Below are 50,899 nucleotides of genomic sequence, written 5' to 3' on the forward strand. Positions count from 1 at the left end.
GTGTAAGAGTTATTGAGGTTTAATATTGTCCGTATAAGGCTAAACTAAAGATGACCACCAATACAGCTGTCTCCAAACCTTCTTTACTCTTTACTGGGTATTCTTTGACAAGTCTAGGTTTTACGTTGGATGCTACAAAGGCAGAGATGGAACTCTTCATTGAGATGTGCCTGATTTTGTAATTTCTGGATATAGCACCCTTTGGACTTGTATCTGGATATAGACATGAATGATGTCATGAAATATACTGCTTATTCAGTGCCACAACCATGTCTGTGCATTAAATAAGCACCATCACAAGCTCCACTTTCTGACTTCTCAACTTTCCCATGTACCCAGATGTTCAACAGTTGGGACTGAATTTTTTTGACTAGAAGAACTTTGATACAGTTATCATGTGAATTAATATAAGTTCAGTACATAAACATAACCACATAATTAATTTAAAAATCATTTTAAAATATATTAATAACAAGAAATTTAATGAATAACCAACATCAAGTAAATTATTTATGAGTTCAGTTCATAACAAATCAGAAATAATGTAACTGGAGTGATAAGAATGTATAAAATGACTGCTTAACAAGTGATCAGTGAAAAGCTGTAGCAATAAGGGAAGAAATATAGATAGACAATTAAAAAGTGACTCGATTGTTCGGAATAATAAAATAAATTTATCAATAATTTCACTTCAATGTTCCCGAGACAACATTTACTTTTTTTAACAACATTTAATCTATATACTGCTTGTTTTAGCAAGTTCAAAATGTCTTACTCCAATGTTGAGATCATTACAAGCAGTAGCAAATGTAAGTTGACCACAATTAATGTTGTGAAAGCTACTTATTAGAACTGCTAGTTTATAAACAGATCTAACAACAAATACTACACCATATTCAGATAGGTATTGTATTGATAAGGGCGAACAATTACTAGATTTTATAAGTGATTTGGCTTGACCATCATCCATCTGATAATAATTTTGAAAACAGTAGTTAGTGGGTATTCTGAATTCAGCAGTTGTGCAAATTTTGATGGTCCTAATGGGGTCATGTGGACTCTTGGGGAATAGGTCTTCGATTGGTGAACCTATTTATTACCAGAAGTCCTGAGTGGCAGACCTTCTGTAGATGATGGGTACAATAGTGGAAGGTCTGTTGTGTAATAGTTCTTCTGGTGAACAGTGAATCTGAGTCCTGGAGCCTCTGGATGATTACTGTGACAGAGATCTGCAAATTATGGACTTTCAGGGGATGATTGTGGACTTGAAATAACTAATTAGATTGTACATAGAGTAAAGACAATATAAATATGGTATATCCAGCAAGTATATTATATTAATTCACCTATCAAAATCCAATTGTTACTTACAATCAGAGTCTTTTAATAAAACATATTTATTAATCAAAAAACAAAACAACTATATATATTTGCTTTCATTTTGATATAATTATATTTTATTTTTTGATTGTAGTTCTGATAATAGTTTCTTTGAAAACAAAAAGCTTAAACAAATATTTAATATATAATAATTTATCAAGGGGGTTGTTTAATGTTTATTTATTAAATCTTGAATCTATGTTTTCAATTGGCTAAATAATTTCTCCTGGTTATCATTAGTTACCATTCAGTTGGTCTATTCAGTAAAAGTTAACTTTAACAAAAAGTTAATTGAGATAAAAATACTTTGAATGCTATTGAATTTATAATAAACTTATGATCAATGTAGATGAGAACGTCACACCACCGAGTCAACAGGGTTTGTTAAGGTTGCAATTAAAATTTCAAGTCTATAAATCATTTTATTCTTGAGATGTTCTGCGGACAGACAGAAATTAAATGAAATTTTTCCAGCTCCTCGAGTAATAGGCTTTGAAAACGATCAGCCAATAATAATGTTAATTGAAAAGATAGATTTAGCTTTTAATAATACTTTTTCTTCCTGCTTATGCATAGGTTAACTTCAATTTTATATCTTAAATGATAAAAGTTGTTTTAATCACTATTTTATTGGTTATTTTTAATTTGTTGACTATATTTCAGTGGGTTGAGAGATTTATAGATTTTGTATAATCACATTATATCCTAATTCTGACTGGAATGTATAAAATGGGCATTATTATAGTCAGGTGTAGGGGATTCTGTTTGTCTTTAATGACTTACAGGATGCTTAGAAATTCTCTTTAACAGCGAGATCAGTATTTTGGTAATTATAATGGGCCACTCTGTATCATATACTACTTGTTATAACGTGATATAAATAGGTTAATACATATGTACGTGTTATAAATAGAAAAAGTTAAACATTACAAGCACTCATGTGATTTGAGGTACTATATTGAGGGATGTTTTTCTTCTTTCACTACAACTGCAGGAATGCATCACCTAAGCCCACACTGATGGCCAGGGGCATTTCCGATTGGTACTTTCCCAATCATGTGCAATCCAATGTGATTACGAATTACACATTAGTGCGGGCCCTGGTGGTTTGGCACTACTCCACACTTCTGGTGAAAAAAAGAACATCCCTCCATATAATACCCAAATGAAACTCAGATCATGTGAGCGCTGAGATAGGTTAACTTTAAACTTGATACTACTAGTAACATATTCATAATAATCTAATGCAAACCTGCTTATATTGTGTAATCCTATAAGATATATAGAACTCATAGTGCACTAGAAGTAGGAAGACTAACATCTTTCTATTAACAGTGAACGTGTTAGATGAATTTTCTGCTTGAATCCAATCCCAAGAAGTCAAACTCTGTGAACTCTATTCGTACATCTGACTGTTAACCTTGATGAATAATAAAAACAATTTAAAACTTTGAATTGTCTTCACCCGTGTTGAGTATCAAATTTAAAGTATTTACAAGGGGTTTTGCGCTGCTTAAATAGACTGTATATTAAATATCTTTAACATTTGTGTAACTTACTCAAGTTATGAATATTGATCAAATTAAAAGTAGTGTTAGTAAACTGATTATAATTTACTTTTTTCATTTAAAAATAGTACCCAATTCCTATGAAATACAATACTTAGCCATATTTTATTGTAACATCAAATTAAAAATTATCCTTATTGCCATTCTAAAAATCTTTAATTTTTTGATAAGCTATTTATATAACACCCAATCCCCAAAATAATTTTGGGATTTTGATTACAGCATCATCCAGGATCAACAAGCTTAAACACTGTTTATTAAACACTTATGTATGGCTGCTCCAGGCTTCAAGTCAGTGTATTTTCCAAAAGCTGAAGAAACAGGTGAGCACAGCAAGTTGGGATTAACTCATAGCGGACAAGAATGACCCCTTAATATCCACATGGAAGGGAGAGCTCTTATTGATTCATTCATTCAGACTTTGACTAAAAGTTAGTATGGGAGTGCAGGAATGCTCTAAAAGAACTGACGAAACGGAAAAATTCATCCTTGCCTGGGAGCCAAGTTATAAAGGCATTCCTGGGAATAAAACTGCTGATGCTGGCCAAGATAAGCTTTGGAAGTCTTTTGGTAGGACCAGAGCGGGGGCTTTGGAGTAGACTTCTCCTACAGAAAAGTTCTAGTAAATACCTGGGAAAAGAGGGTCAGATCCTAGGCACAGAGAAAGACGTCAGGCAATAAAAAAATCTTTATCTCCCTGTATGCTAAAGGATGGGCTGGGCTCCTAGACCTAATTAAGAAGGATATACAACTAGTATTTGGTATGCTAATAGAACTTTACCCTCTTTGGAAACATCTGATGAAGGTGAGTTTAAGCCAGCCTGATGAAAGCAGACCATGAAGAGACAGAAAAATCAGCATCATAGTATATATGGCTAAACCATTCTGCTGTTGTACTTGTATGGTGAGCACTTCTCCAACTAAATTTTTTAACTTTTGATGAAATGTGGGTTTACAGTTATGAGCCAGAATTTAAAAGGAAAAAACATGGAGTTGGAAACACACCAGCTCTCACCTATCAAGAAAAACATTCAAAACGCAAGCGAGAAAAGCCATGTTGCTTATGTTTTGAGATGATCATGGTATGGTTTTTGTGATGGCCTTGAACAGTTTAGAATAAATAGTCCATATTACTCAAATATACTTTTGAAGAAGATGAAGCTCTGGCTATAAGAGAGAAACACCGTGAACCTCAGAGGAGAGGTATGGTTTTCCAGCAAGACAATACATGTACACACACTACTCAACTAAAATGTAAATCACTCGAAAAAATGGACTGGGACCTACTAATTAATCCCGCTTACAGCCCTAATGTAACACAATGTGATTTCCATTGGTTTTGGTTCACTGAAGAAGGCATTACATGGGAAGAAGTTCCAGGATTACAAGGATGTCCAAAAAATTTGTGGGAAATTTACTCAACCACAAAGACAAAGTTCTTTGCTGCCTATAAACAAGAAGCTAGTAGACAGGTGCATTTGTGTTGGTGGAGATTATGTTGAAAAGTAAGGGAAGTCCTGTTTTGTAAGATAATAAAGTTTTTTGGAGACCAATTTATCTCTTTTATTATTTAATGCCCCTCATATGGCCACGACCACTATAGTTATTTAGTTTAGTTATCAGCACGTATATATGAAAACTATTAAAAATATAAAAGGTTTTAATTCGCTGCAATATAGGCCATTAATGAGCTATGCTGTCTTCATGTATCTAGTTAACTCAATACTTGCATTGAATCAACCCTTTCACCCATAGTGATGATTTAAGTATGATAATCAATTATTTGGCTTTGCCTTGTACAGTATAATACTTTAAATTGATTATTCATTAAATATTATATAAATCCAGCTATCTACATTTAAATAGAAAACTGTACAAAGTAGTCTCGAAGTCAAGAGCCACTTTTTATTGTATTTAAGCATTTAATGTAGGCTTTTGTGAAACCTTTAGATGAATTTCTGTTAAGAAAAAAGTTGATCATCAGCCACACCAGTAGGGTACCATCAAAATAATTTAAAATATCTAAGCATTATTTTTAAGACCATGTTATTTTAACTTGATACACTAAATATTAATTAACTGAAACTAAATATCAGTTATAACAAAGTCTCTATGTCATTTTGAAGGAGTACTAGGAACTTATTATTTGAGAATTCGTTGTTAAGATCTTCAGAGGTTGAGCAAAAGTGCGACTGGTTCTTATTTAAGATTTTATGTATAGCACTTTTGGTTTGAATGAATTATATTTCTGATCCATAATTATGCTTGCCCTGTTCCTCCAAACAAGAAAATGTACACTTTATAGGTCTGAAAAGCCTACCTCTAGCCCTTGTAAGTCTACATCTGGTGTAAGGTATTTCCGGTGCCATAGTTGATTTTACCTTGTTGTCATGATCAAGAAAGTATTATATATATATATATATATATATATATATATATATATATATTTAGGTCACAGAAACCTACTTCCATCAAATAAGTCTACTTCTGGACATTGTATACTTTCCAGTCTAATGTATTTTCAATCCTATAGCTGAATTTTGTACACACAGGTCCAAGAAGCCTTCTTTGGTTAAAAATGGTATACTTATGGCTTGTAATCTACTCTGGTCTAAGATGTCTGTTGCCATAGTTTTCCTTATCAAGAAAATACCAGATTAAACACACGCCAGACTTTGGGTCAGTGTGAGGGGCCTTGTTTTCACCCCATAGTGGATAACATTCTGGTCCTGACTCCCAATGGATTGATGCTAACCATTTTCAATTTTGATATGGAGGTAGTAGTGATGAAGTTGAAAATAAAAATTTAAACCTTTAAGTTAACTCATTTGAAAGATAGTTTATACAGATAGATAGACACAAAGACAGGAATCTGTTTTCATCATTAACTAACTGGTGCACTATTAGAAAGACTGCCCTAAATGCTCAGTCAATTAAACCTCTTGGTGGGTAATTTTACATATATGAATACATTTTAAGGGCAAAATCCTACATTTTACAATCAATAAATTTATTGTTGTATTCCTTCCTTCTACATCTTATATACAAAAGCAGACACAAATTGCGTTACTTGCATCCGCAAAACCATAAGAATAAAATAATAAAAACTGAATTGATCGTCCAGGTGACAGAAGGTATTCCTTAACACCTGTTCTACTCTTATAAAGACATACAGTGTTTACAATGTATTTATGTATATTACATACAAACAGTAAATTGCATATTACCCCACTGTTATCCAGTTCTGAGCTAAGTTCAAAAATGTACTACTCTAGGCTTTTGCAGTTATTTTGAAATCAATAAAATATAGTTTGTGCGTAATAGATAGGTAAGAAAGTTAGAAACTGTTGAACATGAGGTCCACAAAGTTTTTCATCAGAAAATTGTGTCAACATTACAAAGTAGAAAACCTCTTTAAAATGATAGTTTGTTATGAAAATAATATTGAAAATTTAAGTTAAAATGCTCAATCTGTGATACTATAAACTAATCTAACAAAGTAACTTCATCACACGTGTTAATAAGTTACTGAAAAATGTTGTTTGATTAATCTTCATAGGATTCTTTGTTTACTTATTTGTTAATTCTGTGTTTTTCTCATTCTCAACATTGTTACCCATAAGACCAGAGTAACCAAGGTCACTTTTTGACAGACAGAAACCAACACTTCCAGTGGATCGATGTTTACCATTTTCAGTAGTGATATAGAGGTAATAGATGTGAGTTTATATCAAATTTCATCCCTCTAGGTCATGTGTACAGTCAGACAACAAGTCTAGAACACGCTCACAACAAGGACTAAATTCCAGCCTTTTTTTAATGCTTGACACACTTTTGTGAACACCTTGTATATGAGTTGATTTGATTACTCTAGGGAAGTTATAGCATGACCGGTGGGATGCGCGTGAGGAGTGGAGGAGTTGAGCGCGTGGGGGCACAATCTAAAGTAGGGGAGGGAATACGGTGCTACTAACCCTACTGAGAGTTTTCGGCTCCCGGCTCATAGTGGTGGCGTGACCCGAATATTGTAGTGTTTGCCAACATTTCTAGACCCTTATGTTCTTACCACGGTGGTCTTTTATGATGAGCAATTTAGTATAGGAGACCTTGAGAATATTTGAACATTTCTAGACTCTTTTGAAGTTACGGCGACGGACTTTTATGATGGGGAATTCAATACAGGAAATCTTGGAAATATTGGGACCGGATGTACGTGATCTTAACAATGACTATGTTCTGCCGAAATTGTGTTCATAGCTCACCCTTCTTAATGAGTTCGCAGTAGAGATACCTGGTGGTAAGAAAGGGTTCTCATAAATTGGGAAAGGGTAGGAATTTATATTATTCTTGATCTCCAACAACGACAACAGTTCAGAATTGTAATTGTTACGCTTTGTTAGCCATTAAAATTCAATTTATCATATACTAACCGTGTAAGCTTCAGGATTTACGATAGTAGATACAATTATACACTACAAAATTTTCAACTGACATAGCCTAGCTGCTAAATTAAAAATTAATATAAAACTGGTTAAACTAATTTGTCAATATACACAGTAGAATAAGAAAAAACTCAGTTTTATCTACCAACTTGTATCAAGTTAATTTAATGATGTATACTTAAAATAACAATAACGCCAACGATCCACACGCAATAGTTAACATAATAAAACCCCGTTGTCAATGAAAATTATTTATTGTTCTTCGAACTACACCCAAATCAAAATTGTCCAGATTACTTTTAGTATGTTTGCGTTTTCTTACTTTGTTGGGCGTACTAAAAGAATTGCCAATTGGACTTATTTTTTTTCCTCCTTCAAAATTCGTCTCAGCGTACTTTGAAAAATTCCAGTTGCCTCTACGACACGCTGTTGAACTTTCTTCAAATTTATAAGTGTGTTGGTTTCTGCTTCCCGTTTCATAAAATGGGAAGCACTTCTCTTGCTTGGCCGTGTATAACCTTTCTACCTCCAATTTTACTTTTTACATTATGATCCATCTCAAACTCTTTACTTAAAACGTAATGAGCACAACGCGATTAATTCAAAAATTGTATTACAACTCGTGAATTGGCACAAGCGAATGTTTTTGGGCGGCACGTATAGAAGACTGGAGACCGAAGTTCACAAGGCTAAATACGGCAACAGACTGAGCCGCTCCATCCCCCACCACTTTAGTTCCGTCTTTGCCTACGGCGCATCTCGAAGTCACCGGTCATGCTATAAATTCTCTACTATACCTTCATTCTGAAAAATTATTTCTTGGTTACAATTTAAGAGTGAAATTCATGATCACAATGCTCATGGATAAAAAGGCAGTAAATGAGTATTGTAGATTGAGCAAACCATGATAAAGTCATGTATTGTCTGTGAAAGTCTTAAAGTTAACAAGTTCACCTTATTAGTACAAATTCAATTAAAATATTTTATAAGTTGTTGCTTCGTAACATTTTTTATTCTTTTAATGGTTTTTATGTCTGTGACAATCATTTATACTATACAACTGAATTTAATTTATTAATATAAATCATTAATAATTATTAATGATTTTTAATCAATGTATGTAAAATGTTATTTATAGTAAAATCATGTTTGGTATTGTTATATTATTTATTTAACCCTTTATATAGCATGTATCCATTTACATACATCATCCAAACTGTAGCTCTGCTCTGTCTTGTGATTAACTCACTATATACTCCCAAGTGATATGGCAATACTGTTCAATATGAATGACTTTGTCAATCCTTTTGTAAGCCTGAACAACAATAAAAATATTATAATTGGTGTAGCTGTTCTCGAGTTTTATTCTTAGCAACACATTTAGAAATTCATTTTAGTATTTCAAGGTAAAAAGTCAAAACTTTATCCTGAATGTGATTGTCAAACTTATTTCTTTTAACGACAACTAATTCACTGCTTGAATAAAAACATACAACATGATACAAAATTCAGACAATCTTTGTCAAAATAACTCTTTGGCAAAATATAATACAGCAAAAGATTACTATCAAACATATTTTGTTTTATTTATTTTATTGTACAAGACCAATGACAGGGCAGACAGATCTTTTCAGCCACTCTGAACTGTTTTTTTCACAATTGTGTACATACAGCTGTTGACAGTGTTGTATGACTTGCTGCCACTTCCACTTCTCATTCAGGATTCCAATAGTATAAATAATCTCTGTGACATCACTATCTCACTAGAATTGTCACAGTCACCACCTCTAATTGTTCTATGATAGTGTCTCGATAGTAGACAATCTGTCTGTAGTAATAGTAGTTCAGGATATTACTTCTAGGAAGCAGCACTTTTTTAGTTAGAAGTTAGTAAAAAAAATAAAAAGTAAACTGATCTGTGCTGTTTGACTGGGAAAGTGTCAACTACTGATTAATTCAAACTGGATTGGATGGTAGACACTAGAGATAGGCCAACTCTTGAGACATTTCAATTTTCAATTCTGAATTTAACACATTCGAGTCTACGCTCGAGCCAGACTCGAGCGCCGTTGTTTAATCACCCGGCCGGCGCTCGAGCATGGCTCGAGCACAGCTTTGCCGATTGATATACGGAGTTGCCCGAGTGATATTCGAGTGCCGTCTGCTGCATTAAAAATCCAGCTTTGTTGGTTAGTTCAGAAAAATTCCGCTAGGCGCTACTACGTCATACCCGCTTGAGGCTTTTGTTTATCGACTGACGTGGCCTGGCGCGTCGTCAGTCTGTCTACGACAACAATAATTTTTTTAGCATTTGGAATTTTTTTTGGCAAATAAAATAATTATTTGTAAATATGTATATAGTAAATGCCTTTAAAAAAATTGAAATTACTTATATTATTTATTCAAAAGTTAATTTTCAAGTAATACAAGACATGCGGGAGTTTTTTATTTTTCTTCAAAAAATGTAAGTTTTGAAATTTTTTTTTTAATTTATTACATTTTATAGGAATAAAGTTTTACATATCAATTTAAAGAGGAAAGATAGAACTTTCAAGAAAATATAATATCATATACATAATATTTAACAGTTTTCTAAAGAAAAAATCTGAAAACCCAATAATTTGTGCAGACCAGGCTATTAAAACAGCAAATAGCGAGCCAGACTCCAATGTGTTAATGATTATTTTATTACTAGTGATGGTCTTGATTGGTCGTAAAATATTAGTAATCAACTGTGAATATATGAGTTAAATTGCCAAATTGACAAGCCAAAAATTGATACTTTAAAGACCAATAAGGCAAATTATCACAATTAATTAAAAAACAGCAGAATAAAAATATCAGAATCAACTATTTATTGAAAATAAAATTCATTGATAATTGGAATTGGCCCATCTTCAGTAATAAATAACATATTGTATTTAAATAACATGTATTTTTTGCAACACATTTTAACAGCTATAAATTGTAAATTTTCAACTCATTTTTAAAATTAATTTTCTAACTTACATTTATGTACACAACACTAATTTAGCCAATATATAAACTTTTACTATTTACACAAATTCAACAGTCGTAATATTGATATGTACACAATATCAACCATTTTGTTTTTTAGGGAAAAATAATTCCAAAACTTAAGGTTTACTTCAATCCAGAACATTTAAACTACATTTAATAACATTTTCAGTTTTGTAAAATAATTATAATTATAAAATTCACAAGGAATTAGCCCAACAATTTATTAATATATCACCAAATGCTGATCAAACAAATTTGATTGTCCGTCAATAATTATTAATACTAATAATATACTATCAATTTATTTTATTATTATTTATATTAACATAATCAATAATTTATTTACTTATTCCAATATTAACATAAATAATAATGACTAATATAATACAGTAAAACAACTGTTTTAATTAATGAGAAGCTAATGCAAGAGTTAAAACCACAAAACTCTTACACAGTAACTTGAATTCAGGAAATTGGTGTTTTCTTTAATACAATTACGCACACAAACACACTTATACATATATAATATATACATAGAGATCTTGACTAAAAGCTTCACTTGTGCTTTTAAATAATACTGCTTAAGGCCTAAAATTATCATAAGAACGTTTTCACATAACAAAAATTATAAATAAAGGCAGAATATGAATAAATTACAAAAATACAAAGTCGTTTAGGAATAAATTACAGATACAGTAATAGTCTACAACAGTTATCAAAATATTAAATGTAAATTAATAAATGCCATATTTTACTAACTGGTTTTGTTACAAAGAATAAAACAATTTTAGCAAAATAATACCATACAAAAATAACACAATAAAAACCAAATGTTTAAAAATTAAATATATTTTAAAAACTTTTTTAATGTTTAAAATCATTTTTGACTAAGAGAAGTTATATTTTTTAGTTACAATATGAGTAAAAACAATTGTTATTACTAACCATATTTTAAATACAAACTGAAAAGGAATGTATAGTAATTCATGATAACTGATACAAAATTACAAATGATTTAAAAATAGAATACTAGTGCAAAGTGTACAAATAGAAGATAATTGTAGCGAGCAAATTTCTTTTAACCCTTAATTAATTACAGCTGAGCCTGCTTTCAGTTGGTGTTATACTCGAAGGTAAGTGGTTTACAATCACTAGCAGAGAAAATGTTTTAGTGGATTTACTAAGAGTAGTTACACACCCAATTACTCTCTCTACTAACAAAAATGTTAAAAGATAACCTTGCTGTGAAAAGCACCTTCGTATAGCAGGAAACAATTTTATATCTAGTCATAAATAAATAGCACGAATATTTCATAACCATCAGTGGTTTAAAAATACATTTCTTTATGTTGGACCTGTAGTATTTTGGCTATCACAGTTAAAAACCCTATAATTTCTCTTCATATACCAATTAATTTTGCTACTAATTCAAGAGCAGGTTTGTCTTAAACACTAAAACTGTCAACAAGTCTTGATGTTTTAGACAAACTTTTAATTTATTTTTAATCACACTGAACTAATAAGTCCAGTGGCAAAATCAAATTTAAGAAAAAATTATTGAACAATCACTCCTTGTCAGATGGTGTAGAAAGGTCTGTGTTGTAAAATATTTTACTGAGGAAGTAAAATTAAGTAGCATTCTTTTGTTTGTAATTTTTATCAAAATAACCACAAATTTTATATTTCCATGACTTTGAAGGATGTAAAATTGATGATGCTTAACATCTAAAATATTTTTTAAGGTTTCAAAATAGTAGCGGTTTAAAACCCTACACATAAAAATCAAATAAAATAGAAAAACCAGCAAACAATAAAAAACCATTAATATCTTAAATACAGTTTGCTTTTGTTGTAATTTTGTTACATTAAAAATAACTGAGTAAAAGATTTTTTTACTGAATAAAAACAATCTGTGCTCATTTTATACTCATATAAGAGCAGTGAGAATTTATTTCTTAGTGTTTTATATCCAATTCACAAAATTAAAGTATCTATCGCATACCACTGTTTTAATTTTGGTTTAATGTTTGTTCCAGTTTATACAATTATTGTACAGTAACTATTTTGTTAATACTTAAAATCCTTTTTTAAATTTTGAATCAGTCAAGTATTAACAAAACAAATTCATGGAAAATTACAATCTGTAACTTATATATGGTTAGAGAAATTTAATGTCTTGAAAAATGTACTTAATTATTTCCTGACATTTAGGAAATATTTGAATACTGTATAATTTATTTTATAAATTAAGCTTTTGAAAACACAAAACTAATTTAAACTATTTGTCAACAGAAAGAAGCAGTTTGTCATATTTATATCTCCTCTATATATCAGACTGTGTCACTGTGAAATTTTAGCATTCAGACCCACACTGTTCTCACCATCTGATAAGCGTTTGCTATGTTGTTATCTCCTTACTACTTCCTGTCTACAAGAATGCAGAGTGTCGAGAACTGTGCTCTAATGCTGCCAAAACATCATGTTTCTGCCGCACATACAGCCGGCCTTTTTTCCACGGGTTTTGGAGCTGCAGAGGTTTGAAGTCATCACGCAGACAGCGCTCTCGTGCACCTATGACAGCTACGAGGCAAAAGTTCCCCAGTTGGTCAGCCGGGTAGATAGGTCCATCCTTCCCCTTCAATACAACAGCCATGTTGAGTTGTTTCACAACCAGGTCTACTACCTCTCGTGCAGACGTCCGTGGCGATACATGCAGTTTCAGACTTGTCCCGGCTGCCAGCCCTGTGTCATACGCAGCGTATACCTGTTATCATTAATATGCATTCAACAGATGTAAACCAGTGTAACTGAATAACATTTTTTTTTAGAATTTAGAACTTTAAATGAACATCATCTACTATCAGAAGATCAAACCGTCAGAATTTTACTATACACAATTGCAGTAGGACCTTTTTACCTATCATAATGCGTTTTGAGATAATAAATTTTGAATGATTGTTTTTTTTTTAAGTTTTGTCCTTTGATATAATTTTTATTCTTTTATTAATGCCTTTATTCTAACAAAAAGGTATTAGAACCAATATATGTAATTTAACATGTTCAGTGCCATTATATAACATGTTTACCCTCTGAGAACTAAAACAATTCGATAAATTTACAGGTATTGTACAAATGTATCATAAAATTTGTATTTAGATATTAGTTCTTCCCTGCAGCATCATATGCAATTTTCAAAATCAAAATCTTTATACTCCTTAGTAAAAGCACTTATGATTTAATATGATGAAATCTTATGACATTTTTCAAGTGTAAGTAGGCATACATCAGGTTCTATTATTTCAGGGTTCATAGTTTCAAAGTTTAACCTAACTCTTCTATCATTTTTTGCATTTGTAGTAGCATTTCTGGATTGATCAATCTGGTTTTAATTATATTTCAACATAAAAGCTGACTCCGCCTTGTTGCCCTGATAAAAAATACAAAAAAGAGGCCTTGGAAACCTACTTTGGTCAAAAAGCGTTCACTTCTAGTACTTGTCATATTATTCCGGTATAAGATATTTACAGTACCATAGTAGAGTTTGCCTTGTCCCGATGAAGGAAAAAGATGTATATAGGTAAGTCTGAGAAGCCTACTTCAGTAGTATAAAAGTCTACTTCAGTAGATATAAAAGCCTACTTCAGTAGTACTTCTGACCGTATAAAATCACTTATGGTGTTGCAGTTGAGTTTGTCATATTGCTTCAACCTTAAAGTATATACATATGTTACTCTCAAAATATACTTTGGCCAAAAAACTATTACTTCCAGTCTAAGTATTTGCCATATTATATATACGCCATAGTTGAATTTACCTTGTTTCCCGATGAAGAAGGATAATTTATGTACGTATACATACATACCTAGAACTGAGAAGCCTATTACAGACTTAGCAGAAATCCTACCTACTTCTGATATAAGGGGGAAATCCTTATTAAGTTTATCCATTTTTCAAAATAATCGTTTATAAGGTTTTACGTTGTGAAATCTTGTTGTATTTCGGACTTTAGTCTGGGAAAGAACAGATCGTTGAGGCATGTTGGTGTTCATTTCTCTTTTTTTCCTTAAACCGATTTTAAAATGCCAAATTACAATGTCAAGAAATCCCACTAGTTTGGTTTTATAAAAGTGTTTAAATAATATTTACAATGCATTAGATGTTTCAAATTCTTCACTGGTGTAATCGGGAGTAAAAATTAAATAAACTGGAGTATGAGGAATACATGGGTGGCCTATGCTTAGTGACTGATACTGGAAGTAATAAGGAGATTGATTCCTGAAAGGATTGGAGACAGATTTGTATGATTTGAGAATGCCAAAATTGCAGCACAAATTATAAATCTTTAGTTAAGATTGGCAACCAAGTTAAAAACTAAATTTTAAGCTTTTAAATTTAAACTGTATCATAATACATTTTACCAGCTTCTTCTTAATGGAATAAATGCTTAATTTATGAACAAACATTCCAATAATTAAGGAGTGTTAATGAATTATTGGAGTGTTTGTTCATAAATTAAGCTGTATCATAATGTTAAAGAAATAAACAATGCTGTCTGTTTTAAAACACTTAAACTTCCAAGTGACACAGTGTCTGTTGTTGAATAAGACCCCTCTTGATGCTACTGTAACCTTTGGTAGCAAACATGTTATACCCTAAAATTAAAATGGTTTTCTAGTGTAGAGCTTATAGCAAACATGAGAAATACTGTTATGCCCACCCTCACCCTTGTTTACCTGGAGGATGCCAGGAGCTGGAGCAGGAACTGTTGCACCCTCCTCCTCTCCTTCCCCCTCACTCTTGCTGTGGTTTGCTACGGCAGAGTCGTCAGATGAAAGAGAGTGCAGGCTGCCACTGCCGTACCTACAAAACAATTTTCTGTTCTGTACACCACACATGTATCTTCCTTCAAGTACAGAATGAGGTTTTGTATCATTCAACTGGAACCAGCACCAAAAGTCAGCATTCTCCATTCCCACTTCCATTTCCTTTCCATTAATAGTTGTACCTTGTGCAAATAAGTGGATGAGGGGCAATAGAGTCAAGCAGTCTGGAATGAGAAATGCTACAAAAATGTGCGTGATCAATTATTACGCCTCATGTTTATGCAGCTATTTGAGTAAGATCGGTTCTGCCTCTCACTGATTGTCTAGTGTAAGATCGGTGTTGAGTCGTGGTGTATGTTGGTAGCCAACGTTGGTTGTAACACTGAATGGTATGGGTGTGTCGCCGTCTAGCCCAAAGTGGGTGTAGTGGTTTGAATGTGATCGGTTATATGTTGTGGCCTCAAATAGATGTAGTCACTTGAAGTGTATTGATTCTGTGGAATATTGTTATTGTCTGTGCGATCCGTATAAGATTGGTTATATGTTCGTTGTTTGTCACCTTAATCAAATTTAGATAACTTCACTTTGTTCTGATAAGTTCATAATGTCACTATGTCACAAATGTTATGTTGTTAATTTTGTATTTAATTATGACAGATAATGTTTTAAAGTCTCTAATATAGATAAGATTTAAATTATTCACCTACTATATTCACTACTTGATGTGTAAGTTTTCAGAGTTTTAAGGCTCATTCCACTTTCAAATAAATTTATTTAGTTCAACTGAATATATTAAATACGTGGTTATAGAGTTTACCACATTTTGTTTTATAATTACTCTAAATTACGAGTTTTCACAAGAAAATATTTCATTATACACCTCAATAAATTTACTTTAATTCACATTTAGATCACTATAAAAATAAATTTTGAAAGGAGATTAACTATTTCCTGTATAATCATTATAGATGCTTCTGCCACGAAAGCTAAAGAAGGACAGATAACGATACTTGGTCCGAGTCGGGGACAACGGAAATGGCTTCCAACACTTTTAATTTCGTACAAAATTACTACATTTTAGTATCTTGTTAATGCTGATCATAAATATGAATTTATTCTTGTAACTTTTACAAATTCATTATCTGAATTTATTCCAATATAAAGTTAATTTATCTTTTCCATATTAATTTACATTAACCTTCATATGTGATTTGGCATTACAGTCAACGACAAGACTATATTACTAGAGTTGATTTCACTGTGTCTGCCCACCAATTTGTTACAAACTCATTTAAAATTTGAACTGAGTAATGCTGACCTATTAAAAAAGTAGAACACTTTGTTTCAAAGATTGGAATCCATCCTCTTCTTCAAGTGGCAAAAAACCTTAAGGAATAAGGTTAGGTTAAGCGTACAAAAAATTAAAATCTGATCAATATGTAGCAGTAAACTCTGCCAAGTGTTCTTGTTCACAATAGAACAAGTTGTTGTAAGTAACAATTTTAAAAATAACCCAAAACTGTTAAAAAATGTAAAGGAATTAACTAGGAAGTATATGCAGTTTTTTATGATGGAGTTTGCCATCTTATATCTCTATATCAGTACGGATTCATATGAGGTTGTTTGATTGCTACAAACACAACTCTAAGCAGTATCTGTTACTGGATTGAGTGAAAAAAATCAAGTTGATACTTTTTACTTTGACCTCAAAATGAATCTGACAAGCATCCATATTCCCTCTTTTTGAGAGCACTTATGGCTTTTGGATCCAAGTCCTTTTTGTTGGGTCAAATCCTTCCGTTTTTAAAGAATATTTGCAGTACTTTTTGATGGGGTGTATTATGAGAGTTTCATTGTCAGCTTAGGAAGTGCCTCAGGGTTGCAACTGCTCCCTCTTTTTGTATGTACATAAATGACGTAACATCTACACTGAAGTCTGAAGTTTCTACTGATCATGAGAGTGAAAGTCCATTAATTTAGTTCTGGAACCAGCTATTAATTCAGGTGTAAGTTGAGCTGAAATTATTCATGTCACTGAACATCAGTAAAACGGTGGTAAATCTTTACTCTTAAAACAAATCCATCATACTTATTATGGGATAAGAGGTAGTGAGATGGAGTGTGAAACACATTACGATATCTAGTATCTTCGTGGTCTCATGGATTCCATGGTTATCTTCTCTGGACATGCTTTACACATCCTAGCTTCAATGCCAACTTGACTATGCTATTGTTGTCTGGAAAAAGGGCAGATATTAAACAGATGAAGCAATGGAGGTTGGGCAGAGGAGATTCTTTTATGGACGGTCTAAATGCTTTTCTGAGCTGGTTCGAGTATATGGCTAAAATGAACATTTTCAGTTTATTGTAGTAAACTAGTAGTTTTACTATAGACTCCTAAATGGCCAGTATTTATCAGGAAAAGTATAGCTATAAGAGCAATATTTAGAGTAATACCCAGCAGGGATCACTTCTGGCTGGTTTATACCTACCAGTTGAACCCACCACTGGGCACAGCAAAAACCGATGTGCCACTTCAATCTGGGCAACCTTATGGATGTCCAGTAGCGGCACATCACTAACATCACTAATGTTGAGATTCTGGGGTTCATGGGCAATTCGATAGGTCTAGTCTACTGTGGAAGATGACTGTTGGAGTTGGTGGGGTTTGTTCCCTTACCTCAGAGGTTCTTGTTAACCTCAACAAGGGTGTGCCACCCTCTGCCTTCTTTGACTGGAGAGCCTGGTTCAGAGCTGGCCTCCCCTTTTTCCCGGGGGATGACTTTGAGATGTAGTGGCCTAATTCTTCCTCATGGATCTCGACAGGAGGCGGCCCCTACCCCCTAACCTTACCCATCCTGAATATCCTATCACTCCGGAAGCAGCGCAAAGGTTCTTACAGGACTAAGTGCAATTTATAAGCTTCTTGTCCTAAGAGAACAAAAAAAAAAAAAAAAAACAACAACAAAAAAATATTTAGAGTAGATGTATAACACTGAGGACATCACTGTCTGTTCTAGTCAATCTAACATTTATCTGAGAATCTTCTTCTTTATCTGAGAAAGAAATAAGGAATGTAAAAGGTCCTTGAGATCATATGAGATCAAACATGATGCATTAAAATTCAATTACATAATTGAACTCAAAGAATGAACACACAATTTTCACAACACAAAAATCATTAAAAAAACTTTTTTTGTTTTATTTTTAAGACACAATTTCTGGTGTCATAAGCCATTTCACCCCATTTTGAAAGGCATATAAATAACCTAGGATAATGTTAAGGGCTTTTGAAAAAATTCATAGGTTTATATGGGATTTTGAAGACTCCTTGGTACACTGAATCTATCTCGTACTATCTCTGCTTGTGTACTCACTGGGGTCGGGAGTGCAGGAGGGGAGAGGTGGTGGCTGAGACACTGCAGCGTGCACGAGTTGCGTGAGAGTTACGCGTCATGACCAGCGTGTCCTCACTACGCGATGGTGGTAACCGCACTGATTCTGTAACAGAGAAGCCAATAAATAGCCAGCATACAACTTTATTGTTAGTAACAAAGAAAATAAAGTTACAATCTAAAAAGCTGTGAGTAAAAATCTAGATGTAGAAACTCTGTTATGGCAAATCCGGGTCAACAAACTGGAGGTAATGTATGAAAATCAATGTGACCATATTTCAATTTGGCAAAGAACAGTATTTTGTTCATGGTTCATTTAAATCAAGATTTATTTTAACCAACGTTCACAATGAACAATTTATTCATATTGCTCATACTTTAATTTGATCCATGTTCATTGCAAACTATGATAACTCTTCACCTACCTGTCTGTGGTGGGGTCGGTGGATCAGGTCGAGGTGGGGGCAATGGAGGTGGTGACCCTTGTCCAGAGGAGTTACTCAAGTGTTGTTCCGAGCGACTAAGCTCCGCTGTCACCGTTCCCAGCAACCTCCCGGTTCCTGGACCTGGCCATGACCCCCGAGACTTTACCGCCTTTGGGTCTGGAGGTTGTAGCAACTGTGAGATCAAACATGTACAGATAAAAACCTTGTAAAATTGTAACATAATTTATTTTTCATAATTCAAGTAAAACTTACTAAACTGAAGAAAATATACTAGTATGATTAGCAATTTCTATGAACCAATAATATCTAAAAAGAATTATAGCAAATCTTCCACAAAACCGATTTAATCAAACATTGAATGGAAGTGAAGTGCCAACTTCCACCATATTTACTACGGCACTCAAAGAGCCTAATACAAAAAATTTCTTATTTAAAAATCTATTTGCAGAATTAATTGAAAAAACAATCTTATTTTAAAAATTTGAGATGAACATTATTTATAGATTGTTTTGACTATCTTATCTTTATTTAAAGCCTCTTCTAACTTCAAATAAATGATCATTGGACTGCTAATAAATAATTTAATACCGTACACTTAAGAATCACCAATCTTAGCCAGTAACAGGCTACACACCACTTCATTCGTATACATCATAAATATGTACTATAGTATATTGCTTTTAGAACTTACCCCATTCTGTGTGTCCATCTGGTCCCTAGATCGCTTGGTATTGTGTGCAAGCAAGTGCCTCATGCTGGTGGGTGAATGGCTCAGCCTGTCCCTGGCGAACGCTAACACGTCCAGCAGCCATCGACTCTGCTTCCAGGCTGCATTCAGTTGAACCTGCAGTGCTTCCAGCCTGGCCAACCTTTCCTTAGCTACAGTCAGTTCTGAACTGGAGAAGGCCTGAGGGATAAAACAGTCAACTTGTACTTCACAGTATCCTATTTTTGTAATAAATAAAATCTCTTTTCTAAATGCAAGTGCAACTTGGTAAAAAGATAATAAGGTGATCTTTACTTTGTCCAAGATGGAACTTTTCTTTATTCAAGGTTTAAAACGTGTTTCAGGCTGATTCTTTCAACAATAAGAAATATGTTCATTTCACAAGATCGATCCTACCATGATATGTAGCCTATTAATACAAAGTGAATATAATAACACAAGAAACTCTGGCACAGCAAAACGCATAATTAACTCCTCCTAGTAGCTGGAAAGTGTGGTGTGTATGTAGAAAGCACTCCTTCAATAAGCTTCTGATTGATTGTAACATACTTAATAAAGCTAGATCTCTGTGACATTGCCAAACATGTAGTCAATTCATCCCAGTCATATTGCCATTTATCTGATAAAGACAGTTAACAACAAAGAAGCTTGGTGAGGCTATCTCTGTTTCTACTTAGCCAACTGGGAAAAACATGGCTGGGATGATATTGCCCTGAGTAATGATATTAAACACACTAACATCAATATTCAGAGGTGACTTCTTAGCTTCTTTAATACAATACTATCCGGTTGTAAACAATTCGTGGCTATCTATCATAGAATCTAAAATCGTTAGAGAATATTGCCATTTAAAGTTGTGTTACAGACTATATACTCTCACAACATCAGCATCTTTGTAGAAGAAGCTGCTTCAGACATGACTGAAGCTCTTGTGATCATGTTCTAACCTTAATTTCTCTTATTGAGAAAGAGTTGATAAAAATATAAAATCTCTGCGGTGTTCATTAATCTCTCTACATTACAATAAAACACAATATTTATATTCAAAAAGAAAAATAAGAACGTTGCTGATAAAGTTATAGTAATATAGCTAAGAAGATACTTTAACAAATTAGTTTTTAGTGAGTGTGACTTTAAGGTTACCGTTACCAATTATTTTGTTGAGTATTATTTCTAAAGTAATGAGTATGAAATTTGCTAAAAATTTCATATTCATTAATATTACTTATGGTTGAGTTATTATTATTATTATTATTAATATTGTGACCTATGAATTTATCAACACTATATGATGATAATTTAACAAGAAAAGGCCTCTAGTTCAAGGTCTACTTTCTTACCCTTTCCTTTTACATATTTAAATAGCAACCTTAGTAATTTAATCAGATAGAAAATAACCAATTAATTTCTGAAGTTAAATAAACAAAAAACCTATAGGCAATACTCTTTTTATTGGCTCTTTGTTTGATTATTAACTGTGCTCATGCCATAACTTTAGTCTTTTAAGTTGACAAAATACTCTTCAGACTTGCTAAGTAACTTTAAAATATAACTTTTTGTCGTGAACACCCCTTTGTAATGATGAATGCCAACTTGGAATTATTCTCTAAAATTTAAATTCAACTAGAAAAACTGCATTGAAGGACACGGGAAACGAACTGCACTATCTAACATATAACTTGGGAGCTAATACAAATGTTCTGCTTGTTTTAGCTTGTCCTTGATATTTTTGACTGCTAAATATTGTGCTTCTATATGACTTCACACAGTGCTCACATCAGAAATTTTCATGTTGGACTTATTATGATCATGAGAACAATTATAATGGTAATGTCTTGCCAACTTACTTTCCTGGCTCCCAATAATGTGTAATACCGCTCTTCCTGAGTTCTAATGCAGAGATGTTCTTTTAAGAGAATCTCAAAAGCCACTGATGAGAGATAATTCACAGAAGTAACAATCATTGAAATATTGGTTGAACACGTCAGCAACCAATCTGTATTGCTCTATCTTGCAGGGTCCTCTAACATACAGATATAACTAATAGATTGTTTTTGCAGGTAACATCTTTCCTGCTTGAAGCCAACAGAAGGAATGGACAGTACTAAATACATTTCACTGCATGGATGAATAAAGTGTATGAAAAGCTAAGTAGAGTCGTGACTTATGACACAACAAATCAATGTTCCTTGTGTATTTTTGTGGAAGAATTGTCAAGACTCTATATAGTCAGTACAGAGGCTCCAAACTGGCTAAACTGAGTGAGGGAAGATATTTTTTTATTTTCCTTTAATATGATACTGATAGTAATATACTGATGAGAGAAGAATTGAAGTTTAAATGATAAGAATGGGTTTGATCGTTGTGTCAAACCGACATCATTATATGTGGAGATAATTGATCACATATGCCATAAAATTACCAATCTTCATGATATTCCATGAGAGAAAATTCACTTATGTTCAGAGAGACCACCTTTCCAGTACCTCTTTATTACTCAGAATGAATTTCTTGCCCAAAACAAACGTATGTGGATTCTATGAAGGGTTTAAGGACAAAATTACATTTTTTCATATATTGATTCAACTAAAGTAGTTCCTTAATGATTGCACACATTTTCTTAACAGTATCAGCATTACCAACCTCCCGCTGGGAGTGTTGAGCCAGAGCCATGTCCAACTCAATGATGCAACTGAGGCGGCTGTACCGACTGACCACCTGATGGCGGTAGGTACCCAGGTGTACCATCTCAAACACCTGCACCGGTAGTGGCAGCAGGTCAGGGCGTTGGAGCAGCGTCTCGCGTTGACCTGGCACTGAGCATGCTGAGTCCACCGGTGGCACTACCATCAGTAGAGAGACCTCAGGCGAGATCTCCACCGCCTCGAGATCATACAACCTGCGTCACACAGAACACTAACTTGAGCTGACGTGATGGAAGTGTTTGCTTGTTGTTAACTTAGAGATTGTGGAGTGAACTCACCAACCACTCAAGTATGAATGAATGAATGAAAATACTTCTTCATTGAGATGAAAATTTGGAGATGATAAGTGGTCCATCCTTTCATTTAACTTCACAATTCAAAATATAACTAAAATTATTTTAGAAAAAATATGAAGTATAAAATGTATAGGCTTGTCCTTCTTATCTGCAGGAGGGATGGTGGCAGGAAAATGGAAATGGAGTGGTAAATCTCAGAGGAACATCTTATCCAAAAATTTGTCTGTAAGTCTTTCTCGCACCATTTTACATAATCAGTGATTACACAAACAGCCATGTTTATTTACTCACGATAAACACAAGAAAACGTTTACAACCAAGGCAACCGGAAACGGAAATGTGAGATTACAACTTGTATTACTACACAAACAGAAATAGAATGAGCTGATAACTTGGAACAACTGATTGAATACTGTCATATGGCCTGAATACCGTCAATTGGGTCTGAAAGAAATAAATAAAAGAGCAACTGCGATAGATCGCAGCCACTAGAGTGGGTACGATGAAAACTACTTGAAACAGTTTCTTATTTATTTCGCTAGATCGCATTCGTATTCAAAAGAGAGATTATTCATCACGAAACATTATTATGACAATTGTTTGGTGTCATAGCACTTCACGCACGGTTATCGTTATTACTGCAGGAGGAACGTAGGGCGCTCCCGAATCCGTAGCGGGATTACTAGTCAATGGTTGATAACATAGCAATAAATGAATCTATCTTTAATAATAATGATAATAATAGAAATACAAAAATAAATGCTTTCAACCTGTGACTATAATGGTTGTTTCAAAGAGATAAAAATGATTTCAGACAAGTGTTTTCCCCCGAATAACCCTTAATTGACTGTAGGCTATAACTTTGGTATAAACCAGCCGGAAGTAAAAGTAGTAAGATAAACAGCTGATACTCGTGTTACCTGTGTACAGTTGCTTCCTCAGCTGAGACTTCCATATACGTGAAGAGTCGCCGTGCTGTCGCTGCCACTTGTTCTACAAAAGACTTTTGGTGTTCAGATACAGCCCCTCCTACCAGAGCTCGCCACTCTTCTCTGGAACCATAGTGAAACATTTTTTTAAGCATATATTACTCACTAAAACACGGACTATAAACTATGATATTAGCTTGTTCTGATACAGCCCCTCCTACCAATTGTATTTGTCAAACACATACCACTCACACTTATGCTCCTGATAGAATAAAGTATATTTCTCTCCTACCATAAATAAAACCAACTATTGCGCTGAATACCCAATACACAAAACTACAACCAACTTACAATTGAACTTGACTCTATGACCACACACTTGCGACTATTTCACGAGAGCATCCTGGTTACTGATCTATCCTGCTCAAGAATTGGCCAGTGTAATTGAATTGGGAAACTTGGTCCACTCACTCACTCTCTTGCAAATGGACTAAGAGCAGGATTGTGGCTCAAAAAAATGATGAATCAGCTTTTTCAAAATCACATGCTTCACACAATTTCCACTGAAAATAGCATTCCTGCTCTTATTTAACCCATTAGCCAGTCAATATTCCGGCATCTAACCTCCTTGTAGACATGCAATTAAATATGCAAAAATGCAAGGGTTTACCAACACACCAAAAATTCAATTTTGTTACTGTATGGTTGATTGAGGTATTGTTTTTTAGCTAATGAAACAGGTGATAATATAATGTAATTTATACACATCTGAAGTATATAAGATTTTTTCATTTCCAGAATAATGTTTTGTAAATTTTGAAAGCAAGAATTGTTTTGTACAAAACAAGTTACAATCCATGATATTAAATTTGGTATAGCTTTATAGAAAATTTAATTATTTAACCCTTCCAACGCGGCTAACGCCTATAAACGCGGAATTGCCAATGCTTTAAACGCGGATAACGTCTACAAACGCAAAAGCATTACTTTTGAAATGGCAAAGAATTAGTTGTTAAAACTTCCGTAAGAGAGCAGGTCGATGTTCTTTTCGACTGTCGGGACTAGACAAAACGCTTTGTCACCGTTGGTGGACGTTGTAACGGTATCTACTCGGGTTGAAAGCAATTGCCGCCATTTTTTGTATGGCCTGTGACGCAGCATACGCCTACAGACACGTTCGTTTCATTCAGCTGTTTAACTACGTGTGTGTTGGTCGTTAATAAAATTCTCAAAAATATGTAATATTACATGTTTATTATTTTTTCTTATAAAGGTAATACCAAGGAATATGAAACTAAAATTAGCATTGGGAAATTTAAAAAAAAATATTTTTTTTATGTCTTAGCGTTTGACAGTAATTTAAATTAGCGCTTTAAGGGTTAAGTTTTATTTAATTAATTTATCCTAATTCTTATCTTAATCCAGATTCCAGGAGTCAAGTCTGAGACAGCGTCAGATACCCTATGCTGCAATAAAAGGAAGGTGAACAGTGCTAAATTCAATATTCGAATTGAAACAATCCTTCCTTCCACGGCTGCATTTCTTGTCTGTTTTCATCTTTCTATTTCTATTAAAGAATACTGTACAGACATTCAGTTTATATCAAATGAGTCTATTATACAGTTTAGATTTCTCACACATTGTCATCTGCTTACTTTTGGTTTGGTTTTGGAAATTATTACTTAATAATTTATTTCCCTAAGGAAAGTTTGTTATTAATAATTAAATTATTTCAAACAAAGTTGACCCAATACAACTGTAATGTATAATTGTATTTTTCCACTCATTTGTAACAAAACATGTTGATTGGGTGCTGAGGAGGTAAAATTATATGTTTTTAACACTGAGACAACTTACGCAGTGACGTGGGGATTATCCCTGATCTTGCAGTGAGGCGGGACATTGGGTGACTTAGCCGGTACCAGCACTTGCAGCAGGTCAACACAACTTCTCATTTTCAAGTAGGCCAAGTACAGCCCCCTTGGTAGCCTGATGCTGCTCACTTGATGGTAAGTGATCTGCTCCTGCATCATTAAACAAATACAAGCTCAATAACAATGGTACAGCACTTGCAACAGTTTAACACAACTTCTCATCTTCAAGTAGGCCAAGTACAGCCCCCTTGGTAGCCTGATGCTGCTCACTTGATGGTAAGTGATCTGCTCCTGCATCATTAAACAAATACAAGCTCAATAACAATGGTACAGCACTTGCAACAGTTTAACACAACTTCTCATCTTCAAGTAGGCCAAGTACAGCCCCCTTGGTAGCCTGATGCTGTTCACCTGATGGTAGGACTCTCTGAATTCTGCCTTAGTGTAATATATACATTCTAAAGCTGCAAAATGTTAGTTGCTAATTTACTGCAATTTTTCATAAATTTATTCCCTTCCCAAAAAAATGGACGTTGGTACTATATGAGTAAACAATCACTCCTAATTCTTTCAAAAGGGTATTTACACACCTTCAGAAATAATAACTGTTTCTGGCCAGAAGTAGCCTAATATATAAATATAAATATATATATGTATATTTGACATAAATACTGTTCCCTAAGAATATGTATATAAATAATCTTGCATTTGTCTCAAGAAGGTCACCAACCTGAATAGTGGACATCAGGATCTCACTGATGTTGGCATCAGGTGAGGGAGGTGCTCGTTTGCTGAGTTTACCGAGGGGTAACCAGCGCGAGTTGAGGACAGAGATAGACTTAGGTGAGTGAGTGTAGTTGACCGTGCATATGACTATTGTGCCCTCTGAGTCTCTCAGAGGTTTGTGATACAGCTGGCCGAGGTCTTGAATACTGAGGGCAGTCTATGACAACAATAGATAAAGTTAGGTTAGTTTACAACATATTAATTTAGTCTATTTGCATACACAATTTGTGTTACATGGGTAGTTTTAAAAGCTACAACCAATTAATAATACATGCAATTAGTGGATTTTTATGGGCACTTCACTTCACCAGTTAAATTCCATCTTATTAAATATGTTTATAATGATAAACATATTTAATAAGATGGAATTTAACTGGTGAAGTGAAGTGCCCATAAAAATCCACTAATCATGCAAATAAAATAATGATAAAATCAGAATACAGTGGGATCACAGATCCATCAATACGTAGCCAGAAAAAAATTTGGAGGGGGGGGTTGAGACCACTAATATTTTCCCGTAATGGACAGAGAGTAAGGCCCCATTTTGTTCCTTTAAAAAGTTCTTGACCTGTTTCTTTGTTGAGAACAATCTTTAAGCAGTACATGTCAGTAATACTTAATGATTTAAATAATAATAATCGTTTACTAAAAAAGTAATTGAAAGAATTAAAAATTTGGGGGGTCCAGATCCTTTGGACCCCCTTGCTGGTTACGTCCTTGCATCAAATAATATTCTGTGATCAACTGACATTTCACTAGTAAAATACTGTCATGAGAGTGGCTTGTACAATTCAGGTATATTATTTCAAATCACTATATCTTAGTTTTCCAAATAAAATTAAAACTCTCATACTCAATTTGTTAATGTATTTTATTTCATATTATAGCCATTTAAACAACTTAAAATATGTATTCTTTGTTGTGGATATGTTACTATTCTTTGTGTGATTCTCCACAGAATTTTGATGTTAATTCTAGTTATATTTTGTTCTTGGATTTAAAATGTAACACCAAAGGTTAAATTTTGGAATTTGATAATGTTTTTGTGATTAGCAAAATTAGCAGTATGAGAGTTTGTCTTTTCTCTTCTCATATATTTCTTCACGTGAGCTTGACAAACTGTTAGTCTTTTGCTCATGTTGTTTTCAAAGTAGTTACAATTTTTATTCCCTGCACCCAGTTCAGCAATATTCTCTTACACAAAATATTTAAAAATATTAATACAATCACTCATAACAAATTCAAGTTCCATTTTGGATATTGTTTTTATCATATGCATTTTCTTTTGAATTATAACACTTTTTATACGCTTCAAAAAATACATGCTACAATTTCCATATATGCAATCTCCACATATTGTAATCTAAATTAATATATTCTGAGAGACAGTTATTTAAACAAGTCTGAGGATTTTTTCAAGAAGATTTTTGCATTGATGGAAAATCACAAATAATAAAAAAGTAAGCAAATTGCCTTCACATTATCTGTTGCATCCAGAGAGTGGGTGATATCTCTCATATGGTAATAATGCTTTTGTAAGTGTATTTATAGCTTTATAAGCTTTAGAGAGAATCACCTTCAAGCTTCCAGCATTGTTCTTGAAGATTGGTTAGGCCCAATTCCTTTTCAGCAATTTATTGTCTCCTCAGACATGTTATAATAACGATTTAAACAGTTTTTTACTACGTTGGAGAATTAATTTATAGTAGGAGGTAATTACAATATGAAACACCAAGGATTGGCCACTCCTAGAGGACACCAACTATTAAAAGTTCTAAGTAATAATCATTACAATCATCTTTCTACTGGGTGAACCTACATACTGGCCAACTGATCTGCGGAAAATTTTTGATTTGTTAGATGTTTTGTTACAAAAGAATCAAAACTACACAGATATCAAATCCTGCCTTGATCAGTCTTTTGATAATTCGCTGATTATGCTTAATTTAAGCACAGAAGTATTTTTAAAAAGTCAAGTGAAATGTTATAACAAATTTACTAACTGGGTTTGATTTCATGATTCATTAAATGGAAATTGAATTCGAATATTTTGTTGAAAAGTGTTGAGGATTTATAAAATGCAACCAACTACTTTATTGATGTTTGCAATGTTCTGCCAAAGTGGCTACACCCTTACACTGTTTTTCAAAAGTTGGCAAGATAGAGTTATATTACCCTAACTACATCAAGTAAAAAATCTCTGAGAAAAGAAGATTAAGAAGAATATGGCAAAACAGTAGAAATCCAAATGATAAGGCAAATTACAAGGCAGCTCAACATCTGAAAATTTAAATAAAAGTTTTAACATTCAGACAAATTTGGATAAGTTGTTAATATTCAAATAAAAGTAATATAATACAGTGTGAATTTTGGTAAATTTACTAGATAAGAACCTAATGATTCAAGTAGAAAACAATAATTTAGCGAAGGTTAAGCTCATATGGTTGTTTAGATTTTAATATAAGTTGATATGCCAATTCATAATTCCTTACTTTAAATTGTTTCAAGAGATATTTTCACAAGGTTTAATTTTGTTTCATAGCTTTGAATTCATAGGAATCTTCAAAGCCTTTGTTATGGTGAATTGCATGTAAGGCTACTGTCTTATTTTCATCTTTGTGATTTATTGAAAAACTGTGGCCAGTCATTCTTACCCGCAGAGAATTTGAGGTTTGGCCAATATAGTCCATGGGACAAAACCCACAGGTTAGCTGGTAAATTGCATTTTTGGAAGTACAGCACAGTTTATCAGCTATCGGATAAGTTTTTTCAGTGACAAAACTTTTGAATTGATTGGTTTTATTCATAATTTTGCAAATACCACAACATGGTTTGATATAATAGATTTGGTCAAATACCTCACCAATTGAATATGTTTTTCTTTGTGTTCAATAAAGACATTTTTTACTTAATTTCATGGTTATTACATGATTCAAGCCAAAAGATCAATTTTGAGAAATTTCTTAACATGAATTTTGGGCCTTACAAGTATATTCTTCAAATTTTGAGGTTTCTTATATGTATATTTTTTAACTACAATAGATAGAAGTGTTACCTGCATCTGAGCAGCAGCTTGGAGCAGCTTTATCCTGAAATGGACGGCAGACGAACTGAGTGACTTCTCCATGTCTTGACGCAGCCACTTGACATCGTCCCATGTACAGGCAACCTGCCACATTTCATTGACAATTAATCACAAGGTAGGAGTATGCTACATTATGTGGATTATGCAGAAAAAATGAAATCAGAACACTTTATTCATGTACTTAGAGTACAGAATTGGCGTCAAGTAGTTAACAAAATTAAACATAATACAATAAAATGGTAGAGTCAATATATTTCTTGTTAGAAGTCAGTAGGGGATATTCTCCAGTTCAAGAACTCTTCTATGGTGTAGAATGGTCTATCCAATAACCATGAGGTGAGTCATCTTCTGATATTATGTGTTTTTCTCTTGCTGTAGTACATAGCAAATAAAGTGTACATATAGATATTTGCAAAGAAAGTGCACAAGAGCCAATGTGACTGTTTAGAGTAGGGGTTCCCAACTTCCAGATTATGTCCCAGATTGTCTAACTTCTCCAATGTCAGATCAGGTTTTAAAAAAGGAGGAAAGTACCGATCAGAAATGTTCGATCTATATTATTACGATACTAACAGGTTGTTACCAGTTAGTAACAACAATTTTGTAGGCTTTACATGTGTATGAGCACTTCTGGTTTGAGTGAATTATACTTCCGACATCAATGTTTGGACACCCACACGCACATACACACGCGCGCACACACACACACACACACACACACACACACACACACACACACACACACACACACACACACACACACACACAGGTCTTAGAAGCCTACTTCAGTATATAAAGCATCTACTTTCCATTATTTGTAGTTTACTTTAAGTCTAAAGATATTTCTGGTGCCCACAATTGAGTTTGTTTTTTTGCCCTGATCAATATTTTAATGTACAATCAACTTAGTTATTTTTTTGAGTCACAAAACTTACTTTCTACATGTCAACATTGTTATTGGCAGGGTAAATCTACTACCTCTACAGTATTTAATTTAATTGGTTTATCTTTGAATGCTTTTGAAGGAAAAGAGTCAGTTTCTGTAGTTCTGCGTGATCTTAGTAAAGCTTTTGATAGTGTTCCATTTAATATTCTATTAAATAAACTAAAATTCTACGGTATTGAGGATAGCTCTTTAAAAATAATTCAGTCTTATCTATCTAATAGGAGTCAATTTGTATCAGTGAAAAATAAATGTTCATCTATAAAAACCCATTAAGACAGGTGTGCCTCAAGGCTCCGTTCTAGGACCCTTCTTTCTCTTAGTATATATAAATGATTTGCCTCAAAATTTAAATGTTCATTCGATTATTTATACTGATGACACCACTTTAATGGCCCATCACAACAATCTTAATTATGTAAAATGTATCACTAACCACCCCCCCCCCCCCCCACCCCCCCCCCCCCCCACCCCCCCCCCCCCCCACCCCCCCCCCCCCCCACCCCCCCCCCCCCCCACCCCCCCCCCCCCCCACATAGGCAAAGACGGAACTAAAGTGGTGGGGGATGGAGCGGCTCAGTCTGTTGCCGTATTTAGCCTTGTGAACTTCGGTCTCCAGTCTTCTGTACGTGCCGCCCAAAAACATTCGCTTGTGCCAATTCACGAGTTGTAATACAATTTTTGAATTAATCGCGTTGTGCTCATTACGTTTTAAGTAAAGAGTTTGAGATGGATCATAATGTAAAAAGTAAAATTGGAGGTAGAAAGGTTATACACGGCCAAGCAAGAGAAGTGCTTCCCATTTTATGAAACAGGAAGCAGAAACCAACACACTTATAAATTTGAAGAAAGTTCAACAGCGTGTCGTAGAGGCAACTGGAATTTTTCAAAGTACGCTGAGACGAATTTTGAAGGAGGAAAAAAAATAAGTCCAATTGGCAATTCTTTTAGTACGCCCAACAAAGTAAGAAAACGCAAACATACTAAAAGTAATCTGGACAATTTTGATTTGGGTGTAGTTCGAAGAACAATAAATAATTTTCATTGACAATGGGGTTTTATTATGTTAACTATTGCGTGTGGATCGTTGGCGTTATTGTTATTTTAAGTATACATCATTAAATTAACTTGATACAAGTTGGTAGATAAAACTGAGTTTTTTCTTATTCTACTGTGTATATTGACAAATTAGTTTAACCAGTTTTATATTAATTTTTAATTTAGCAGCTAGGCTATGTCAGTTGAAAATTTTGTAGTGTATAATTGTATCTACTATCGTAAATCCTGAAGCTTACACGGTTAGTATATGATAAATTGAATTTTAATGGCTAACAAAGCGTAACAATTACAATTCTGAACTGTTGTCGTTGTTGGAGATCAAGAATAATATAAATTCCTACCCTTTCCCAATTTATGAGAACCCTTTCTTACCACCAGGTATCTCTACTGCGAACTCATTAAGAAGGGTGAGCTATGAACACAATTTCGGCAGAACATAGTCATTGTTAAGATCACGTACATCCGGTCCCAATATTTCCAAGATTTCCTGTATTGAATTCCCCATCATAAAAGTCCGTCGCCGTAACTTCAAAAGAGTCTAGAAATGTTCAAATATTCTCAAGGTCTCCTATACTAAATTGCTCATCATAAAAGACCACCGTGGTAAGAACATAAGGGTCTAGAAATGTTGGCAAACACTACAATATTCGGGTCACGCCACCACTATGAGCCGGGAGCCGAAAACTCTCAGTAGGGTTAGTAGCACCGTATTCCCTCCCCTACTTTAGATTGTGCCCCCACGCGCTCAACTCCTCCACTCCTCACGCGCATCCCACCGGTCATGCTATAACTTCCCTAGAGTAATCAAATCAACTCATATACAAGGTGTTCACAAAAGTGTGTCAAGCATTAAAAAAAGGCTGGAATTTAGTCCTTGTTGTGAGCGTGTTCTAGACTTGTTGTCTGACTGTACACATGACCTAGAGGGATGAAATTTGATATAAACTCACATCTATTACCTCTATATCACTACTGAAAATGGTAAACATCGATCCACTGGAAGTGTTGGTTTCTGTCTGTCAAAAAGTGACCTTGGTTACTCTGGTCTTATGGGTAACAATGTTGAGAATGAGAAAAACACAGAATTAACAAATAAGTAAACAAAGAATCCTATGAAGATTAATCAAACAACATTTTTCAGTAACTTATTAACACGTTGTGATGAAGTTACTTTGTTAGATTAGTTTATAGTATCACAGATTGAGCATTTTAACTTAAATTTTCAATATTATTTTCATAACAAACTATCATTTTAAAGAGGTTTTCTACTTTGTAATGTTGACACAATTTTCTGATGAAAAACTTTGTGGACCTCATGTTCAACAGTTTCTAACTTTCTTACCTATCTATTACGCACAAACTATATTTTATTGATTTCAAAATAACTGCAAAAGCCTAGAGTAGTACATTTTTGAACTTAGCTCAGAACTGGATAACAGTGGGGTAATATGCAATTTACTGTTTGTATGTAATATACATAAATACATTGTAAACACTGTATGTCTTTATAAGAGTAGAACAGGTGTTAAGGAATACCTTCTGTCACCTGGACGATCAATTCAGTTTTTATTATTTTATTCTTATGGTTTTGCGGATGCAAGTAACGCAATTTGTGTCTGCTTTTGTATATAAGATGTAGAAGGAAGGAATACAACAATAAATTTATTGATTGTAAAATGTAGGATTTTGCCCTTAAAATGTATTCATATATGTAAAATTACCCACCAAGAGGTTTAATTGACTGAGCATTTAGGGCAGTCTCTCTAATAGTGCACCAGTTAGTTAATGATGAAAACAGATTCCTGTCTTTGTGTCTATCTATCTGTATAAACTATCTTTCAAATGAGTTAACTTAAAGGTTTAAATTTTTATTTTCAACTTCATCACTACTACCTCCATATCAAAATTGAAAATGGTTAGCATCAATCCATTGGGAGTCAGGACCAGAATGTTATCCACTATGGGGTGAAAACAAAGCCCCTCACACTGACCCAAAGTCTGGCGTGTGTTTAATCTGGTATTTTCTTGATAAGGAAAACTATGGCAACAGACATCTTAGACCAGAGTAAATTACAAGCCATAAGTATACCATTTTTAACCAAAGAAGGCTTCTTGGACCTGTGTGTACAAAATTCAGCTATAGGATTGAAAATACATTAGACTGGAAAGTATACAATGTCCAGAAGTAGACTTATTTGATGGAAGTAGGTTTCTGTAACCTAAATATATATATATATATTTAGAAAGTATATATATAATACTTTCTTGATCATGACAACAAGGTAAAATCAACTATGGCACCGGAAATACCTTACACCAGATGTAGACTTACAAGGGCTAGAGGTAGGCTTTTCAGACCTATAAAGTGTACATTTTCTTGTTTGGAGGAACAGGGCAAGCATAATTATGGATCAGAAATATAATTCATTCAAACCAAAAGTGCTATACATAAAATCTTAAATAGGAACCAGTCGCACTTTTGCTCAACCTCTGAAGATCTTAACAACGAGTTCTCAAATAATAAGTTCCTAGTACTCCTTCAAAATGACATAGAGACTTTGTTATAACTGATATTTAGTTTCAGTTAATTAATATTTAGTGTATCAAGTTAAAATAACATGGTCTTAAAAATAATGCTTAGATATTTTAAATTATTTTGATGGTACCCTACTGGTGTGGCTGATGATCAACTTTTTTCTTAACAGAAATTCATCTAAAGGTTTCACAAAAGCCTACATTAAATGCTTAAATACAATAAAAAGTGGCTCTTGACTTCGAGACTACTTTGTACAGTTTTCTATTTAAATGTAGATAGCTGGATTTATATAATATTTAATGAATAATCAATTTAAAGTATTATACTGTACAAGGCAAAGCCAAATAATTGATTATCATACTTAAATCATCACTATGGGTGGAAGGGTTGATTCAATGCAAGTATTGAGTTAACTAGATACATGAAGACAGCATAGCTCATTAATGGCCTATATTGCAGCGAATTAAAACCTTTTACATTTTTAATAGTTTTCATATATACGTGCTGATAACTAAACTAAATAACTATAGTGGTCGTGGCCATATGAGGGGCATTAAATAATAAAAGAGATAAATTGGTCTCCAAAAAACTTTATTATCTTACAAAACAGGACTTCCCTTACTTTTCAACATAATCTCCACCAACACAAATGCACCTGTCTACTAGCTTCTTGTTTATAGGCAGCAAAGAACTTTGTCTTTGTGGTTGAGTAAATTTCCCACAAATTTTTTGGACATCCTTGTAATCCTGGAACTTCTTCCCATGTAATGCCTTCTTCAGTGAACCAAACCAATGGAAATCACATTGTGTTACATTAGGGCTGTAAGCGGGATTAATTAGTAGGTCCCAGTCCATTTTTTCGAGTGATTTACATTTTAGTTGAGTAGTGTGTGTACATGTATTGTCTTGCTGGAAAACCATACCTCTCCTCTGAGGTTCACGGTGTTTCTCTCTTATAGCCAGAGCTTCATCTTCTTCAAAAGTATATTTGAGTAATATGGACTATTTATTCTAAACTGTTCAAGGCCATCACAAAAACCATACCATGATCATCTCAAAACGTAAGCAACATGGCTTTTCTCGCTTGCGTTTTGAATGTTTTTCTTGATAGGTGAGAGCTGGTGTGTTTCCAACTCCATGTTTTTCCTTTTAAATTCTGGCTCATAACTGTAAACCCACATTTCATCAAAAGTTAAAAAATTTAGTTGGAGAAGTGCTCACCATACAAGTACAACAGCAGAATGGTTTAGCCATATATACTATGATGCTGATTTTTCTGTCTCTTCATGGTCTGCTTTCATCAGGCTGGCTTAAACTCACCTTCATCAGATGTTTCCAAAGAGGGTAAAGTTCTATTAGCATACCAAATACTAGTTGTATATCCTTCTTAATTAGGTCTAGGAGCCCAGCCCATCCTTTAGCATACAGGGAGATAAAGATTTTTTTATTGCCTGACGTCTTTCTCTGTGCCTAGGATCTGACCCTCTTTTCCCAGGTATTTACTAGAACTTTTCTGTAGGAGAAGTCTACTCCAAAGCCCCCTGCTCTGGTCCTACCAAAAGACTTCCAAAGCTTATCTTGGCCAGCATCAGCAGTTTTATTCCCAGGAATGCCTTTATAACTTGGCTCCCAGGCAAGGATGAATTTTTTCCGTTTCGTCAGTTCTTTTAGAGCATTCCTGCACTCCCATACTAAGTTTTAGTCAAAGTCTGAATGAGTGAATCAATAAGAGCTCTCCCTTCCATGTGGATATTAAGGGGTCATTCTTGTCCGCTATGAGTTAATCCCAACTTGCTGTGCTCACCTGTTTCTTCAGCTTTTGGAAAATACACTGACTTGAAGCCTGGAGCAGCCATACATAAGTGTTTAATAAACAGTGTTTAAGCTTGTTGATCCTGGATGATGCTGTAATCAAAATCCCAAAATTATTTTGGGGATTGGGTGTTATATAAATAGCTTATCAAAAAATTAAAGATTTTTAGAATGGCAATAAGGATGATTTTAATTTGATGTTACAATAAAATATGGCTAAGTATTGTATTTCATAGGAATTGGGTACTATTTTTAAATGAAAAAAGTAAATTATAATCAGTTTACTAATACTACTTTTAATTTGATCAATATTCATAACTTGAGTAAGTTACACAAATGTTAAAGATATTTAATATACAGTCTATTTAAGCAGCGCAAAACCCCTTGTAAATACTCTAAATTTGATACCCAACACGGGTGAAGACAATTCAAAGTTTTAAATTGTTTTTATTATTCATCAAGGTTTAACAGTCAGATGTACGAATAGAGTCCACAGAGTTTGACTTCTTGGGATTGGATTCAAGCAGAAAATTCATCTAACACGTTCACTGTTAATAGAAAGATGTTAGTCTTCCTACTTCTAGTGCACTATGAGTTCTATATATCTTATGGGATTACACAATATAAGCAGGTTTGCATTAGATTATCATGAATATGTTACTAGTAGTATCAAGTTTAAAGTTAACCTATCTCAGCGCTCACATGATCTGAGTTTCATTTGGGTATTATATGGAGGGATGTTCTTTTTTTCACCAGAAGTGTGGAGTAGTGCCAAACCACCAGGGCCCGCACTAATGTGTAATTTGTAATCACATTGGATTGCACATGATTGGGAAAGTACCAATCGGAAATGCCCCTGGCCATCAGTGTGGGCTTAGGTGATGCATTCCTGCACTTGTAGTGAAAGAAGAAAAACATCCCTCAATATAGTACCTCAAATCACATGAGTGTTTGTAATGTTTAACTTTTTCTATTTATAACACGTACATATGTATTAACCTATTTATATCACGTTATAACAAGTAGTATATGATACAGAGTGGCCGATTATAATTACCAAAATACTGATCTCGCTGTTAAAGAGAATTTCTAAGCATCCTGTAAGTCATTAAAGACAAACAGAATCCCCTACACCTGACTATAATAATGCCCATTTTATACATTCCAGTCAGAATTAGGATATAATGTGATTATACAAAATCTATAAATCTCTCAACCCACTGAAATATAGTCAACAAATTAAAAATAACCAATAAAATAGTGATTAAAACAACTTTTATCATTTAAGATATTAAATTGAAGTTAACCTATGCATAAACAGGAAAAAAAAGTATTATTAAAAAGCTAAATCTATTTTTTCAATTAACATTATTATTGGCTGATCGTTTTCAAAGCCTATTACTCGAGGAGCTGGAAAAATTTCATTTAATTTCTGTCTGTCCGCAGAATATCTCAAGAATAAAATGTTTTATAGACTTGAAATTTTAATTGCAACCTTAACAAACCCTGTTGACTCGGTGGTGTGACGTTCTCATCTACATTGATCATAAGTTTATTATAAATTCAATAGCATTCAAAGTATTTTTATCTCAATTAACTTTTTGTTAAAGTTAACTTCTACTGAATAGACCAACTGAATGGTAACTAATGATAACCAGGAGAAATTATTTAGCCAATTGAAAACATAGATTCAAGATTTAATAAATAAAAATTAAACAACCCCCTTGATAAATTATTATATATTAAATATTTGTTTAAGCTTTTTGTTTTCAAAGAAACTATTATCAGAACTACAATCAAAAAATAAAATATAATTATATCAAAATAAAAGCAAATATATATAGTTGTTTTGTTTTTTGATTAATAAATATGTTTTATTAAAAGACTCTGATTGTAAGTAACAATTGGATTTTGATAGGTGAATTAATATAATATACTTGCTGGATATACCATATTTATATTGTCTTTACTCTATGTACAATCTAATTAGTTATTTCAAGTCCACAATCATCCCCTGAAAGTCCATAATTTGCAGATCTCTGTCACAGTAATCATCCAGAGGCTCCAGGACTCAGATTCACTGTTCACCAGAAGAACTATTACACAACAGACCTTCCACTATTGTACCCATCATCTACAGAAGGTCTGCCACTCAGGACTTCTGGTAATAAATAGGTTCACCAATCGAAGACCTATTCCCCAAGAGTCCACATGACCCCATTAGGACCATCAAAATTTGCACAACTGCTGAATTCAGAATACCCACTAACTACTGTTTTCAAAATTATTATCAGATGGATGATGGTCAAGCCAAATCACTTATAAAATCTAGTAATTGTTCGCCCTTATCAATACAATACCTATCTGAATATGGTGTAGTATTTGTTGTTAGATCTGTTTATAAACTAGCAGTTCTAATAAGTAGCTTTCACAACATTAATTGTGGTCAACTTAAATTTGCTAATGCTTGTAATGATCTCAACATTGGAGTAAGACATTTTTGAACTTGCTAAAACAAGCAGTGTATAGATTAAATGTTGTTAAAAAAAGTAAATGTTGTGGCGGGAACATTGAAGTGAAATTATTGATAAATTTATTTTATTATTCCGAACAATCGAGTCACTTTTTAATTGTCTATCTATATTTCTTCCCTTGTTGCTACAGCTTTTCACTGATCACTTGTTAAGCAGTCATTTTATACATTCTTATCACTCCAGTTACATTATTTCTGATTTGTTATGAACTGAACTCATAAATAATTTACTTGATGTTGGTTATTCATTAAATTTCTTGTTATTAATATATTTTTAAATTATTTTAAAATTAATTATGAGGTTATGTTTATGTACTGAACTTATATTAATTCACATGATAACTGTATCAAAGTTATTATAGTCAAAAAAAATCAATCCCAACTGTTGAACATCTGGGTACATGGGAAAGTTGAGAAGTCAGAAAGTGGAGCTTGTGATGGTGCTTATTTAATGCACAGACATGGTTGTGGCACTGAATAAGCAGTATATTTCATGACATCATTCATGTCTATATCCAGATACAAGTCCAAAGGGTGCTATATCCAGAAATTACAAAATCAGGCACATATTAATGAGGAGTTCCATCTCTGCCTTTGTAGCATCCAACGTAAAACCTACACTTGTCAAAGAATACCCAGTAAAGAGTAAAGAAGGTTTAGAGACAGCTGTATCGGTGGTCATCTTTAGTTTAGCCTTATACGGACAATATTAAACCTCAATAACTCTTACATACATATTTGTATCTTACAATTATGGAGTATGGGGTTGGATTAAAGGGTAACTTGGTTCATAATGTGAGCCATATCTCTACAAACAGTAATAATAGGTCCTTCATAAAATAAAACCGAGGTCACAGGTTTTTCTGGATTCTTATTCATTGCTTGGTAGTTTTTTAAGTAAAGTGGTTTGAGCAACAGTGAAAAATTTGAATTTGTGGTGTGATTCCATTTTTGTAGAGGGAAAAACACAAAAGTAAATACATGATATAATTTTACAACTTATTTTTACCATTACGTCATTTCTATCAAAATGTTGGGTAAAAAAATGTGGCAGAACTAGTATAAGAAGATGCACCACGTCCTGAAGCCCCAAAATCAGCATCACTCCTGCTTGATATGATCGACGAAGTCCATGATTTGGTTTTAGCCAACAGATGAGTGAAAGTGTGTGCAAATTAGCTGAAACCACAGGCGATTTGACTGAGCGAGCTCACTTCATTTTGCTATATTAAATTAATAGCGTATGAATAACCTTTTTTCAAGATGGGTACAGCGTATACTTACTGCAATACAAATACAAATCTGAGGACAATTTGAACATTTTTCTTTAAAATCTGAAAAAAGTTAAGACAAAGGACACTTTGATTAAACATTATTACAGAGCAGCAGTCTACTGTGCAAAACTCTCCTTCCAGAACAGAAATTTTTATCAAAGTTAGAAGTCATGTAGGAAGTAAATGAGTGTTTTGGAAGCTTTGAGGATCTTCAAATGATTGTGAGGCTGAAAAAAACATTGAAATAAGACATATGTTAAACTTTGAGGAGATTATGTTGGAATATGAAGCAGGCATCAATCAATACTGTAATTGTTTTCTTTTATATGTATATCTAAGTTAGTTATCAAACCACTCCCTTGTGTTTTATTTTGAAGATGTAATTAATATACATTAAAATTTACTTATATTTTTTGGAATTGTTTTTAGATTTTTAGAATCTGATTCTGATGTTCAGAAAAAATCTAAAATGTAGTACTACTTTTTTGTTTAAACTTCAAAATGCACATATTCTCAAAAATGCTTGGATTAAAGCATTAATAATATTTTTAAAATGAAACACCTGCCTTAACTATACATAAAAAATATGATTATAGAGAGTTTAACATTGTTGTTATGGTGTAAAACTCAAGGTTACTTCACTAAAGCTTTTCTTAATTACATATTTTAACTGGCAAAATTCCTCTTGAAGTCACCAGCTAGAAATGTCAATGTTCTATACTTTGTTCTAATTTGTACATTAAAAGTTTGCAAGGAATTCCAATTACACCTCAGTACATTTTGGAATTAGACATCATAAAACCACTACTATTTAAGCAGTTCGTACAAGATTAACCAGCACCTTAATTTGACAAATTTGTCAAAGTTGTGTCATAGCCTAAATCCACGACTTTGTAAAAAGATATATTATTTATTGTTATTATTTCATCAATACTGACAACTGTTACTGTTATTTAATTTCACTCAATTGTAAGATTTTAAAAGTTACTTTACCTTCTATACTATGTAGGCTTGTCACTATTCAATTTCACTTTTTAATTTGTAGACATATTCATTGATATTGATAGCATGAATATCTTGTGTGATTTTGTTCTTCGCATACTGCAGACAGCTGTGCTGTCACTCCTAAAGCTGTTTTGGCAGTTTATACACTGTAAACACATGCTTTCACATTATATTGGCCTGAGTATGTCATGCTTAAGCCAAAAAATATTGGTGGGCTGCTAATATCGAAGCACTTGGTCCTCATTGATATAATAAGGCAAACGTTGAGACTGATCATTTATATTAGATTTCATCCTATACCACTGCTTTGTGGCCAAGTGCAATGGCTCCAAAAAGAAAAGAACTTCTTGGAACTTCAGAGATTAACAGTTGATTAGCCTACAATAGTTTTTAAACTCTCATTACCCTGCTCAGATAAAGAAACACTGGGTTTATATTACTAAGTTCAAAGAGGAATTGGCTGTTTATAAAACACTATTAACCTGATGGTTGTGAAATAAAAACCACTTAAGTTACTCCAAGAAATTACACAAGTAGCGACATTTCGCAGTGAACTTTTGTGTAAGACATTTTTCAAAGAGATTCATTCACAAGCGACCTGTTTGGGTGTTTTCCGTATACAATTATGTAAAATATAATGTGTAATAATTAGGGTGAAAAAGCAGACAATACTAATTTTTGTATTACCAAATGAAACATTATTTTATATTTTAATATTTTTTTAACACAAACTTATTGATTCATGTGGCCTGACTATCACATCGATAATGTTCAAAAGATTGACATTCTAAAGAAAATATAAAGATAGAGAAAGACTGAAATAGTTCAGTTAACCCACTAAAAAAACACATTACCACTCTTTCTAATTCAAATAGTTTCAAGTGATTAGAATAAGCACAAACAATCAAGCATGCAAGCTTGTATGTGAATATAAGTACAGGGCTGGTCTGAGGCCCATGTAACTGCATGGGGCACGAACGAATTCGGCACCTCTATTGTCGTTAACTGATAAAAAAAAGGGGTGCGGCACAGAATAGATAGATCACCAGTGCTCCTAATTATGCTAAGTGATCAATGAAATTTGAAGGTGTGGCACAGAGAATCAGTCTGCCTTTCTGACAACTTTAAATTGTAATTTAGAAATTGGAAGGGCTTTTCTAACTCCTAAGTTAGTTTCATTACTATCGAGAAATCTCAGTTTTAAGAAAGAAAACTACTCTGTTTAGTTATTAGAGATATTTGTAATAGTTCTGATAAAACCTTTGAATTAATACAACTTAAATTGTGTTATCATAATTGTAACCATGTTTTTTTGTTCATTGTACTAAGTAAACATAATATATAATAAAGAGATAGTTGAAAATGAAAAACGGGCAAGAGTTTCAGTCGGTTATAAAATCTGAGGTAAATTAACATGAAATGTGACTGGAAGACTTGGGCCAGGGCGCGGGGTGACGCGATGACGCTCCAGTTATCTTCCACCCCTCCAAAACAATAGACTAGTCCTTTCTGATGTTATCCTGAACAATATATGTACTGTATGTGTTTATTGCATTAAGGGAAACAATAACTGAAACAAGCATCAAAGAGGTTAAAGACACAATCAGGAAACTTAAATAAAAAAACTCAGCAGGTATTGATGAAATATCTTCCAAAGTACTAAAATTCTGTGCTGGTGAACTGGCTCTACCATTGGTTACCATATTCAACAAATCTTTTAAAGAACAAAAGTTTCCCTCAAAACTAAAAATTTCCAAAGTTTTCTCTAAATTTAAAACTGGTTGCAAACATGATGTGAACAATTATAGATCAATTTCACTAATTCCAATATTCTCAAAACTATGTGAAAGAATCGTTTTCCAAAGACTCCTTGATCAGTGTGTGCAGCACAACCTGCTAAATAAAAACCAACATGTATTTACAAAAGGGAAATCAACTACTACGGCATTGATCAAACTAATTGATTCTGTCACAGATACCATTGAAGAGGGAAAATTAACCACAGCCTTGTTTCTTGACTTAAGCAAAGCATTTGACTGCCTCAGCCACAACATTATTCTGAAGAAACTAGAAAACTGCTTGGGATAAAAGGGACAGCGAATGATTGGTTTGTTAGCTACTTAAAGGATCATACACAACTAGTTGAGCTCAACCACTCGTCAAACGGCATTACAAAGGCAATCATGTCAAAAGCTCTTCCAGTGCTGAGAGGTGTGCCACAAGGCTCCATATTAGGACCAGTCATTTTCATACTTTTCACTAATGACCTTCCCCAAACACCTAGGAAATCATTGCACACCTCTTATGTATGCCGACGACACCACTCTACTCCTGAACCAACAATCTGCAGATAGTCTTGCCGTCTCATCTTACATAGCACTCAACATGGCCATCCAGTATTGCTATGGAAATGATCTTGTAATAAATCCATCAAAGACTAATCAGATTGCTTTTGCAAGAAGAGCACTAGAAGTCCCAGACATTCCTGATGTCAGTATTGAAGGGCAGCTGAAATTTCTTGGCATAACAATAGATACCGACCTAAATTGGATCAAACATATAGAAAACCTTGGCAAAAAACTCAACACTGGGCACTTTGTGGTTAAACAAATTCTTTCTCTCAGTATCCAGGGCCGCATTTACGAATTCGGCGCCCCTAGGCCTACAGACCAAAAAGCGCCCCCCCCCCCCCCCCCCCCCAGAGGACTCTGATTACACTGACGTAGAAATCCAGTAAATCTCTTAATTACGTAATTTGGATGAAAGATAATTACAATAGTATATATATATATATATATATATATATATATATATATATATATATAGGAGTGTTTTGAATAAATAAAAGCAATGAACCAATGAATGAGTCAACGTCGCACCCCGGACCTAGTTGACCTTAGCCACCCGCCCCGCCGAGCGCCAACACCACCCGCCGCCGCAACTTTTTTCTTTTGTGTACTTTAAAATTTATGCGCCCCCTAAAATTTTGCGCCCTAGGCCTGGGCCTATAGGGAAATGCGGCACTGTCAGTATCCCAGAAACTGAAAAAATAACCTACTTCTCTATGTTTGAATCTCACCTGCGTTATGGTCTAGCTGCTTGGGGCGGAACTACTGCTTCAAATCTTCAACGAATACTAATCTTACAAAAGAAATGTATTAGGACACTGGCTGGTCTCCAAGCTATTGAAAGCTGTAGAGAGGCATTCAAGTCTCTGAAGATTCTCACTGTCATTTCACTTTACATTCAAGAAATAATAATGTATGCTGATGGGGAAAATATTCCAAGAAACAAGGCTGTACACCACTACAATACCAGAAACTCTATGCTGAACTCTACAACCTTCTAGCACATTGTCTGAGGCTTTACGAGCGGAAACCTTCGTACATGGGTGTGAAGCTATACAACCACCTACCACCTCACCTGTTCTCCAAAAGAGGAAAGGAATTGAAGACCGCTCTACATGAATGGCTTATAGAACGCACATTCCACATGCTAGAAAAGTTTCTGCAAAATTCCTTCCCCTAATGGTAATGTATTTATGACACTATTTATAATCTCAAAGATTGTAAATAAAGATATTCTCATTCATTTACTGGTATCTATCACGTAAGGCTTTTTAGTCAACAGTTTTTATTCTAATTAGCTTTGTGTTATTTTTATTGTTATGACAGTGAAGTATATAAAAACCACTTAAGTTACTCCAAGAAATATGTTAGCCACTGTTTTTCATCAAAATATGTCAGAAAGAAAGAAACAATTGGGAACGTTCTATAGAAAGCATAAAGTGGAATTGGAGTGTGAAGATAATAAAACTAGCCAACTCGCTCAGGCTGCTAGCTAATCCAGTAATGCTGTAGTGGCTGAAAAATCCATTCCTCCAGTGTAAAAAACCACAACTGACCCAAAAGTAGATGCTCTTGGAAAATATAGCTACAGGAATTGTAAATAAACTGAAAGATTTCAAATTTCTGCGTTGCTTAGTTATATGGTATACTAATACTAAGTAAACATAATATATAATAAAGAGATAGTTGAAAATGAAAAACGGGCAAGAGTTTCAGTCGGTTATAAAATAACCCTTAATAAATACTTAATAAGTATTTAATAAGTACTTAATACCTACTTAATAAGTACTTTTCAAAATAAACTTAGTTAGTAAAGTACTTCAGAAGAAAACTTTAACATACAGGGTGCTATTGACCTAGTTGAAAAATAGTTTTTGCTAAATATATGAGACCAGAGAATGGCTTAAACAGCGTCATTACTGATAGCGAAGAGGTGCCTTGGAAACTGGAGATAGTTCCAGAGTTCACCACTAAACACAACATCAGACAGTTTCATTAAATGAGAAAAGTGAAGAAAGTTTTCTTATGAAGGAGTTAATGAACATACTAAGAAAGAACTCTTTTAGAGTTGGACTTTTTATGCCATTCTAGATGCAGCAATCAACTACTAGATAGAAAGATTTGAACAATTGCAAAATCACAGCAATAAATTTCAGGTCCTGAACAATTTATCTACTCTATAATATATGGAAAAAGAAAGAACAGAGTTTGTTGTAAAAGTCCTCAAACACTTCTGACTGATAAGAACGAGTGCAACATAGACGAAGATGAGTCAATGGAAGAACTTCTGTTTCTATCATATTATATGATGTCAAAAATGAAGCACAATCAAACAGACATTGCCTTACCTAACTCTACGTTCATATTTAACTCATTTGTTAGCTTAAGAATTATCCTTGCTGTTCCCATTTCAGTTGCCTGTGGAGAAAGGAGTTTTTTAAAACTCAAGATTAAGATTTATTCATGATTGGGCATCTTACGTGAACGACTGAGTGGTTTGGCAGTACAAGCAATAGAAAACAAAACTTATAATTCTACGGGCACCAACATGATTTTATTAGATTTCACAAACCAAAAACCCAGAAAAGATCAATTTTGAAATGTAATTTTGCTATCTACATATTAGGTTTTGCATATAGTATTTGTATTTATAATGATTTCAATGGATATTAAATCATTATTTATATTAAACATGGATGAGAATTGTATTTCTGTACAACATGTATCCATTTCTATAGGATAAAATAATCATTTGTATAAAACTGAACATGGATTGTAATTAATTTTGTCAAAAATTTTAAAACTTTAAAAAATTAAAATATCATACAAAACATATATGTGATTTTATAAATAATACTTGGTTTTCTTGGTATTGACTCTAATAAAGGTATTCCGAGAAATACTTTATTTTTATATTGGATATAAAAAGTGACGATCTGAACATATTATAGGCCTACAGTTCATATTATAACAGTTCTGGTAATATTAGCAATACAGCCAGAAAGTTATTTAATATTTGATACTTTAACTTCAGAATTAAGTCTCTCTCTCTCACACACACACACACACACGCAATGAATTTTATACAAATTTAATTTGCTTAAATTTATACAACAAATAACTTGAATTCATAGTCTTCTATTTCAACGATATTTATACAATTTTAAGGGGGGGGGTGCCAAATCAGCACTTTGCATGGTGCAAATATTTCTCTTGACCAACCCAATATATGTATATTAATAAATACTATAACAAATGATGATTGCATGTATATTCTTATTACTATCGTTCTTATAAATGATTATAGAGTGTATTCTAAATTTAAAATGGTTTTTCATTGATAAATAAATAAATATTAAGCAAGAAATGCCTTCTGTTGAAAATGGCTATCAGCTGTATTCTTAAAAACCTCAGGTGTAGAGCTGGTTGGCCTGACCTGTCAGCTGGTCTTCAGGTAGCTGTTGCCTGCCTAATTCAAATTCAAATTCAAATTCAAATGGTTTATTGTCAGAATACAAAATATGTATATAACAACGTCATATTATAAATAATCTATAGCTTAATTTAAATAGCCTTACTTCTTATCACAGTTAAAAATTCATCAACAGTGTACAAACATGAATCTACTAACATTTTCTTTACAACATTTTTAAAATTTGATCTGTTTAATACCTTGATATGATTGGCCTTTACTTGCAGTATTGTTGATGTTGCGTTTAACAATCAACACATATTGTTAATTTATAGGCTGAAGTCAATACTGTTAAACACATAGTTTGTCAGACCCACCAATAAAAGTGTGTTATTTTAATTTTTGAAACAAGCTTTTATATCAAACCTTAAAGCTTTTTAAATAAAAATTAAAAAAACTGGGATTTCTTACATAGTATAACAAAGATATATATATATATATAATATGGAAATTGTAAAATAATTGTGGATAGCAGAAGACACCAATACAACACAAGAGTTCATAGAATTCAGAACCACTTAAGCTTGAAATCAAAATTGTAAAATTTTAAAATTATAGTATTTCCAGGTTATGAGCTGAGATACTTTCACGTGCTTAATGTGTCTTATTGTGGCTGTTTTGTATTTTTCAGAATATCAAGTTGACAGCCTACAAGCAAATCTATGATTACAAACTCATTGGTAGCATAAAACCGAAAATATTATATGTAATTATCTAGTGTGGCCTATGTGTACTGTCATATGGTAAAGATTTCTTGTAGGAGCCATTTTAATTTTTGAGAAAAAAAGGAAATTTTGTATGGTCGACATGTAAATTTATCACAACTGATTTTTAGCGGCTGCAGTATAATAAGAGGCCACCACCAAAATAGAATCATATTTATTATTATCTAAACCATAGAAACAAAAATGTTGACACAAATTACGTTATAGATATTTTGAATTATAATATAATTCAGCTGTTTTAAATCTAAAATATTAATAATTTATTGATGAATAAAAAACTATCTACGTTATCGACGCCTCCAAATAAGAACATTGTAACTCAAATTTTATGTTTTTTTATATTTTTACTATAAACAATGGAGAAGAAAATCTTCTATTTTATGTATAAATTCTGTGTTAAAACTGCTTTTTGTCTTTAAATTAATCAATAAAAATAAAACATCGTATCTTTTCAAACAATTCTATGTTTCCCAATAATAACATCGTATCTTGAGATACGATGATTTTATTGGGATGTTTTGTAGTTCATGGTAAATTTACAACATTTCAAAACAATGTGATGTTATGTTTATAACATTTAAAGGCATTAGTTTAAAAACATAATGTTCTTGTTGTTCTATAAAATGAGCTATTCTTATAAAAGTTATTTTGGAACTCATGAGTTGCCTCACTGATTATTTAAATCAGCTGTTCAATGTCAGAAAATAGTAATATTAGCATCTTGGTGTAGTAGTCAGCTGTTTATTGTGTATTGGTGTTTCAGCTTTGTTCTTATAGGTTATGTTTTTCCTTTTGGATAGTTCAATGTAATCAGAAGTAATATAACATTTAAAAATGACTTCAAGAGGTCGACTAATGGTAGACATGATAACAAAGCGTTCTACATCTTCAATAAAAGGTAAGTTTATTATTTCATGTATTGACTGTAATCAATATTCCAAACTATAAAATAGTTGACTTGGCATGTTTTCAATTTCTTTAGATGTCTATTTTATTGACATACATGCCAATTAGGGATCCAATTATAATATTTAATATTGAGTATTGGCGAGGAAAATTTAACAAATAGAGCTGATGACACATCTGCTGCAAGTGCAACCTACTACTACACACAACCTAACCTTTAGTAGGCTTGGCTATGTATATAGCCTAGAGACATTTTTAACTGGCCTCCTCAATAGTTGATGAGGAATGGTAATATGAATATCACCATAATTGGGCAAAGTCTTAAATGCTATATAACACATCCTTTTATATTACGTTATCTTTTAAGAACCATAACTAGTTAATGCCTACAAAACTACTAATCAGTTTTTCCTACTAGAAATATCGTTCAAATAATGGCTTATTTATGTTATCATCAAACAAAATATATTAATATAAAACAATTTTATTAATTGCTGATACTGTTTTGCGGAGTACTTAATATTTGAGTATCTTTTGCTTCTCACATAAATGGGCATATCCTTTGTGCAGCCTAGTTCTACTACAAAATACTATAGGCCTACCTAATTCTATGGGGAAAAGTAAATTTGTTAAGTTTAACAGGATATATAAAATTGTTCTAGTCTAGTCACAAAGCCGATTTTCAATCTCCAGGAGGAGTCACTGTTGAATACTCACATAATATGATTTTGAAGCATGTGGCACAGAATAAATTAACATGCTTTTATTAGTTGTGGGCTTTATTAGTCACTGTAGTTTTTATTTTGTTTCAGATTATCAACAAGATCAGTGCTCAAATGACAAAGATTTGTTTTTATGTGTAGATGAACTCTTTGAAGATGAACCTGGCAGTATCTACCAGACTAACCAAGATAACTTAACTTGCCTCGAGATAGATAATAATCTCCGCTCATCGCCTCTAAATCCAGAGCAGGCTGTAACTGCAGAAATTGTTGAAAATGTTATAGAAGATATAAATGACTACAAAGAGGAATTTTGGGATGATTCAGTTTGGGAGCCGTTTGGTGAAGAAAGTGATGAATCAGAGAATGAGTTTAGCAGCATTAAAAGAAGTAATAAAAGAAAAGCCAGTAGACAATTATTTGCTCCAAGTAACAAAAAAAATCTACTATTCTAACAGGCCAAACAAACAATCCCCTGCCACTGGCTTATCAAAGCAACACTCAAGATTCCTCCTCCAGTGGTAAGAAAGAAAATCAGAACACAAATACTGATTTACCATAAGTCGATTGTACCAATACTAATAAAAAAAGGAAGCAAAGTGTACGTGTGCTAAAAACTTGTCCTGGCAAAAAAAGGAGTGTTTCTGTTGAAAATTGCCAAAGTGTGAAAGCCAAAAGATTGAAAAACCATGGCTTGGAATATGTTAGCCCTACTAACAAAAAAATTGTTTCGGCTAAAACAATGGGTGTTGGTTGCATTGAAAAATGCCGATTGAAATGCCAAACCAGGGTAAACCAAGAACAACGCCTTGTTATCTTTGAAAACTTTTGGAAATCAGGCAATCATACGAGGCAGTGGGATTTCATAGTGAAAACTGCTACCAAGACAGACAAAAAAACTGCAACCACCAAAGAAAATAGAGATTCGAGAAGAAATTATTCAATTAAATATACTATTCCAGTTCAAAACACCTCTATTCAAGTATGCAAAAAAATGTACTTAGATACATTAAGCATAACTGATATGTGGCTTAGGACAGCGTTCAATAAACTGGAAAGGTCTGATGAAGTTACAGTAACCCCAGATAAAAGGGGGAAACACACTGAGCGTGGTAAGCGGATTATAAGCCATTCTATCAAACAAAGTGTAAGAAATCACATTAAATCTTTTAAAAGTGTCGAATCCCACTATATAAGAAAGGAAAGTAAGCGACAGTATCTTGAGCAAGGATTGAGCATCGCAAAAATGTATCGGCTATATCAGGAATGGATTTAAAAGACCAAGGTGGAGAACGTGCAACAATCAAGCAATATACTGATATATTTAATTCAGAATTCAATTTGGGCTTTTTTGTTCCCAAGAAAGACCAGTGTGAGTTATGTAATGCTTTTGAATTATGTGGTGCAGGAAAAAAAGAATCAATTGCTAAAGAAATAGAACTCCACTTGAAAAACAAAAATGCTGTAAGAGAAATGAAAGATAGAGATAAGAAAAGAGCATAAAGTGACAAGTCAGTAAGTGTAGCTGTCTTCGACTTGCAGAAGACCTTGAACATCCCTCAATCCGATGTAAGTATATTTTATTACAAGAGAAAGTACGCTTGTTACAATTTCACAATTTTTTATATTGGTAATAACAAAGGATACAGCTACTTCTGGCATGAAGAAATAGGGAAAAAAGGTTCCAATGAACTTGCTAGCTTCGTTATGGATTTTATCTTGTCTAGAGTAAAAGATGGTGTCAAGGAATTTACTTTTTACTCCGATAACTGCCCTGGCCAAAACAGAAATCGTATCATGTACAGTATGTATTCAGCTATGACGGAAAAACTGAGAGTAACGATCGCTCATCGCTTTTTAGAAAAAGGGCATACACAGAATGAAGGTGATTCTATGCATGCACTAATTGAGAGGAGGAACAAGAACCAAACCATTTATGTTCCTGAACAATGGGTCATGCTCATACGGATGGCTAAGTCAAGTGGAGAAAAATATATTGTTAAAGAGGTATGTCAAAAAGACATTGTAAAATGTAAAGATCTGGTAAAATTTGATAACAGGAACTGGCAGATTGATATAAATGGAGA

At 33.4% G+C, this 50,899-nt stretch overlaps 1 protein-coding gene and 1 long non-coding RNA gene across 2 annotated transcripts; both read right to left on the reverse strand.

Annotated features, from left to right (window-relative positions):
* Positions 1-10,286: 10,286 nt before the first annotated feature.
* On the reverse strand, positions 10,287-29,585 carry LOC124354526. Its single transcript, XM_046805053.1, has 10 exons — positions 29,448-29,585; positions 26,337-26,549; positions 25,590-25,756; positions 23,724-23,855; positions 22,446-22,701; positions 19,767-19,982; positions 19,055-19,247; positions 18,612-18,735; positions 15,145-15,271; positions 10,287-13,175 (listed from the first exon to the last, which is right to left on the reverse strand). Exons 1-10 carry the CDS (start codon positions 29,568-29,570, stop codon positions 12,840-12,842), a joined length of 1,887 nt encoding a protein of 628 aa, XP_046661009.1. The 5' UTR covers positions 29,571-29,585; the 3' UTR covers positions 10,287-12,839.
* Positions 29,586-34,589: 5,004 nt separating this feature from the next.
* On the reverse strand, positions 34,590-43,237 carry LOC124354528. The gene is made up of 2 exons (XR_006921691.1): positions 40,628-43,237; positions 34,590-35,920 (listed from the first exon to the last, which is right to left on the reverse strand). It is a non-coding gene; the product is annotated as an uncharacterized LOC124354528 (long non-coding RNA).
* Positions 43,238-50,899: the final 7,662 nt, after the last annotated feature.

The sequence above is a fragment of the Homalodisca vitripennis genome, chromosome 2 (genome assembly GCF_021130785.1).
Source record: "Homalodisca vitripennis isolate AUS2020 chromosome 2, UT_GWSS_2.1, whole genome shotgun sequence".
NCBI classification, from domain to species: Eukaryota; Metazoa; Arthropoda; class Insecta; order Hemiptera; family Cicadellidae; genus Homalodisca; species Homalodisca vitripennis.

Coding starts and splice junctions, on each gene's coding strand:
- LOC124354526 (XM_046805053.1), bottom strand. CDS start 29,570: ATGTGGCAGGTTGCCTGTACATGGGACGATGTCAAGTGGCTGCGTCAA. Junction 19,983..22,445: donor CTCAACACTCCCAGCGGGAG/GTTGGTAATGCT, acceptor TTTATCCCTCAG/GCCTTCTCCAGTTCAGAACT. Junction 13,176..15,144: donor CAGCTCCTGGCATCCTCCAG/GTAAACAAGGGT, acceptor TAATGATAACAG/GTATACGCTGCGTATGACAC.